At 36.7% G+C, this 71873-nt stretch overlaps 5 protein-coding genes across 8 annotated transcripts; 3 read left to right on the top strand and 2 right to left on the bottom strand.

Annotated features, from left to right (window-relative positions):
* Positions 1–2256: 2256 nt before the first annotated feature.
* LOC142621715 (uncharacterized) lies at positions 2257–3126 on the bottom strand. Its single transcript, XM_075795062.1, has one exon. It carries the CDS (start codon positions 2981–2983, stop codon positions 2501–2503), a length of 483 nt encoding a protein of 160 aa, XP_075651177.1. The 5' UTR covers positions 2984–3126; the 3' UTR covers positions 2257–2500.
* A 5835-nt stretch (positions 3127–8961) lies between these two features.
* On the top strand, positions 8962–13655 carry LOC142614027 (rab GTPase-activating protein 22-like). Of its 3 annotated transcripts, XM_075786569.1 has the most exons (6): positions 9043–9539; positions 9689–9948; positions 10769–10904; positions 11052–11101; positions 11815–11868; positions 12031–13655. In XM_075786569.1, the coding sequence occupies exons 2-6, from the start codon at positions 9728–9730 to the stop codon at positions 13304–13306; spliced, it is 1737 nt and encodes a 578-aa protein (XP_075642684.1). In that variant the 5' UTR covers positions 9043–9539; positions 9689–9727; the 3' UTR covers positions 13307–13655. The 3 variants fall into 3 exon arrangements, with proteins under 3 accessions (XP_075642677.1, XP_075642668.1, XP_075642684.1); XM_075786562.1 differs by having other exon boundaries at positions 8962–9948; XM_075786553.1 differs by lacking the exon at positions 9689–9948 and having other exon boundaries at positions 8962–9539.
* Positions 13656–14996: 1341 nt separating this feature from the next.
* Positions 14997–27746, top strand: LOC142618893 (protein HLB1). Its single transcript, XM_075791941.1, has 14 exons — positions 14997–15511; positions 18229–18351; positions 18540–18609; positions 19117–19230; positions 19698–19781; positions 21186–21236; positions 21530–21559; positions 21751–21813; positions 21920–21985; positions 24152–24280; positions 24531–24566; positions 25783–25902; positions 26132–26320; positions 27402–27746. The coding sequence occupies exons 1-14, from the start codon at positions 15135–15137 to the stop codon at positions 27510–27512; spliced, it is 1563 nt and encodes a 520-aa protein (XP_075648056.1). The 5' UTR covers positions 14997–15134; the 3' UTR covers positions 27513–27746.
* A 1893-nt stretch (positions 27747–29639) lies between these two features.
* On the bottom strand, positions 29640–34609 carry LOC142616058 (metal-nicotianamine transporter YSL1). Of its 2 annotated transcripts, XM_075788955.1 has the most exons (9): positions 34543–34584; positions 34227–34456; positions 33711–34103; positions 33417–33589; positions 32720–32814; positions 31796–31930; positions 31516–31705; positions 31321–31435; positions 29640–30743 (listed from the first exon to the last, which is right to left on the bottom strand). In XM_075788955.1, exons 3-9 carry the CDS (start codon positions 34075–34077, stop codon positions 29818–29820), a joined length of 2001 nt encoding a protein of 666 aa, XP_075645070.1. In that variant the 5' UTR covers positions 34078–34103; positions 34227–34456; positions 34543–34584; the 3' UTR covers positions 29640–29817. The 2 variants fall into 2 exon arrangements, with proteins under 2 accessions (XP_075645070.1, XP_075645064.1); XM_075788949.1 differs by having other exon boundaries at positions 34227–34609.
* Positions 34610–67970: 33361 nt separating this feature from the next.
* LOC142612634 (uncharacterized) lies at positions 67971–68931 on the top strand. The gene has a single exon (XM_075784751.1). It carries the CDS (start codon positions 68059–68061, stop codon positions 68824–68826), a length of 768 nt encoding a protein of 255 aa, XP_075640866.1. The 5' UTR covers positions 67971–68058; the 3' UTR covers positions 68827–68931.
* The last annotated feature ends 2942 nt before the right edge of the window (positions 68932–71873 follow it).

Genomic DNA, 71873 nt, shown 5'->3' on the forward strand with positions numbered 1-71873 from the left:
GCCAAAAAAAAAAAAAAACTAAAACAAAAAAAATTAGAGTCTTTTACCGTAAAAGAAAAAAAAATGGTAGTTGCTAAATTGTAAATATAAGCTCTTTTTAACTTTTTGTTATGGATGTGTAGTACATGGCTAAATTTTAAGATTAAATACAACTTAATAACTGTCATAAATAAATAAAAGAACAACAACGACACCACTAAAGAGAAAAGAAAAACAAAAAACATTGATGCACATTTGGAGCCTTTCCTTAACTAAAAAAAAATTGAGTCTTTTACCATATTGCTAAATTTTAAATATAAGTTCTTTTTAACTTTTTGTTATGGATGTGTAGTACATGGCTAAATTTTAGAATTAAAACACTACATATTAGGATTAAATACAACTTGATAATGGCCATAAATAAAATTATTTAAAAAAAAACCACCAAAAACAAATGTTACTGTAAAAAAAAAAAAAAGGTAGTTGTTAAATTTTAAATTTTTTTTCTCTTTTTAACTTTTTGTTATGGATGTGTAGTACATGGCTAAATTTTAGGATTAAAAAACTATGTTTTAAATAAAATAGGATTAAAACACTACATTTTAAATAAAATATAATTAATAAAAAAATACAACAAACAACACCTACAACAACACTCAAACAAAACAAACGTGGATCTTTCCTTTAGCAAAAATAAATGACAAAACAAAAAAACAAAAAAAAAAATCCACATCTATTATTATTTCCAATCATAAAAATATTGATAGTTTAGTAAAAATTAGATCAACATACTATCCCAATTTTGGTGGTTTAGTAAGAATTAGATCAACGTACTTCATCAAAATAACACAATATATCTTACTTATTAAATCATTCTCATGTATTGATGTTGTATGAATCATGTTCATCGGATGTAAATATTTCAAGTTTCTACATTTGTCCATCAACTTCTTCATAATAGCTTTTGTAAATATTTTCACATGTAATTTGTAAGTAGTTTTATAGTTACAATTTCATTATGCATTTTCAGTATATCTAAATTTATAAGATTTATTCAAAGGATCTATTTTTTCCTCCCCCTAAAGGTTAATACAGAATTATAGTATCATCTTCCAATCATTAAAACATTGATTACTACATTAACAAATTTGTCAAAAACAAGAGATAATTACGGAATAGTGAGTGCGTGCTCAGAGATTTTTCTATTTTTTTTTTTGGATAAAGGTTAAAATTTTTTGCGTCTATTATAATTTAGAATTACTAAATTTTTCAATAACCTAAGGGTGTGATGAGTATTATGTATTTGTAAGTGAAATAATTTTTTCATTACACTCTTAGGTTTTTTTGTAATTGGAAAATTTGGTAATCCCAAGCTAGCCTCTGAGCAAATGCGCTCAAAAACTCTTCTATTTTTTGGGTGAGGATTAATTTAGAGTATTTATTATAATTTGGATTACAACATTTTCCTATCACAAAAAAAAAAAAAAAAACCTAAGAGTGTGATGAAAAATTATTTCACCACACATAATACTCATCACACCCCTAGGTTTTTTTTTTTTTTTTTTGTTATTGAAAAATATAGTAATCTCAAATTATAATAAATACTCTAAATTAATCATCACCCAAAAAATAGAATAGCCTTTGAGTAAGCTCATGCCTAGAAGACGTGGGCTATTAACTAAAATTAACTGCAAATATATTACTTGGTGTTATTTTATGTTTCCGATGTTCTTATTACAAATTTGTTAATGTACACTTTAATTGTACATACAATGTATATAATTTTACACATAATATTCATATTTTTTTTAAAGAGAAATTCTACAGTTACAAACTATTTTACAACATTTTTATAAACTATTGATGTATCCAATTTTTTATTAGTTTTCATTTAGACTCACCATTAACATCACATTTTCAACTACCAATAACCACTCACCACATTAGCAATTTGTAAAAAAATTTATATCTCTAGCATTACTCTTTTTTAAGTATGTACATATTTAATACGTGAAATGAATGATGTGTATGAATCATGCTCTTAATTTATGAGCAATATGATGTATATGAATCATGCCCCAACAAATGTGCAATAATCAATCATACCCTTAATTTAATAATTCATATTTGTTAAATTCGGGAAAGAAAAAAAAACAATTTATTTTGTATATATATAATCGAACCTAACATTCTAAAAAATTAAACTCTTATTATTAGTTTGTTACCAGGGATCCAGGACAAAAAAATAGAGACAAAACTTAGTGAACACGCTAGATATATAGCAAAATGACAATAACTATTGATTATTTTATAACAGAAACTATTGATTATTCTTAATGATTGAATTTCTTGTATGTTCCACTAAAAGGATGAACTCTTTGATGCAGTAGCTGAAAACTGATCAAAGGAGAGTCATACAAGAAATGATAGTAAGTAATCAAAACAATAACAATAGAAAATATGTAGGGTTCTAACTCAGATCAACACGAACCAGCAATGATCATGAACAAACAAGTTTAATTCATTCAGCACTATTGGCCTTCTCCTCCAAATACTTCTGCTTCTCTTCCTCAGTCATGAAAGCTGTAAATGGGAAAGACTTTCCAATCCCCATAGGTGTCTTGAAATATATTTTCTTGCTTGCAGGGTCATCTATACTCATCTCAGTTATGGGCACCCACAAAAACACTTGCTTGCTCTTAATACCAGTCATCTTCTTCATCTTGAATTTCTCCACGTAAGCAGTCACCTCTAGGGAATAACTCACCCGGGTGTTGGTCCCAACAAAGAAGTGCTCATATGGGGCCTTTTGTTTCATCCAAACAAACCCAGTTTCTCTAACTCTTCCACACTCTTCAAGGTCCTGCAATGGAAGAACACCCTTGGGGAAACCTAGCTCTTCCAAGAGATCTATGGAGTGGCGGTAACATGCTTCAGGACCATACACAATCTCTGCCCCAGCACGCTCGTTCTGATCCCTTGATATAACGCTGTTGCTAGCCATTTTGAGTTAGTCACAGAACAATTTTTTGATGGGTTTGTGACTTTGTGTGTTGAGGAATGGGAAACTTGTAAGATTGGATTTGTATATATGATGTATGGCATAGAGTCATAGACTATAGGGTTCGAGAGGTGGTTGGCTGGAGGTTGAGCTAAATAGGGTTATTGAAGAGAGTGGTTAACCAAATTAACGTGTACGTGCTGACTTTGTCGCCATATTCAAGTCACCTGTACTCCAGTGGCGGCGCCACCTTATGGCCGGGTGGTCCTAAGATCATCTGAAAAAAAAAATTATATATTTATTTATTTCTAAAAAAAAATTTGAGACCATTCTGAATTTTTTTTATGCCAATAAAATTAAATTTTGGTCCATAATATGAGCAATTTATCAATATATTAAAATCTTTTAACGGATGAATGGCAGTACAGTGTACTGTATTCAATCTTTGAAAAGTAGAGTTCTCATTACTCGCTTTATTATGGGTAGGCTTAAATTCTCTTCCTTAACTTCTAAGTAAATAAAAGTTACCAATACATGAGTTAGTTAGCCAAACACGCAAGTTCGGAGTCTTTGATTGCGTGACCATGTGTTTAATTTGAAAATGAGACGAAGTTTGAAATGGGTTTTTGGCCCTTTTGGGACTTTTGGTAATGGTGGAAATAGTGCCAAAAAAAAAGTTCCAAGTTTTTTGGGGAACAAATGAAGTCTAGTGTTAGGAAGTACTAATTATCAAATTTCTAACTACTCTGTTGCCATTAGTGTTTTATTATGTTTAATTTATAAATAAAACAAGTTTGAAGTCTAGTGTTAGGAAGCATTATTTATCAAATTTCTACCTACCCTATCGTGTTTTGGCAATGTAAGCTAGATCGATTTGTGAACGATAAGGATGCTGTGGGTTCCGGTTTTTTCATTTAAGAAAAAATTTCACATGATCAAGACACCAAAAGGAAAAAATAAATGATTTTATTAATTTTAATATTCTATTTTTGGTGCGTGTTAATCAAAATGGTCACAATCTCTTCATCCCAACTTAGATGGGCTTATCTCACGATGTAGAATTATTCAAGCAAAATTTTCAAGATGCATTTACTAAACTTTATTTAGAATATTTTTATTTGATTTATGTAATATGGCTAGTTCTAGTATAATACAATTTTTGTAACAATAAACAAAGATAATGAATAATTTTTTTTAGGAAAGAGATAATGAATAATTGAATAATATATATAAATGAAGTAGTGTCACAATGTTTGGTTAGAATTTGACCATTTACTTATACCAAAAATGAATTGATATTATAGTCTGATGAGTGACTATCAAAAGCAAGCGCAAAAGCTCAAACAATAAAAAAAATAATAATAATAATGACCACCGGCCCAAAAAGAAAAAAAGTGCAACTCATTTCTTCCAACAAAGTAAGGAACAATCTAATGATTCACGATGGGCCCAACCTATAATCACACCGGGCCAGTTTTAGTCATGATGTTTTTTGGTTCTTTTGGACCCTATTTTGAGGACATTCATCTTAGACATGATCAAGGATTCAAGATCATACTCTTATCTTTTAATCAAAAGAAGGAAAAAGAAAAAAACAAAAAAGGATCACACTAATGATCAATCCAAGTGGTACTAACAACGTCATTGATTATGCAAACACTATTGATGCTCCCTCTGTATTCAACCTTCCAAACCCTTCATCTGAAAAAAAAAAAAAAACAGGAAGTGATAAGAATTAAGAAGATACGATGAGACCCAGTTATAGACATAAAAAATAAACATGTGTCCTCATAGTTCATGTGACTTTTTTTAGATTAAAGTGTAGGGCAAAGCAAAAGCATGTGGTCCGGCATGATTGAGTGTTTTGTTTTTGTCTCCCCCATCTCATACTCAATTCTATATACTCTTTCATTTACGTATTAGCTTAGTGTCCCATGTGATGAATTCTATCCTCATTAACTCCCACCATTTTACAAACCTCATTTTTTGTCTTTTGACTTTTGTTTCCAGCTTTATTTTATTTTTTGTTCTTTTCCTATTCTTTCTCATCTGCGGGAAGGTAAAGTTAAAGGTTACTAATGTGATGAGCCGCATTCAAGGAAAAAGTAGTGGGTAGTATTGTTTTGTGAGAGAAGTAAAAGAAGAGTATAGTCAAAAGATTAGATGGATGTCCAATCTTTTTCTATTGGTCATCGATTGGACCGCTGATTTTTGTCGCATTTTAAAGTCTAAGAATCAATATCTTTAAGACTTAATTGGTAGAAAACTCTTTTCTTTTTGTTTCCAACACAATATAAAAATAATCTTCAAAAACTTCAACTTGAAACTAATTTTTAAATAATAATTTATATATTTTGTGTGTTTAGCTCCTATTTTTAAGAACAATTTTTAAAACATTGAAAATTAAAAATAATTATTTGGGAGACCATTTCTATTTTTGAGATTTTAAAAATTTGTAGTTCCTAAGAACATTCACATTGGGCAATGTAAATGGTATATGTAGGAAAATTTTAGCATCAAAGCACAAAACAACCCCATTATCCAGTCTTGTACGTACTTGTAAAAAGTTTTGCAATAGTGTTAGGATAGACTTCTACATATGCAAATTACTCTTCACCCATTGTAAACTTAAATTTCATTTTTTTATTGGATGGTAGATATTATTTTATTGAGAGAGAGATTAGATTATATTATTTTATTGGGTAATATATATTATTTTAATGAGTTGAATAGGAAAATAAAAGTTGGGATATTAGGTGTGTTGTAAAATGATATGGTATAATTAATAAAGTAACTTTTGAGACGGTGAAATAAAATAGTCCGAAGATTGCGGATGTGAATGCTCTAAAAGCAATGTGTAAAATCTGTAGATTATTTTTTTATTTTTTTTTTTTGTGGATAATGATAAGGGAATAGAGCTCATCATGTAATTTTTTTTATAATGATAAGTTTCAAATTTGAAGGGTGAGAATTCTTTTTGTGAAAAAGATAAACTTCTTAATTTAAGAGATAAAAGAGTTTAGACAAATATATGGGGTATATTGTTTTTAATTTATTTACAACTATGTTATTAAAAACATTTTTTGCATCTTGAAAACACTCCTTAACCATTTTCAAAATCCTATCCTAAACTAGGAAAATAAGATACAGTTTTTGAAAATTGTATTTAGAAAATATTAGCCAAACAGTAAATTCAAGCAAGGGACCCACTATTTTATGGATTGCAAAACAAAAAATGATGTTTAAATACTCTTACTGAACAAGCCCTTAGATTCCCCTTTTGAAATTAAGCCACTTGTCAAAAAAAAAAAAAAAACGACGTTAAAAGTTTTTTTTTTTTTTTTTTAATTTCCTCTGACCCATGACAAAACCAATGACCTACACTTCAAATCTCTTAAACTTCTCACCCATAATCTTAGAATCATCAATGGCTTTAGATCTCTCGGACAAATCTCATAAGAACCCAATGGCTTTAGATGAGATTTGGAACTTTATATCGGGAAACGACCTTTTTGGATTGCTCCTTCCCTTTAAGTGCCTCTATTAATCTTCATTGTTTCTTCTAAATACATATCAATGGTCTGCACCTTTGCCTAGAGATGATTTTTTGTTTTTTTTTGTTTGAGGAAATGATAAGAAAGCCAATAGATGAATAACCTCTCTTAGAAAACTCCAAATCTTAACAAAATGTTGGTTTATGCTTTGTTTGTTTAACCAACAATATTTTATAGAAAATGAGTCATTTTCTAAAAAGTATTTTCCGTAAAACTATCTTATTTTCCTATGTTTGGTAATTACTTTAAATAAGTTGAAAAATAATATTCTAACTTCCCTTATTTACCTTCCTGTGAAATAGAGTTATTTTCCAAAAAACATTAATGGAAAACAAGCTCTAAAAATAAACCATATCTTTTATGTTGACCAAAGATAATTTTTCTTTAACTTATTTTTTTTTATACTATAAAAAACTGGAAAACACGGAAGACTATTTTTATAGAAGGTTTTCCATCAAAACAAACTGAGTGTTAGGATTAATTTTTATATTTTAATAGATGTGGATTGAAGAGGATTAAAGCTAGACATAACCACACGAACAACTCTTCTATGCAAATAGCTTCCATAAATCCTAGCATACGAGGGCTTGAATCATATTATAGTTTCTTGAAAGCAATAGTAGTTGATGACTGACAATAGCAAGAGCCTTGTTTCTTATCATCCCCAGCAACGATTTCCAACCCCTTTGTCCTTCTTTTGCTAGATTTTGATGAGAAGTCTAAGGGATTTGAACCCATTGGTTGTTTATGAGATTGTGGGTGGGAAGTTTGAGAGATCTAAACCATGAAGCCATTGGGTTTTCTCATGGGTCAGGCAAAAAGGAAGAAGAAGAAAGAAAGATGTGCACAGCTTTAACGCCGTTTGCTTCTTCTTCTTTTTTTTTAAAATTTAATTTTGATAGTTGGCTTAATTTACCTAAGGTATTGTATATAATTTTCACCCAAACAATATAATAATGTAAAATTTAATTTATGGGGAAAAAAAAGTTATCTATCCTATCAGAAAATGGACTTTCTATGATTTCAACAAGTAATTTTAGATATGACTATTATAAAATTTTAGTTCTATAATTCGTGGTATAATTAAGTGTCTATTTGTTTCTATAATAAGAAAGTATCTATGTTTTCTATGTAGCAACTCAGCAAATAATTAGACTTTCCTTATACAAAGTGACAACAGACAACTTGTTGTAACAACACTTTAGAGCAAATTACAAAATTCTCCTAGAGTTTGAGGATGGTTCTAAATTAAACCCTGTGTTTTTAAACTAAAACCATCAACTTTTAAAATCATTTCAATATACACACTCAATGAGTATCTCTTTTTTTATTTTTTATTTTTTATTTTTATAATTTTATCATCAAATCAAGACATCAATATACACATTTTTTTTTTGAGAGAGCCTCAATCTATGGTGTCCGCTCTATCAGAGATTTTACCAATTGAACTAACTGAAACCCATCAATATACACGCTCAATGAGTATCTATTAACTAAAACTAACATAAATTCACATAAGTTGTGACTAAAGTGATCTAAACACAATAAATATTTTCATGAAAAATTATGAGATCTTTATTATTACCATATAAGAACTGTGAAATTATGTAAAAATCAATCATTTAATTATTGTTAACAAGATATTCATAATAAAATTACATATTATCCATGCTTATGTCTAAATTATATTATATCACATAGTAGAGAATAAAAATTGCTTCATAAACGTTATAGTTGCATAAACTGGTTGCACTCTCCTATTTTTGGTAATTTTTTCCCTTATGTCATACAACACACTATAAGTATATTAAAATGATTAACAATATTTTCTTTGAATAAAATTCAACTGCCAAAATTTTAAAAAAACTATTTCTAATAAATTTGTACTACCAAGAGTTATAAATTTAAATGAAGTTTCATTAATTATTTTATATTATTTAATAAATATCTTGCTTTAATAATAATGATTGGATTTGGATGTATACGCGTATTGTGTAACTCAAGTTTTATTTTATTTATATATATATATATATAAATTTGTTTGAGGGAAAACTCAATTTGTATACTCTAACTTATCAAAATTTTAATAATTAAAAATAATATTGAAATTACAAATTAATTATCAAAATTTTTTTTTGTTTTTAAATTATCAAAATTTATACCAAAGGTTTTCATTCTTTATTTTAAAAACCTATGATTTTCATTAAACGGTGCATATGACTATAGCATAACACTAATTATATTAAAAAAACATAGTTCCATCTTTGTCACATTTGACTTTTTTTATTTGCTCAAATCTTTGACATTTAGTTTAATAATTATAAATAAATAAAAAGAAATTAATAACACCCACATTCGGATCCTTTATTTATTTATTTAATTTGTGTGGATTACGATAAATGGGCCGAACCGGACCTTCCAAGTTCCAATTCTTCGATTCGATCTACCTTTCTTTCTTTCTCTCTCTCTCATAAGTCTTTAAAAAAACACAAAAAATAAAAAAAAATCAGAGAGATTCGCATACCGAAAGAGATAGCGAAAAAAAAATCGAATCCACAAAATATTATAGTTGTGCTTTTGCAGCAATAATTATTGCATTTCATGGAAAGAGAGCTCTGCTCTCTAAAAAAAGCTAGTCGAAGAAGAACACACAAATAGAGATTATATCATAGGTAGTGTGTAATGGTGGTGTTGCCCATATCGACAAAAACGACGACGTGGTGGAAGAAGAAGAAGGAAGAGCAAAATACTACTAGTTTTGGTGGTTGTGGCGAGGGCTTAACGGTAATTTCACGGTGCTTCTTCTTGTTGATGCTATTCTTGTCCACCGGCGGTGATGGTAACAAATCGATCTTGCTCGTCGAAGCTAACAGTCACGGCGGCGGAGGAGGTGGTGGCGTCGGCGGAGGCTGGGCTTCCTCGGCGTCTTCCAATGTCGGAATAGCCATCATCGTGACGGCCATGGCCGGAATTGCCTTGGCCGCCACCGTCGTCTACTCTCGTAGGTAACACCGAAAACCAAAAAGCCAAAGCAAGAAATTTCAAAATTGCAATCGATCTAAGCCGATTTCCAATTCATGAAACCCTAGAAAACTGAGAAAAGTACTTTTTTTTTTTTTTTTTACTTTTTCTACTTTTTCCGTTTGTTTCTTAGGGTTTAGAATTAGGTAGGTACATAGATAGATTGAAATAGATGATTACGGAAGAGAAACCTGTAATGAGAGCCCTACGGCGAAGTCAAACTTCTTCACCGTCGTCAAATTCATCTTCATCTTCACCGTCGTCGTCATCATCGTCGTGGATTCATTTGAGATCGGTTTTGTTAGTCGTTGCTTCATCATCATCATCGTCACAATCGTCATCACAATCACAGTCACAGTCATCATCATCATCCTCACCAGTTCCCACTGATCGGTGAGTTCCTGAATTTTCCACCAAAAAGAGTACCATTTGTTTTTTTCTCGTTTTCAATTCAGTTTCGCTTTTCGCTACTTTTTTTCTCTTCAGATCCCGATCTGTACAGTACTCAATTTGTTTTTTCTGATTCCAAACTACTATTAGTTAGTTGAAACACTCTCTCTTTCTTAGATTCAGATTCTCTCTCTCTCTCTCTCTCTCTCTCTCGCATAAGACTTAGCTTATACGGCTAGTTATACAGTGATTGTGATAGTGAATTTTGTTTTTATTTTTTGTCTTTCCCTCAATTTTTATAATTTGTTTGTAATAAAAAATGTGACCGTGATACTTGTTTTTTTTTTTTTAATAAATTTTTTTCAATGTTATAAATTATGAATTTTGAGTATGAAAATGTTAGAAATGAACTCCAGGCTATATGTTTTGATTACGATATCGTTTTCAAAAGCACTCATTATTATTGTGTATATGTAAGCATTGATGAGATGATGTCTCTGTTGCATAGTGTGATAGATTTAGCAGTTGGGTGTGGTTTTCCTGTTATTAAATTATTGGAAATGTGTTGCTTTCGGATTCAATGGGTTTTTCATGCACATCAAACATAGTATCAAATTAATTAATGTTTGCACGATGGGATAGAGGGTGGTTTTGTTTGCGCTTTTGATGCATGCATATAGGGATATTTTTAATGATTGATGAATTAAACTGATGCATTCGCTTTTCATATGACAGTGTTACTTGCTTTAATGTGCATATAAATGTTTTTACTTGTTTCCCCCCATCTGGGAAAAGTATTTAATTTGTTTCTTCTTATATTCAGAGGAAGTCTTAAATCACCTTGGTCACGTAAGAGAAGAAAACATGCCCTTCTTCCCAAACAATGGAAGAGGTTCTTTGCGCCAGATGGAAGGCTCAGCGATGGTGGAGTCAAGTTTCTGAAGAAAGTTCGCAGTGGAGTATGTCATTGATTTTTCTCAGACTTAATTATTTGCTCTTTTGTCAAATTTTAATTTTAGAATTTTTTTGTCTTTTTGGTTGCTTATGTTTTTCCCTGTATATTTGTTACTGCTGTGAAGATTTGATTCCTTATATCTCTGATTCAGGGTATTGATCCAAGCATTAGAAAAGAGGTTTGGCCGTTCCTTCTCGGAGTGTAAGCATTTCCATGACTGTATCTTTCTGTATGGATGTCTGTGTGTGTGCATTTGCATATACTCATATTTTTCTCCCCTCTTTGATTTTAGAACTTTTAGATAGATTTAGTTATCTTCAATCATGTTTTGTTACATTTTGGTCATTACCCTCAGGTTAGCCTGGTCTTATGAATTGCTTGATCCGTGGCTGACTGTAAGGCTTGGGTGATTTGCAATATTTATATCTGACCCTTGTCCTGGATCCTTATTCATTCTTGGCTTAGACTCAAAATCGGGTTAAATACTTATACTTCTCATAATTCTCCAAGTGTCTAGTGCTTGTGATACGGGATGAATGAGAGGGCTGGGGTAGTGATTGCTGGCTTGCAAATAACTGTGTCCTTGTCTGGCAACCCAAATATAGGTGCTTTTGTAACAAAACTTTTTTATGTAACTACTGGTTTGAAAAATTCATTGTGTCTACTCTAGTTTGCTTGAAAGAAGCTTTAAGAAGTAAGCTTCCAGCACTACCATTATGGTTGCTAGGTTATTGACTTATGTTGAGAAATTCTTCTTGTCACAAAGAGAAAGCAGACGTAAAGATTGCTATTTAATAGTGTTTTTTATCTATGTTATTAGTTTTTTTTGTTCACTGGATGCTGGTTATTAATTTAATAGCGAAATTGCTCTAGATCTTCCTTCATGTATTGACTTATATTTGCATGTGCAACAGCTATGACATGAACAGTAGTCAGGAAGAAAGGGATTTGATCAAAGAACAGAAAAGGTGTGTATTGTCATTACATTCCTTGGGGCTCTCCTATGCAATTATTCAACAGTTATCATTTAATATTTGGTAGAGCATGTTCATTCCTATGTTTTCCACCTCCCTCCCCTTCTTCCCTCCTCTTCTTTTTCCCCTAGTTATTGTTCTTATACTCTGATGCAGAAGAGAATATGGTAGCCTGCGGAAGCAGTGCAAGCAAATTTTAAAACGCAGTGAAAAGAGCTTAAAGTTCAAGGAAACTTCTGGGATCAGCAGCAATGAGGGCAGTGGGGATTTTAGTCAGGTTTTAGATTCTTCTTGCTCAGAAGAGATGGCCAGTGCCAGTAGGTCCCCTTCGATCTTTGGAAGAACATTGACTGAGGATCCAGATCCCCCTATCTGGGATCAAGCCCTTCAATCCCCTTCATTATTGGAAGAAGATGGTGATAAGAGTGGACTAACTTGTGAAGATGCCTCTGCTGGTGATACTGAGTCATCTGATTCTGACTCCTCGGAAGAACCTGAAGACATGCAACCTTTACTTGCCACCAAGGGAAGTGAAGAAAATTATCTTGATGAACCTGCCAAGCAGAATTCATCTTCCATCGATTTAGAAAACAAGGCAACCTCCAACACTGAAAACAAGCCCAAACCATTCAATGCTGAAGACTTTTCCAAATGGCAAAGAATCATCCGTCTTGATGCTTTGCGGGCAAATGATGAATGGATTGCCTACTCGCCATCACAGGCTGCAGTGTCAGAGATCAAAGCTCACCAGTTAGCAGATAGTGTCGGGTTGAAGGAATATGATCACTTGGAGCCGTGCAGAGTTTTTCATGCTGCACGTATGGTTGCTATCCTGGAAGCCTATGCACTACATGATCCTGAGATTGGTTACTGCCAGGGTATGAGTGATCTACTTGATCCGATAATCACAGTGTTTGAGGAGGACCATGAAGCCTTCTGGTGTTTCGTTGGTTTCATGAAAAAAGCTCGGCATAATTTCCGACTTGATGAGGTGGGAATTCAGAGGCAGCTGAAAATTGTTTCCAAGATTATCCAACGTAAGGATATTCATCTCTACAGGCATCTGGAGAAGCTTCAAGCGGAGGATTGCTTTTTTGTGTACAGAATGGTGATTGTTCTCTTCAGAAGGGAATTAAGCTTTGAGCAGACACTATGCCTCTGGGAGGTAATATGGGCTGATCAGGCTGCGATCAGATCAGGGACTGCAAAGTCTACTTGGGGGAGAATAAGGCTGAGAGCCCCCCCTAATGAGGATTTGTTGCTTTATGCCATATCAGCCTGTGTGCTGCAAAAGAGGAAGCTGATAATAGAGAAGTACAGCTCCATGGACGAAATTATGAGGGAATGCAATAGCATGGCTGGCCGTCTCGATGTTTGGAAGCTTCTAGATGATGCTCATGATTTGGTGGTCACCCTCCACGACAAGATTTAGGAAAACCCATCTCCAATGCTTAGGCCTTCTTTTCTTCAATCTTCCTCGGATTCCCATTTCTTTTATGACTTTTAATTTGTTTTCTGCAACGATGAACTATTCCTTTAAAACAAAAGGGATCTTTCAGGTTGCTTCACACTGCTTGATACTAGAGTCTAATGGGCAATATCTATGATCAGTAAATTATGGGATTATAATGCATGCCCGCACTCGGGGCTCATTTGAGTGATGGTGGCGACACTTCTAATTTAGTTTGTTAGAATTAGGGTACTTGTATTTTATTTATATCCTCATAAACTTAAGGTGATTTTCATTTTGCAATATCTTCCCTGGACTTTAATTTGAACAATCAACCTCTAATATGTGTAATTAGTTCACTTTGTGTGATTGTGTGATAATGTGCTCAGAATGGACCGAGATCCTCTTTGTATCATTTGAAGTTGAGAGTATTCATTATCTAAATTGTTCTCTTAAATTAAAAAAAGGCTTAAGTATTAATGATCTGAATTAAATTATACACTTGCAAAGGTGTATGTGATGCTATGTCATACTCAATTAGATTCCAAAAAAAAGATCACCGCACACCTTTAGTGTTATGGTCACTCTACAAGTATAAGTGTTTGTGGGGTGTGGGGGGTAAGGACCGGAGATCAAGTCTCCAGGAGGGAGCTTCACACACATATACACTTAGACTAGGTTAGATTAGAATTCTACCTTGTATAAAAAATAAAAAATTCAAAAAAAAGAAAAAAAGAGAAAAGCAAAGTGTTAGTCATAAAATTAACTGTCTCCGGTTTACTTGGAGCAGAGAAGGATCATATTCTCCATGTGTATGAATATCATGATTAGGTTGTCATGGAGATTTGAATATTCTTCACAAATGGAAGCAATTGATCATATTCTCCCAACCCAAGTGTACAAATTTCATGACAAGATTTTCATGGAGATCTGAGTATTCTTCACAATTGGAAGCAACAAAGTTGTAATTTACGCTTTGTTTTGTTTTTGCAATAATGTTTTCTAAAAAATGAGTTATTTTTCAAAAAATATTTTCTATAAAACTATCTCATTTTCTTATATTTGGTAGTAACATTAAATAAGTTAAAAGAACAATTTTCTAACTTTCTTATTTAGTTTGCTATGAAAAAGAGTATTTTTTTTTTTAATATTTAGTAGAAAATGATATCTAAAAATAAGCCATACATTTTTATATTTGATAGTTTTTCTTTAACTCATTTTTTTAATGCTACCAAATACTGAAAAACTATTTTTATACACGATTTTCTATTAAAACAAACAGTCTAAAATGTTAAATACTTAGAGAACTACGGCATATGCTCATATGAATTGTATTGAATCATAGTAATGTAACACATTGTAAGATTCATAAACATGTGAATTTAGTTTTGTAAATTATGACATTTGGTCTAACATTAATGTAAATTCATAAACATTCAATTTGTTTTTTAGAAGATATAAACATTCAATTTGTTCATAATCATAATAACACAACCAAAATATAAATTTATTTTTTATAATTTCACAAATAAATGATTCAAATCTTAAATTTCTACAATGCAAGTGCTAGTTGAGAACTAAATGACATATTTACCCTTCTTTAAAAATACTAAAAATAATAGGAATCCATTTTCTAAAAATACAAAAAACCAAGCCCTTTAATCGTAGCTTCACTTCGAAACAGTGAAGAGTGAAGAGTGCGTTAGATTTTTCTCTCTTTTGTTTTAATTAAGCTCTCCCTTTCACTTTCCAAGTTTGCATTTCCATTCTCCTTCTCATTGCCATAATTCCCAGAAAGAAAAACCTCACAATGTCCACTACAACCCCAGAAGAACCCGAATTACAAAACGGAGTCGTACCCGAACCAAACTCGAATTCCGAATTAGAACCAGAACCACAACCCAAACCATCAGACCCACTGCCTCAGCCTGAATCACAACCAGAGCAAGAGGCTCCAGAACCGAAGCCAGAACCAGAACCAGAACCAGAAATCACCGATGCGGATCCAAAGCCCGAAGATCCGAAACCAAGTCCGATCCAATCCAATGGATCCGAGAACGCAACGGACAAAGAGGCTCAAATTTCGAAGCCGGAGCTGCGCAAAGACGAAGGGAGCCGAACTTTCACGATGAGAGAGTTGCTCCACGGTTTGAAAACCGAAGAAACCGATGCCATCTCGCCTTACAGGTCAGCTTTCCGATTAGCTCTTTCAAATTCAAATTCAAATTCAGCTAATAGAGTGGAAATGATAGATCTCATTGCATTGGAATTAGTTGAAATCAAAGTGATTCAAATTCAATTGCAGTCGCTAATTAGTTTTTTGTTGTTGAATAAATTTCTGTTTGATGAGCTTTTTAAAGATATGATCCCGGTGTTTTCGTTGAAATTTGAATTCTGATTGACAAAATTTACATAGAACTGTATATTATGCAAACTCTAGATCCTACTGAATTTGAATTGTTGTGAGATTGCCGCTTTGATTGAATTGTTTTCAGTTGTTTTGCCAAAGTTAGGATTCGCAAGTACAGCTGACAGCATTATATCAAACAGTATACGCACAATCTCTAGATCGTACTGAATTTGCAATGTTGTGAGATTGCCGCTTTGATTGAATTGTTTTTGGTTGTTTTGTCAAGATTAAGCTTTGCTACATCTAGTTAAGTATAGCCGATAAAAATTAATATAGAACAGTATATGTTCAATCCTTTTTTTAATAGGTAAAAATAATTTTATTGAAACGAGACTTCCTCGTGAAAATAGTCACGAAGTAGCCTAAAGAATTACTAATGGATCGAATCTATAAATGAATGAATAGAGTTACTATCTGTGAGACCTGACACAAAGGACCACTCATAAAGAGAACTAACGAAGGATGCTTGCAGTTGTGTTGATGTGCACTCCACATCTTCAAAGGTTTGCTGATTTCTCTCCTTCCATATAGTCCACATCAAACATGATGGAGTAAGATTCCAGATTGCTGAATTAGGTCTCTTACTCCGCCACTCACCTAATAAATCAAGAACCTTCTCCTGTAGTACCCACTGAACCCCAAACATCCTAAATATCAAACTCTAAAACTTAGAGGCCACATTACAATTAATCAAGAGGCGATCCATGGTCTCCCCACTACAACAACATGTACAAAACCAGCTCACCATTGAGTAACCCCTCATGATGAGGTTCTCGCAGGTAAGAATTTCCCCCCTAGCCACTGTCCACACAAAGAAAGAAACCCTCCTTGGAGCCTTGGTTCTCCAATTTTCTTTCCAAGGGAAGGATATCGATAGTGAGCCCTGTAAAAACTCATAATAAGAGCGAAACTAACTCATCCTATCACTCCCCTCCCTGGTGGGAATATGAGAATCTAATAGATGGAAAAATGAAGCCATCGCATCAATCTCCCAGTCATTAAAATTTCTCCTGATATTCGCACGCCAACTCCTCCTCCCCCTTCCTCAAGTCTCTCCAAAATGATTCCACAGAAGCATTCTTATCCACAGTGGTTTCAAACAGTACAGGAAACAGCAGCTTCAAAGGCTGATCCTCACACCAACAATCATACCAAAATCAAATTTAGCCCACATCAAACTGAATGCACTCATAGAGGTGATCACCCCTCAAAAGAAATGATCATGCAGTCTCTAGATTGTGCTGAATTTGCAATGGTGTTAGATTGATTGACTTGTTTTTGGTTGTTTTGTCAAAATTAGGATTTACTGTGTCTAGTTAAGTATAGCTGACAACATCTACAGAACAGTATATGTGCAATCTCTAGATCCTACTGAATTTGCAATGATGTGAGATTGCTGCTTTGATGAAATGTTTTCGGTTTTTTTTGGGGGTCAAAATTAGGCTTTGCTGTGTCTAGTGAGGTATAGCTGATAACAATTGTATGGAACAGTATATGTGCAATCTCTAGATCCTACTGAATTTGCAACGACGTGAGATTTTGGCTTTTATGTGACTTGTTTTCAGTTATTTTATCATATTTTGGATTCGTGGTGTCTTGTTAAGTTTAGCTGACAGCATTATTCAGAACAGTATATGTGCAATCTCCAGATCCTACTGTATTTGCAATGACCTTAGACTGCTGCCTTGTTGACTTGTTTTCTGTTTTTTTTTTGGGTCAAAATTAGGCTTTGCTGTGTCTAGTTAAGCATAGCTGAGAGCATTATATAGAACAGTGTATCTACAATCTCTACATCCTATTGAATTTGCAATGACATGAGATTGCTGCTTTGATTGACTTGTTTTTGGTTGTTTTGTCAAAATTAGGATTCGCTGTGTCTAGTTAAGTATCACTGACAATATAATATAGAACAGTTGACCTGAGATTTCTGCCTTGATTGACTTCTTTTTGGTTGTTTTGTCAAAATTAGGCTTTTCTGCATCTAATTAAGTATGGCTGACAAAATTTAATATCGAACAGTATATGTGCAATCTCTAGATCCAACTGAATTTGCAATGAGATGAGATTGCGGCTTTTATTGACTTGCTTTTGGTTGCTCTGCCAAAATTAGGCTTTGCGGTGTCTAGTTTAGCATAGCTGACAACAATTATCCAGAACTGCATATATTGAAATCTCTAGATGCTACTGAATCTGCAACGATTCTTTTTTTTTTTTGGTGCCTGCTCTACAAGCATATGCAGTCCTATTTTCTATGCATAAAATCTGAGTTGGTAGCAAGTTCGAAATAGCAAACAGACCCATCAATTAATACTAAAACTATAATTCTGATAAGGTGGTTTGCCTTTTTGTTTTGATATATACATATTTCATAAATTATCCTGTTATAGTACTCTTCTTGAACTCATCTACAAGTATGAAGTCTTAACTTTTGATGTATACTTATTTTCTTCTACAAAAACTTCATTTTTTTATTCTCTGCCTTTTGATTGTTTAGTCAAGAAAGCCCACAGCAACATGTGGATCAAAATGATGCTGCCATGGACCTAATTAGTAGTGTCACGGGTGTAGATGAGGAAGGTCGGTCTCGCCAACGGATTCTTACATTTGCTGCCAGGAGGTACTGTCATTCTTAAAACCTGGATGGCATTTCTCATTGTGTCCTAGAGGAATTCTTACGTGATGTATAATATGTCTAAGCACTGGCTTACACTTGGAAATCTATATGCAATCAGTTCATTAGGATGTTTTAGAGTCTTGCTTTTCCAATTTTTTTAATTGATTTTTATCTATACTTGAATTTTGTAGGTATGCCTCTGCAATAGAGAGAAATCCAGAAGATTATGATGCACTATACAATTGGGCATTGGTTCTTCAGGTCCAAAATACCATCTCATTTTATTCTTATAATTTTAACATCAGTGGATTAAATTATTCTCTCTCCTAAAACTTCAACCAGACAGCTTTGGTGTTATCCCACTTAACTTATTATCTGTAATACATTGATGACCATGATGTATTTCAAGTGTGTTTTTGGGGCACACATTATAGTGAGAAAAGGCACTTTCCTAATCTGGTTTTTGTTGTTGTTGTTGTTGAGGAACTCCTAATTTGGTTATTTATGTCATGATTTCTGAGGAAAATTGTTACAGTAGGTTTCCTTGACTAAAATTTACATTTTACCTTAAATGGGTTAACATATTTAATATAAAACTTGAAGTGATATTCGACATTTGGGTTATTTCATCCAATTATTTACTGTGAAGTGTGTGAGTTTCCCTGTTTATTGTGATGGAGAAAGTCTGTGTGCTACTGTTATTTTAGCACGCTTTATTTACTCAAAAGTGCATTTTACTTTGCCTCATGATTCTCATATTGTATGCAGGAAAGTGCAGATAATGTTAGTCAAGATTCTACTTCACCTTCTAAAGATGCTTTGCTTGAGGAAGCTTGTAAGAAGTATGATGAGGCTACCCATCTCTGCCCTACGCTTCATGATGTATGTTCACGACTCCTTATGACAATCTTATTAAATGACTGGTGAAAATGGGATTTGAGAAGTAGTATTAGCAACCAGCACGATTGCTGTGTACAGCGTCTATACCATTTAACAAACTTGGGGTGGGGAGCCTATTGCATGGAGAATCGGAGTATGCTTAGAGTGCATCTGTTAGTAATTATGCCAGACCCTATGGATATCTATGACCATGTAATCTGTTGTCAATTGGATCTTTGGATTGCCCGAGTTTGCGAGATATATATATATATATATATATATATATATATATATATACACTCTTCATGTTAAAATGTAAGGGAATTATGCTAAAATGGGGCATCTTACAATTTCCATACTTTGCAAATCTTATTTTTCATGTTTGTACATATGTACATGGATGCTTCTGTATAAGTTTCTATTTATGATCTATATCATGTGAAAAAGTAATATGCTATCTTACTTGCAAGGCTTTCTATAATTGGGCTATAGCGATCTCTGATCGGGCAAAAATGCGTGGTCGTACAAAGGAGGCTGAAGAACTATGGAAGCAGGTTTGATTATATGATCTTAGTTGTCAGTCATAGTTTTGATTTCCATATGTTGAAACATTCATTGCCCTCCTCTAGTTTTTTCTTTTGCCTGCTGCTGCTGTTGTGTCAAGCTGACTTTTGGCAGCAGGATATGGACATAATTTTCAGAAGAGAATACAACTGTGTTTTTCTTTTGGTACACACACAAACACCGAAAAATGAAAGCACTGTGGATAGAAAATAATCCTCTAGTTACCGTATAGGCATTAATGATGCTTGACAAAAATTTTCTCTTCCTTATATTTAACATTCTTGTCTACCACCTAAGTTATTTATACTATTTATTCTTCTCTTTAAAAAAAAAAAACTACAACAACAAAGCCTTGGTCCCAAAACTTGGGGTATGGATCCTCAATAGATTAATAGATTAATTTGGGTCAACCACATGTATTTTTCTCCACTATTCTATGCTATCCAAAATCATACTTATGTTACTTCCTTAATTTACATGTCTTTTTAACTACTAGTATTATTTTAAGTGTTTCTCTACATTTTTTCGTTCCCTCAACTTGAATTAAATCACTCCTTGTTGGTGCATTGATTGCTCTTATTTGCACTTGACCAACTATCTCAAGTGACTTTCCCTCTTTTTTTCATCAATAGAGGCCACCCATTACCTTTAAACAAATTTCTCCATTTTGTATCCTTTATTTTTTCTTCTGTCCACTTTTCCATCTTAACATTTTTATTTCAGTTAGGCATCCACCTTACTCTTATTCAAGGATCCTATTTGATCTTTCTATCCTTATGAATTACCGATACAAGATACTGAAAGCTATCCCTCTTTGATATCTCTTGACTATCATGTTTTACAACCCCCTCCATCTTTGTTTTTCCTTGTGATAAATTTGCACTTTATATACTTTATTAATATACTTAACCTAAAACTTATAGATTCTAAATCATCCCTCCAAATTTCCAATTTGGTGTGGAGTGGCATCCACTCCACGTCTAGGTTAATCAAATAACATTATATCATCTGCAAAAATCGTACACCAATGAACTTCATCTTGAATTAGTCTAGTATGTTCATCCATGACCAGTGCAAAGAGATATGAACTTAAAGCTAATCCTTGACACCGAACCTGTTGTGATAGGAAATCATTTGGGAAGTTTCCATTTCTTCTCACACTAATTATAGCTCCGTACATATCCTTAACCTTAACATACTTTATAGTAACTCCTTTATATATATATATATATAAACCACCACATCTAGATACTCTACCGTACACTTTCTCAAAATCACTAAAAACCATATAAAAATATCTACTCTTTCTTGTTAAATAAAAAATAAAATCAATGTTTTTCCTAAACAAAACATAATGCTCATATAAGTGCTTTTTGCTTAATTTGATATTGCAGGCTACAAAAAACTATGAAAAAGCTGTCCAACTCAACTGGAACAGTCCTCAGGTATCAATGAATAAACTTGTTAAGCAAGTAATTTTTTTATAAGTACTTTTTTTTTTGTTTGTTAAACTCACAACAAGCTGGATGAAGGGGATTTGACCCATAAGGCTCTTGGCTTGTTAAGTTAGTATTATGATTGCATATGGGGTACTTGAACATTTTAATTGAGGTCTGCCCTTCTTTTCTTAACAATTCTATGGTTCTTTACTGAAACTCCTTTCAATGCATCAAAAGGCACAATGAAATCATTTATGTTTGGATTCTTTGGTTCTAACTCCATGTGAAATCTATTTCAGGCACTTAATAATTGGGGACTTGCTCTGCAGGTATTTTAGTGACATTGACATTTACTTAAAAATTAGCTTCTTCTTCTTCTTCTCTCTCTCTCTCTCTCTTCTAAGTTTACATCTTATTTTGTTCCCTGTGCTGAGAGTATCTCAATATTTTTCCAAATATTTCAGCACCTGTGTTTATGTGGGCAAGTTTGATTAATTTTATGTTTTAATGTGAAATTTAGGAACTCAGTGCAATTGTTCCAGCACGAGAAAAGCAAACAATTGTAAGAACTGCAATTAGTAAGGTACAAAAGAGAGATCAAAGTGCTTGGGTGATTATACATCTGATGTCTAGGAATAATTTCCATGAGTTCTACTCTTACGATATCTTTAACTGCTCTTCATATGCAGTTCCGTGCAGCGATACGGTTGCAATATGACTTCCATCGGGCAATTTACAACCTTGGAACTGTTTTGGTCAGTTCCTAACTTATCATTCCATATTTCTATATCATGATCTTATATTTGTTATAGTTGAGCTGTAAAATATGAGAAATTAGGGACTGAGGGTTATCAAAGAGAAAATGAGAAAATAAAAACAGAGAGAGAGAGAGAGAGAGAAGGTGAGTACGTTAATCAATCCCTAACCTTAGCACATATTTCTATTAGAGTTTATGGTATGCTTATAATAAAACTCTTATGCTATTGTAAAATGACATGCTAATATAAAGAATAACAATTAGCTCTAACACTCTCCTTAAGCTAGAGCAGGCAAATCAACATGCCCAGCTTGAAAGATAATTGCTTAAAGGAGGCACAGATTAATGGCTTTGTGATATATCATTTTACTAATCATCCAAGCGAACAAAGTGAGCGACAATTTGTTTCTTCATCAATTTATCTTGGATAAAGTGAAAGTCAACCTCTATGTTTTTAGTAAACACAAGATTGTTAGCAAAAAAGATGGTAGTTTGATTGTCACAATACATTTGTTTTTTTGATAAGTAAATAAGATTTATTGATAGCAAAAAAGAAACACCCAAGTACATAGAAAGTGTACAGGGGTGAACAAATCAAGTACAAAAATTACATAAATCAAGTAAATCAAGAATTGAATATAAGGATTGGTTTTGCCAAGCAAATAACCGGTCCAAAGGTTCTAAAAAAAAATAACTTGAGGTTTGGCATGGATCTCTCATTATCTTTAAAGCACCTATTATTTCTTTCCCTCTAAAAACACCACATCAAACAATGGGGAACAACTATCCATATATGACCATTTTGATGACGACCAAACCCACTTTGCTAGCAATCTAGAAGCTCAACAACAGACTTTGGCATAACCCAACTTACTCCAAATAAACCCAAACCATAAATCCTTAGCAATCGGACAATGAAGGAAGAGATGGTTGTGGAGGAGAGATTGAACTCATTACATATTGGAAGCAGTATGGGCTTATAGCTCAGTACTTAGCTTCAACATTAGAGTAGGTAACAACATTATGCTTTTTACTGCACCAGGTAACAAGATTACCACCAATAAAGGTATAATAGCTAGAGGTGGCCATCTATCAAAATGACTACCAGCACAATCAACATCACTAGAACCTGTCTCAAACAGAGAATAGAGAGTTTGTACAACAATCCTTGTCTCTGAGCACCCTTCAAATGATGTAAGATACAACAGATGGCTTCATAGTGAGGTTGACAGGGAGCATGCATATATTAACTAAGCATACCAACTGCATAAGTAATATCAAAAGAAGTAATGGTAAGGCAAATCAACTTCCCAACCAAATGTCATTATTAAACAACATCAGTAAACAAATCACTATGCTTGCCATCAAATTTACCTGTATGGTCCATCGGTGTAGTGACAGGTTGAGCATCCAAGAGACCAGTCTTAAGACAAAAGATCAAGAATGTATTTCCTTTGAGACAAAAAGATGCCCTGAGAAGAATAACCAACTTCAATACTGAAAAATTAATGAAGAGCACCTAGGTCTTGTGTGGGATTGCTTATTCAAATAGCTTTCTAAATCTGTATTACTTGTGGAGTTACTTTTGGAGATAATAATATTGTCCACACAAACAATTAAGACAATAATGCCATTGATGGAGGGATGAGCAAAGACAGAATGAAGATCAGGTTAGGAATCCAAAGGTACTGAAAGCGAGGAGTGAGAGATAATGCACTCACACATGGATAGAAAAAAAAAAAAGAAAAGAAACAAAAAGACAGAAATGTAGTTGCATGGCTGAAGCAAAAAGACACAAATTCTCTCTACTTTCTCCCCAAATTCATCTGGGCCTCACCAAAATTCCTCCCTTTTTCTCTCTAAACCAAACACTCAAAAATACCATTTTCTCTCCCCCATTTCCCATCCCCCCAGTAATCTCCCCAACCAATCGCACTCTTATGCTAATAAAATAACATGCTAATATAAAAAAATTAACAAGTAACTCTATCAAGAATTATATATATATATTCTACTTATCCAATCAAAAAAATAATTTTATATATTTTTATTCAGTATCTTTAAATTGGAATCATTGGATCACATAGTATACTTCTCTTACTGTAGCATCTCATGCAAACTGAGTGAAGTATAAATGCCAAACTCATAGAGTGATTATCTGCAGTATGGCTTAGCAGAGGATACATTACGAACTGGGGGATCAGTCAATGCTAAAGAAGTTTCACCGAGTGAATTGTATAGCCAATCTGCTATCTACATTGCAGCTGCTCATGCCTTGAAACCAAGTTACTCAGTAAGTGTTATGTATTGTTGTTTCTAACAATTTTGTTTGTAGTACTCTAGGTAGCAAAAATTTTTCTTCAATTTAAACATGAACCAGTCAAGAAATCCAGAGTTGGAAAAAAAAAAAAAAAAACTAATCTGGAGTGAGATTTAAAGGGTCTTGCAATAAATTACATATTTTTCTTTGCACTTATTTTTTGATGCTCTATTGATGCGTACATTGGTTTCATTTTTCCATTGATGTTCTAATGATGTTTTAGGTTTACAGCAGTGCCTTGCGGCTGGTGCGTTCCATGGTTAGTATTTACTTTTGGAAAAATAAATTTAGAGTTATTTCATCCTCAAAGCTATATGTGTGTGTGTATATATATATATATATATATATATAAGTTTAGGGTTGCTTCTAATCTCTTGACTATGAAAAATTGCAATTTACTCCCATATAAGTATTACAACAACAATGTCAATGTGCCCTTCTGTCATCATCCGTTAGAACCTTGCCATCAACCCACCCAAAAACAATGCAACTTTGAACAGAAAATAGTATACAGAAAGAAAAAAAGAGAGTTGTCTGTAGGTAGGTTAACAGCAAAAATGTGATGGGGCATAACAGAAGGGGCACATTGACAATGTTGTAATTGTCAATGGTGTAAATGTCAAGTTTTTAAAATTAAGGGACCATTCTAGAATGCTACTTATCAAAAAAAAAATAAAAAAAAATTAAGGGACCATTCTAGAAAGACTTCAAATTTAAAGGGTGTGAAGTGAATTTTAGCCTTTTTATATAAAAAAAAAAAAAATTTGTGGCTGCCTCCATATAATTTGTGTATGGTTAGTTGTGAAATCAGTTTCTAGCATTTACCTTTCTTAAGTTGTTCAATATTAGGTTGAGATATATGCGTATAAATTTGGCACATGTTCTTTATGGCTGTCAAGTGATGTTCTGGCCCTAATAATCCCATGCATCAAGCTTGTCCTTAGTTTGAGCTATAAGGCCATTCTTGTGTGACTTATATTGCAGCATTTGCAAAACAACCAAACTGGTTTACGTGACAGAAATCCTTAATGGAACTAAATATTTCAGTCCATTCTAGTTTTGGAACTCCTCCCCAAAACTTATTTGATCCTCACTTGTTCAACTAAGACTACTGCCATTATTTTATCCCCCCTTCCCCCTACATGTCATGCCTCTTTTTCTTCTTGATATTGTGGTTGATTATATGTTCACAATGGTACATTTAGCATACCTAATGAAATTAGTTTTTTTTTTTTTGATAGGTAATAAAACTTTTAGTCAAGGAATTGAACATCATGTTCACGATGGTGAACATTCTGAACAAGAAACAAATACAACAAGTTCAAGAACTTAAGCTAACAGATAATTTCATTTTTCCTAATGAAATTAGATTATTTCTTTAATCAAACAATAGCATGTCTGTGTATGTTTCAATGATGTTGGTTGAGGGAATCATTATTTATATAATAAAGTTGACAGAACTCAACTCTTGACAGCTACCTTTGCCGCATCTTAAAGTTGGGTATCTGACTGCACCACCTGTTGGGAAACCAGTTGCACCACATAGTGATTGGAAACGGTCACAATTTTTTTTGACTCACGAAGGGCTTTATCAGGTAAACTTTGATGTGTTTCCATGTTGTATGGTAAAAGTAATAAGATAATCTGCATATCAACAATTGTACGTTTGTTTCTTTGCTGTGTTTTTAAAATCGTAAACACAGCATTTTTTATATCAATAAAAATTTTATTACCTATCAAAAAAAAAAAAAAATTGTACATTTGTACTTAAGGATCATTCTTTCGTTATTCTTCATTTTATTTTCTTGCTTTTCCTCTCATCAGATAAGCAAAATTGAGCAAAAGCAATCAGCACAAAGCCTCTCTGGAAGATCAGGAGATGCAGCGAATATGGACAAAAGGACCATTGGAGTTGACATTCCAGATATTGTTTCTGTATCAGCATGTGCAGATTTGACTTTACCACCCGGTGCTGGCCTCTGCATTGATACAATTCATGGGCAAGTTTTCATGGTAAGCATCATGATTTGTGTTTCAATGAGAATATTATATTTATATTGTCTTGTGTTGTAATTTAGAAGTTACTTAAAAAAAATAAAAAAAAATAAAAAGCTCAAACCTGATGATTCTTAGCCATCCAAAGATCTCTGATTTTGCATACTATGATTTGGAGTTTAATACTATGAATGTCACACTGTAGCACATTGGAAGCAAACATGATCGTTTTTGGCCATACAAAGATTACCTTAGCATTTGCATGTTATGATTAGTACTTTACAATGTCAAACTGTAGGACTCTGCAATTCAATTACTCTTTGAGACGCTTGGAGCAACAAATTAAAATTTAAAGTCAGGAATCTGGATGAATAAAAAATTATGCCATTTTGTCACCTACTCTGTGGGGAACTTGAAATTCATTTTTCCTAATTCTATTTGTTGGATTTTTTGGTTTTAAACTCATGTTATATAGGTTATATTTCATGGATGAAATCTAAGATCAGGCTCAGATATTATGTGACTAGCGACCTATATATCAGGAACTTAAAATGCACCATGCTTTCCATTTTTTCATTGTTCATTTTTGGTCTTTATATGAATCTTAAGCTTGCAGGTTTCTAGAAATAATTGAAAATTTATTGTCTTTCTGCGTACTGGTCTTTATTATATCTTAAGCGTATAAGATGCCATTATATGAATCTTTTTCTTCTGATGTTGAATTTATCTACTATTAAATTGTAAATTCTAAAGACGTATAACACTTTAATATTTAGGAGAATGAGCTAAACTGAGCAAAATGCTCTATGCCATTCTCAATTTCCTTGACTCTTTTCCTAGCAAAAAAGAAAAGAAAAGAAAAAAAATACTTTTATTTTATTCTTCAAAATTTTCTATTGCAAAAGATTTACCTAAAAGATTTTATCACTTCCCTAAATTTGCTAGAAGATATGGAGATGAAAAAAATTATGTTTTATTGTTCTTCAGTGAATCAGTACGGTCACTATTCACATTAGGATCTTTATTCAAATGAAAAAAAGTGGATTGAAGCAAGTAGGGCACCCGTTAATTTATATTTATTTTCTCATTGATTTCACAGGTTGCTGACTCGTGGGAATCCCTCGATGGATGGCTTGATGCAATCCGTCTAGTTTACACAATATTTGCGCGTGGTAAGAGTGATGTTCTGGCAGGTATAATAACTGGCTGATCATTTTCATTAGATGTGCTGCCAGTGCATTGTTTTTGTTGAGACTATTAACAATTAATTTATTGACATGTGGTTGCTAGAATGAAACTGTTGTATTATAAATTTTTTTGGGACTGTGTCTTGGTAAATCCAATTTTCTCTACGTCATTATTCAGCTATTGTAATTTTTGTTTTTTTGATATAGCGTACTGTTGATATCTCTCACCCCTTTAATAAAATCCTTCCATTTTTTTATTTGAAGCGACTAATTAAAGCATGCTGTGGATTGGATTGACCTATTTTTCATGGCTTTGCGTGCTACTTATTAATAAAATAAACTGACCTTTCACCCCAGTCTAGTTTATGTTGCAGCATAAATGTTGATCTTCACGCATTTCTATGTAGTATTTCAATATTCTCATAATTCTCACAAATATAAATTGTGGTACTACATGTATGTAGCAACAACCTATGTGTACGTAGCTAAAGAATGAAAAAAGAAACAATGAAAAGAAGAAGAGTTAAGACTGTACCAGTTCTACTAGTGGTGCCAGTGGTTAATTATGTTTTAAGGGTTAGTATGGATATCGCTTATTTTGTTGAAAATTGAAAATAAAAAATATTGTAACAAAATAATTTTTAAATGTGTGAATAGTGCCTTGTAACTCATTTTTAATGAAAAGTTGCTAAAAAAAGAGGTTTTAGTGGGTTTCGTGAACAGTGCACAAGACCCACTGGAGTGACATAAAGCCACCGAAATGCGCTTTTTCCAAAAAAAGAAAGAAAAAGAAAACGCATCACGCTGTATTCATCCGGATACTAAGGGCCTGTGTGGTTTGTAATTTGTCATCACTTAAAATATTTTAATTTTCCAAACTCCACCTGTTTGGCACTCCTCACTCAGTTCTGCTGTTACTTTGTTTTAAAAAAAAAAAAAAACTAAAAAGTCAAGATATGCGGTTGGGCTTTGTTTAAAAAAAAAAACCTCCAAAAGTCAAATATTGCGGTTGAAACTTAGGTTTAATTGCGAAAATGCAATTGGAATCTGAGTTTTAGAAATTAAAAACACCTAAAATGTGTTTTCAGTTTTCATAACTCATCATTCAAAAATCAAATGAAAACAAGGGTTGAAAGTTAAGCCAAACAAATTTTTTTTGTGGTATTCACGTGTTTTGAGAACTCATTTATGAAAACTGAGTGATATGATCTAAAAACACCCTTATCCAATCAGGCTCTTAAGTGTTTGGTAAGTGAAATATTTATGGAAAGGATAATAAAAAGAAACTAGAGTTAGAGGAAATGCTTAATTCAACATAAAGGCATAATAAACGGATTACAAGTATTTATATTAATTTCAACACAAGTTATAAGACTGCTTCAAGGCAAGTTCAAGACTAGCTAGTTTTTAACAAACTGTATAACCGCTTTCTAACTCCCTAGTCCCTAACTAGCTCTGCCTTTGCAAGACTAGTTACATAGAGAATGTGTTTGGATTCAACTGAAAAGGCGTTTTGCGTTTCAAGCCTTTTTTTTTTTTTTTCCAGCCGCAGATGTTGACCAAGTCTTCCGTGAACAGTGCATTCGTGCACTGTTCACGGACCCACAAATTTCACTTTTCAGCCACTTTTTCATTAAAAATGGGTCTCGCGGTACTATTCACACATTTTAAAATTATTTTGCTACAGTATTTTCAGTTTTCAGTTTTCAACAATAAGTTCTATCCAAACAGACCCAGAGTGCCTATCATGCTGAACTTAACAAAGTAGTTAGGCACATATCACGTGTTTAGGCTTTAGTTAAACACTAATCAAGTAATCAGTGGCTGGTATTTTTTGGTGTGCTTAAGCCAGGTTAATTACACAGACAAAGATCCATCTATAGTCTTAATGCAGTACATCGAATTTGTGAATTTCAAGGTTTATTACTATGCTCACTCATTCCTTTAAGATTGGGATGGGGTGATGTACCATGTGTTTGTGAAAGTTGGCACACCCAAGAAACTCCCCCTCCCCTATCTCTGTGTTTCCATTTTATTGCTTGTGCCTTTGCTTCAAATCTAATGAGCCATAGCCCCATGGAAAACAGAGAAAAAGAGGGAGGGAATCCCATGGGACACTGGGGGATCAGCCAAGCCTAGGCAACGGAAACTGGAAAGAGATAAGATGCATTTTTATTGTCGTTTGAGAAAGGATATAATCTGTTCCGGCTCTGCGTATCACTTTTGTATAATTTTTGTTGCACTTCGCACTAACTAACAAGTTTGTGCATAACCATGTGCACTTAAATGTTGTTACTATTCTCCCCACAAATCTTTCTACTGCTTTTTCTAGGAAGGTACAAATTTCATACAAATGGGAGGCTTTATTTTGGCCAAAGCAAGAACTGAAGCAGGAAGTGTCCAAAGTCCCTCCCCGCAAATTAATCCAGAAGCAACTGCAGGAACCATCAACTCGGCCTTCTTTGAGTTGACCTTGTGCCACACAAACACAATCAAACTCCCAATTCCCATATCAATTGCAAAGTATGCCCCAACTATAAAGGGCACTGCCATGACCATAGGAAGTGGCATATATTTTCCAATCTTTGGCGGTGCAAGATCTCTCACTATGTTAATTACTACTGCAAAGGCAAAGAAGCCATAGCAGAGTTGCAGGCAGTGGAGAGGGAGAGCTGAGAAGCCTTCAACACCTAGAATGGCCATGTTTCTGTAGATCAACGCAAAAGGAGCTTTGAACTCTCCATTTGGGTTTCCCACATCAAAGGCCTTGTAGAAAAGGAAGAAGCTAAGGGGTGCCATTACACAGCCTAATGCCGTGCCAATGGCTTGGCTCAAGAACATTGCTCTAGGAGAAGTACTAGTCAATTGTGCTGTTTTGAAATCTTGCATAAGAGTGCAAGCCACAGAAACAACAGATTTTATTAGACCACACCCAATAAGTCCTGCAACCAAACCATCTTCTTTTCCACTCAACGCAGCCAGGACAAAGAGGGCTACTTTCCCATAATTATACGCCATGTTCATATCCGTGAGGCCGGCTCCATAAGCATTGCAGAATGCTAGAGATGGAGCAAGGAAGTAGGCTATGACAACGTAGTACCATTTTAGTTGATGGAACATCAGTGGGATCACTATTATAGATACGATGGCAAAGATGATGTAGCCAGTGAGAGCAACCCACATGGGAATGTTTTCTTTCAGGAATACTTCGTTCTGTTTCAAAACTTCAATGGAGTTCCCTGGGTCGTCTACATCTGCAGTAGAGAAGAAGATAATATGTTAGACGTATTAACATGTAAATTAATATCATTCTGAGGTACTGCACCAGGGCAGAGTACAATTTCACAGGGAGTGGAGGGATTCCATAAAGATGCCAACAAATTTTACTATACTAGTTTGGCGTTTTCAATGAAGCTTTTACAATCAAGTGAGTATGCATTGTTTGGGTCTACAAAGTACAAACCAATGCACCCTTTAATAAATCTATTCACCATTAGAAATGCATTGGGCCAGCGGGCCTCATCAATCTTTTAAGATAGTTATTGTAACCTAATAAAGTAGGAATTATTATACGATTACAACCAATTTCATAACATTTTATGTGATAAATTATAATTAGCTATTTGTTACTTTCACATGAACTCGTCATTTTTTTTTGTAACCACTCACAGTCAGTTATATTGAATAGTTGTGAAAATAAGTATGGAGTTAGTCGTAGTCCTAGAATTTTTCCAAAGCAGCAAATGAAAAGGAAAATTCAAAGGCTGCTGCTTATATTACCCATGTTGGCGCACATGAAAAGGAAAATTCAAAGGCTACTGCTTATATTACCCATGTTGGCGTCCTTGTTCTTGAATTTGCGCTGGATGTTAATGACTGTGCATGCCAATATCTTGATGAAATTGTAAATCCCATCACCTAGGATTAAAGCAACGGATAGGAAAACCTGCAGAGAAAATACAGAGTAAATGGAAGAACAGGGGTAGCAAAATCCAATAGGAATGTGTGTATGTTATGGAGAGAGACCTTGTAACCATACAAACTCTTCATGTTAGTTTCTTCCAAACCCTCAGAGAACCAATGTCCTCTAAGCCGACCAATGAGTGGCCACATTATTCCATTGGAAAGCACAGCTCCAAGAACCAGAGACAAATTTACAAGGTGGGAACAAATCATCCCGGCTCCAACATAAGTCAAGCCAAAGTCGAAGTAGAATCTGCAATATCCGATATTAATAAACTAAATACTAAATAGCATCACTTAACATGTACAGTTCAAAGAAGCAGAGAATAAATCAAAGACGTACGTGTGCTTCCACGCTTGCAATCCAAAGGTAGGGAACTGTCCAAATCCACAATCATCTTTTCCACTGAAAAACCACTTAAAGAAACCCCACAAGAAACTAATTGAAAAATATTTCATGAACCCTTTCACTTGCTTCCTGCAAAAAATAAAATCCTGTTTGAGCTTTGATTCTTTAGTGGTTTTCTGTCATAACAAAATCAGAGATAATAATTGTGCAGTTTGGATTATTATTATTATTTTTTATTTTGTTTATATACAAACTTTGTAAAACCTTTTTTAGGTATTACTTTATTTTTGTTATTAGGAAAAAAAAAAAAAGGAGAAGTTAAAGGTTTTACAAGTTTTTCTACCAAATGTGTACAAAATAATGTGACAATGACATAATTGGTGTACTTGAAGAATATAATAAATAAATAAATAAAATGCTAACATTTTTACATATTTTACTATATAATCTGACATAGTCAAGAATATAATTTGTTGATTTAAAAAATATAATAAGTGAATGTTCAAATTATTGAGAAAATAATAAAATAATAAATGTTGTTGATAGTTTTTTATATCTATTATGAAAGTGGTGTCAAAATTTTTCTATGAAAAATGCTAACGGATACTCTAAAGACAATGATTAACAATTCATTTAAAAAAAATTTTATGGAAAAAAAAAACAATTAATATTTTGACAATTTTTTTTATTTATCATAAAAGTGATGTCAAAACTTTCTTAAAATGAATTATTAATCATTGTCTTAAGCGTACTTACTAACTTGACTTTTTCTCTCCAAATTTGTCTATTATAATTTTTTTAATAATTTCTTTAAGGGAATATGTTAACACGATTCTTATAAAAATTTTATAGTAAAATTGGTAGTTATTTAATATCATTCTTTCAACAATAAAGCTCCAAACGATGAAAGAGGTGTACCTTGCCATCTTATCCCCCTGACTGTGGAAACCATTAATGAGAACCGCAGTTGCCATGCCACTTGGATAAGTCAATTTGAGATCTACTATCATTATCTGTTGAACAGTGAGAAATAACATACATACAATAAGTAAAAAGTTGAGATCTTCGTCGCAGCGGTCCAAAAAGGGAAGAGAAAAATCCTTTTTTTTTTTTTTTGAGAAACGGGAAGAGAAAAATCATGGTGGGAGGAAAATGCATTGACTTTGCAATGAGCATTAACTCAGCATCAATCCCAAAGACAATAATCATAATTCATCTCCATCTGAAATAGATTTTTTCCTTCATGTTTTAGGTTAATTAAATGTTACACTTCTAAAATATTACAAATTTAAAAATATATTTAATGTTATATTATTTAAAAATTTATATAATATAGTATTTTATACATCATTAGATCAAGAAAATAAAATTTTAACCGTGCCCACTTACACCCAAAAGAAAAGTGTTGATTTCAATGACAAACTTTCCAGACTTTTTTTTATCATATATGTTGAATGAGTAGAATCACAAGTAAAAGTTGAAATAGTCAACAATAAAAAGAAAGGAAATCTTCAAAAAGTAATTATTAAAACCCCTAGTGTTGAAATAAAGTAAAAAGCACTTTCTAATTTCTTCAGAATTGAAGATGAAAATTGAGACCACCAAGAAGAAGTACCTTCCTCAGGGGAACTAAGACAAAAAGGCCAACAAAGCAGACTACAAAGAGGTAACCAGTCATCCAACCAAATCCAGGCTCCTTGACACTCTTTATTGAGTTTCCCTCGTTGTTGACTCCAGACAACATATATGTCTTCTTGTTTAATGCCAGGAGATAAGAAGCAAATCCACCTACAGCCCAAAAGAGAAAAAAAAGATGTCTAAAAAGTTCTTGAAAAATAAAAAGTGAAAAAAAAAGGTTAAAAGGTTTTCTAAGATGCAAAGTAAAACTACATATATTAAAGCCTCAAACCTCCAACAGCAATGCTATAGCATGCAACTGCACAAGTTTGTATCATAGTATTCTCTTGCCGACTGAAAGGTTTTGACACAAACCCTGCCTTTTCTAGCATCTTTGTCCACGATCGGATAAATACAAAAGCAATAAGTGCTGCAGAGACATTTAGATTAGGAACCAGCCCAGTTGTGAGGTTCAATTTCATGGCTATCACACTGTACATGGTTCCAATCATGATGCTCACTACCATTCCCCTCATTGTTATCTGCTTATTCCATGGCTCCGGGGTTTTCTTCCACCCTTCAGAATCAACTACTGTTGCTCCTTCTAAGTCTTCTCTCTCGTTAATCTCTTTCTTTTCTTTTGCTTCTTCCATGTTCATGTCTCCTAAAGAAATTGTCTGTGCCACTAAAAAGTAAAAACATTCTATGTTAGAAGAAATAAACTTCTAAATTCTGAATCTTTGAAATAAAGTATGATATGATAACAGGTTTATGGAAAAAAGCTGGTGATTCCATGCATGGAGCTTACCTTGTTTCTTTTGGTATAGGTGTATGCTCTTCTAGCTAGCTTTAAAGGAGGACTACAGATACCATATATGCAATAAAAAAAGTTTGTTTTGTCTTCTGTTAATCGACAATTCAAAACCTTTTTAGTGAACACAGCTTGCAATGACCCCTCGAATTAATGACCACACAGGATATCCTCCTCAATAATATATATTAAGCTACTCCGTACTTTCTTTTGATGAACATGCCAGCCTGTACCAAGTTCAAATTGACACTGAAAAATTATACATAACAGTGAAAATATCGTAGTTATAATCTATTTTATTTCATGCACTTACAAAAGGCTAGAAGAGAATGATTTAATATATAGTGTTGGATACTTAATAAGGTATGTCACTGAATGATGGCAATACTTGGTATTTATAACAGGTTATAACTTTGAAAGATTACTTCACTGGCGAGTCATAGGTGTGACCAGCTGACCTTATCATTGACTATCTCTTTATTTCTCCTCCATGAGATAATGTTTTTTTGGTAGGAGAGATTCTTTAACTTAAGACCATTTGCGCACTGCACAAACTGCAGCAATGTGGGTCATTGCATCCAATAGAGTAAGAAAATGATAGGTGAGGAGAAAAACAGTGATGGTCATTTCCTGCAAAATATAGTGGTGATGGAAAGTCAAGTAGATTCTCAATCAGTAGTAGTACGTTCACATGATTGAGAGAATAGAACCAATAATTATATAGGTTTCTTATAAAAACACAGAGTGCACATGGCGTGTTTTTATAAACTGAAAATATGATTTTAAATTAAGTTTTAATAATATTTATAAAGCATTTTGCTCTTTGCTAAAATTTTTCTATCTTAACCTTGCTTGTAGCATAAATAAGAAGACTTCTCTGCTTCTAAAAGTGAGCAATTTAATGTCTAACAATTTATATATGTACATAGCTTATTTTTGTCTTTTTTTCTTTGAAAACAAAGTTAAATGGCACCGCATAAAACTAAAAGTATTGTCCTTTTGATAGGTTTCCAAACTATTAATAATAAATAATAAATTTACACAATTTTTTTTTCACAACAAATTTTACAGTTGTTAGAGCAATACTATATAATATGTACAACATTTCTTATAATAAATTTCACAATTGTTGAACATTCAATTTTCATTTAAACTCACTATTTACACTACTTTATTGTCTATCAGTTATATAATTTTCAGTGTCAACTTGTGAAAATATCAACTCTCCTCTTGGTGGGTTCTACGTAATCATTATTTTTTTATTAAAAAAAATGCCTACTTATATTCATATATAGCCCTAAAACCATAGCCTCCACTATTTTTCTTATTTTTTAGTTTTTAATTTTTTTTTTAATCTTGTTTTGACTATAATCCAAATTTTAACTGTTTAAAAGAATAGAGAAAAAAATGTTGAATTCAACATTATCTTTTAATAGCATTCAAGGCAGCGAGGACACAAAATTGCTAGTACATTGTTATACTCTTTAACACTTTTGGAATAATTTATTTTAAGAAATCAAATTGGTAGTTTAAACTCTATTTATTTAGATTAATCTCTAAATTACATTAATATATATATATATATATATATATATATTTGTGTATTTAGTTTGCTATTTGTAAGGACATGATTTTCAGACCAAGCCCAAAATATAAGGAATCTTGGTCTAGTGAACCCAATACAATAAATTTGTAGAGAGTTAGTCAAAGAATTAGGCTTTAGTGCATGGATAACAGTTAATATGGTTTTGGATGCTGAGCCAACAAGAATTAAACTCGGTTTGTGCAAGAAAGTTTGTCCTCGGCATAGTCCGAAGAGCTCTGTTCTAATATATATTAGATGACAATGGTTACATGAGTTGTTGAGATTGCTATAGTGCTTTCTCTTCTCCTTTTTTCATCCTCTTTTCATGAAGGGCTTCTTCCATTATATAGTTCCTTTTGGATGATCTTAATCCTACACTTGTTGATCCTTTGAGCCACCACTTGAGTGTTTGTCCCATCAGACACCATTTCTGGCCTTCTGTGAGTTGTGGTTGCCAAGGTAGCACTGTTCAGGGGTCTTTTCCACATAAATGCGGTTAGAAAGTTAACTGCAGGGCATTCAATGCGGTGTAGCAATATTTTTGAGTCTTTATCCCTCTTGTATGTTCATGATGCTCGTCCCTACCATTAGAACTTCTTGGAAGGTTACTTTGATCATTAGGATTTATATTTGATCTGCGTTTAACTTATCTGAGGAGATATTCCTCCTCGAACTCGGACTACTCACGATCTCGGCCGAAGCCCCATGCTCTCGGCCGAAGCCCAAGACCCCACACTATTAATAACAATTAATTTTTTTAGATTAATTTTGCTTTCAACATTGCCCCCCTAAATTGAATTCCTAGCTCCTGCCACTAGTGATATCACTTTTTAACTTACAAGTAATAGTGTGCCACATAGATAATTGTAATTTTTTTTTGTAATTCTAAACTTATTGTATATTATTTGACATCTATAATAAGACAAAATTACCATGTATAAATAAATATTTTTCCGTAATACATTATTGATTCTTAGAATTAAACTCATGAGCTTCAAGTCTCTAACAAATTTAAGGTAATCGCGCTTTTAATCTAATAAATTTACTTAAAGTGATAGATTTTAGTACTTATATATGGAGTAATAAAATGTCAGTTTTTAATTTGATCATATTATCTAAGGGAATATAAGTAATCCTAAAGTTTAGGATTCAATAGTGTATTTTACTTATTGTTTTCTCATTCTAAAAATATTTTAAGAAAAATTAACACAATGAAATTTACCATTTCTTATTAATGATTGTAATAATTTATTATAATAAGAGAGTAGACGATATTTAGTTTTAACCCTATCTCAATCTCCACTCTATCATTCATTCAGAATTAAAAAATCCACATGATAGGTGATATAGGATGTGTATAGTGCAAGTGCACAATTGCACCTGGACCCAAAGAAGGTTATGGGCTCAGGCCCAATGAGCCTTAAACAATGAAATTTGTAGAGTGTGGGTTCGGAATCTAGATTAAAGGTCCTGAGAACTTGATAACGGGCTTTTATAAGCAAACACTTGTAAATAATGAATGATAATTGCAAATAGATCTCTTCAGACTTGAGCCGAGGACTATTTCTTTACTATTTCTCTTTCTTCCTTAAAGATTACAATTCTTAATTTCTTTCTTAGTTACCGATCCCCCCTTCCTTTAGTGTTCATCCCCCCTTAAATACTTCTTTTCCTGATGCTTTATCCACGTGTTGCTCCAACCCCCTCCCTCCTAGATATTTCTTTTTTTAGTGCCTTTGAATAGTAACCAGAAGTTTCAGTTCTACTGTTCAGGGGTCACTTCCCCATTAATGCGGCCAGGGAGGTAGGTACAGAGTCTTTAATGTGGAGGTGGCAGCCTTTGCTTTTGGTATTTTTCTAATACCGGTGTACCTCGAAGGTTCAGGGTTTCCCCCTTTTAACCAACAGTCTTTCCAGAATATTGCCTTGACCTTCATAGTGAAGTTCCGAGTTCTCCTGGGCCTATCCGAGGAGAAACTTACCCTCGGATGTGTCCTCGGATCCTCGGCATATGGGCCAATTCGTAGAGTTTAATTCTGGAGCAGGTCGGCCCTCCATGCTACAGTCCAAAGGCCCATATGCCTACTTGGGTCCTTTTACTCCCCACAATAGCCCCTCAAAACTCTATTTTTCATCATCCGAGGAGAAAAAATAGGGTTTTGATTCAACAAGGACTTACCCCACACGTTTTGTAAATAACTGCACGTGTGGAAACCGTTTCGCGTTCCAGAGGATGCCACTTGGCGGTTTTATTTTCAAAAACGCGTGCATTTATTACCGTAAGTTACACCTTGTCCCCCACGTTCAACGGTGAGATGAGCATCCAACGGCCCTTGTTATTCCATGAAAATTTGGGCGGGACAAATGCAATTTCGAGGCCGCTTCCCGCACGTCGTGACGCTTCGGGAACCTGCGCCCTCATTTATTTCCTCAGAGGCTAATCCCATCAAAACATTAGTAATCTCCTTTTGTCTGCAGAAATCCGTGGAAATTCGTACAACTTGAAATTTGTAAGTTCTTATTCCTTTTTTTTTCTTAACCCTTTCTCCTCGGACCCTGTCCTCGGCTCCCCTTATAACCGTTCTCCCTCTTAGAACTTAGCCTTTCATTCCTTTCCGATGGGAAAGTTTAAGTGTCTAGTTGATACCGCCGCTGGGATGGAAGGTTTTAGAGCCAAGTATCATATTCCCAGCGACGTAGGTCTAAAATACTGCCCGGCGGAAGCCGTGGCCGGTTCTAGGAAAACCGGAGAGGTCATCATTCCCATGGTCGCCTTCGTAGAAGGTGGGATGACCCTCCCAATGAAACCCGTAACCAGGGAGTACCTCCGCAACCACCGGTTTTGTCTCGATCAATGCGCTCCAAACGTTTTTAGAGTTTTAGGAAGCGTCGATGCTTTAAACGAGCAAATGGGTCTGAACCTCACTTGGCATGATGTCGTCTTTATGTACGAATGCCACAAACTCACTGGAGTAGGTTATTACATCAAATCCCGCTCTAGCGTAGTTAGGTTGATCTCCTGTTTGCCCAAGTCCAATAAAGGCATGAAGGATGACTACCTCATCGTTTCTGGCAACTGGCACGACGGCCCCCACTGCCCAGTTGAGTGGGGAGATCCAGGTGCGACACCTTAGGATTTAACTTCCCACCCCATAACTCCCTAAATCATCTAGGAATGTGCATTCGCATTTACTTAAGCGTCTAACTTTAATTTATTATATGTTCTAGGCATCTGACCATGTTTGTTTATTTGGGTGTTTTTCTTTGCAGATAAGCAAAATGTGCACCCCCGCTTAAGCCACTGCAACGTTGCAGATTTGAATCGAGTGCTACACTCTGAAGTGTTCGTCAGCGAAGACTTACAACTTAGGGTGGCTCATTTGATTCTAGGGTACAAACCTATCTCCTCGGACTTTCAAGAGATCGAGAATGCAATAATTGCGAGTGACCGGAGGCGAAGAAGGATTCACGTGGCCAGGCCGCACTTCCTAGCTGACAACGACCTTCCTGACGACCCCAACACCATTCTGTACAACCGTCCTATCGCGGCAACCCCCCTCTCAACACACTCCCAAGAACTTGCTGTCCCGGAGGAGCAGGTGTCCTCTTCACACACACTAGACGACGAAATAGATAACTTTCAGCTCGAGGACATCGAAAGACCCCGAGGAAACCAATTCGTCATACTTTCTGACGAGGAAGAAGAGCCCACTGAGGCCTCCGGAGTTGAAGGGTTTATTGTTGCCCACCCCCGAGTCAAATCCGAGGAGGACATGGACAGACTTCACGGCCTTCTGACCAAGAGAGGCGAAAAAGTCGCCCAGAAGAAGACAGGAGGGTCCCAAGCTCTTCCATCCTTGCCACCTCCCCCTCCTCCAGCCGAACCCAAGCTTCCAACTGAGGAGCCGAAAAAGAAAAGAAAGGGGGAGGCCGAGGAGACTGCTGGCGAAAAACAAAAAAGACCAAGACAACAGCCGCAGCCAACTCAGCAGCAGAAGCTAGATAAAGGCAAAGGCAGGGCTCGTTCAGTCGAGAGTGGGGAGATCTGAGATGTGGCCGAAGTGCGCCGAGAACCGGCCACCTGGTCTCTTGACCTAAGACTGGATGGTGCACCAATTTCCTGCCAGTCTAGTATAAGGGCAATCCAACAAGGCCACGCCCACCACCTGGCCGATGCGTTGGAGCGCCCACTTCTGCTGCCCAAGGACATGGAAACCTTGGAGAGAATGAGCCAACCCCAACTATTCCTGTCTTTAAAAAGGGAATTAGCCCTGGTAAGTTTAATTTTTTATGAATATTTCCTTCTTCATAATACTGGATTATTAATGAGTGTCCTACTACATCTAATTCTTTAACACTTTATGTAGGCCGTTCAAGAAGTCTTTGTAGCCGAGAAGTTTGTAGAAGACTCTCGGAAGAAGGCCAGACTGGAGCTTGACATTCGAATGGAGACTGAGAAGTCCCTAGGCCAAGCCCTCGCAGAAAATGAGAAACTCGTCTCCCAGGTGGCTGATCTCAAAAGAGAAAGAGATGGTGCCGAGGCCAGCCTGAAGACTATGAAAACTCAAATAGAAGGGCAGCGCAAGCTTCTCCGTGAAAAAGATGACGAGCTGGCCCAAGCCCAAAGGGAACGCTCGGATTTGGAGAGGGAGCTTGCGCGAATGAAGGAGGAAGCCGGCGCATTCAAACGCTCTCTAGAGGCCGCCAAGCAGGCGAGTTATGAGGAAGAGGTAGCTGCAACAGAGGAGCAGCTGACAGAAGCTTTTGCGGCCTTGTGCCGGGAGTACTGTCAGCAAGTCTGAGGGGAAGCTCTAAATGTAGCAGGGGTTCCTTCAGCCTCGGAGCTGAGGAAGTCTGAGAACGTTTGGCTTCCCCTAGACATACACGAGATAGAAGAGACTCTTGCTGTTGCTCCTGCCCCTGAGGCAACTCTTCCTGCTCTTCCTCCTATGGCCCCAAAGCTCGTTCCAGATCCTACAGAACCTTCAGGTTCCAACAAAGAGATGGAAGGGGGTGGGGATGCCGAGAAAGGCTTGAGCCAGACTGTGGAGCCCAATGCCCCTCCAACAAATACAGCAGACAAAGGGAAGCAAGTTCTGTCTTCCTTTGAGTTGGAGCTAAAAAACACCGAGGCAACCAGCACTTCTCAGCAAAACGCCCCTCCAAGAGTTTAGGGACCAGCCTAGGACTTCTCTTTCTTTGTAATCAGAACTTAGCATGTAATGTATGCCAGAATTATTAATGAAAGACAATTTTTGTACAACTTTGTTTTATGTTGCATTTGTTTTACTTTATTATTTTTGGACTTGTCGTAAAAGTTCTCATGAATACATAGTTAAAGGTAGGTCAGAACAAACAAATCTAACTCCAGGGGTTGCACAATTATAACCTCCACACAACCATGCGCACATTTGCTTGGCAAAGTAGAATACTTAAGAACCTGACAGAGAGTAACTTAGTTTGGATATCAAACAATGCCTTAGTTAAACAATGCCTTATAATTTGTGGTATTGCTTTTGATAGGATGTAAGGTCCGAGGACCATTCCTTACAAAAATTTGCTTAACACCTAAAGACATAGAACTTAAAAATCCGAATTAATGAATGGTAAGATACTGATTTCCACAAAACGTGTAATAGGAATGAGAACAGTGACAAGATATTAAGAATAATAACTTTAACTGTTAATTTTCCCAAATTAGGAGGTCCGAGGGCCCGGCCTACCTAAGGTTCTGTTTAACAAATGATAAGATATCAATTTCCACAAGGTTTGTGGTCCGAGGACTACACTTAACCAAGTTTCTGTTTGACTCTTAAGAACAGTAACTTCAAATGTTAATTTTCCCAAAGTAGGAGGTCCGAGGACCCGGCATAACTAAGGTTCTGTTTAACAAATGATAAGATATCAATTTCCACAAGGTTTGTGGTCCGAGGACTACACTTAACCAAGTTTCTGTTTGACTCTTAAGAACAGTAACTTCAAATGTTAATTTTCCCAAAGTAGGAGGTCTGAGGACCCGGCATAACTAAGATTCTGTTTAACAAATGATAAGATATCAATTTCCATAAGGTTTGTGGTCCGAGGACTACACTTAACCAAGTTTCTATTTGACTCTTAAGAACAGTAACTTCAAATGTTAGAGGTACTTATAACTTTGAAATGTTAACTAACAAAAGCACATTTTATTAATAATAATACCTTCTAAGGTTATTTACATTCCATGGGCGTAGTACAATTCTTTCATCTAGGTCAGCTAGCCGATATGACCCTATGCTTGCTACTGAAACAATGCGATAGAGGCCTTCCCAGTTGGGTCCTAGCTTACCCCAAGCTGGGTTCTTAGAAGTGCCCACAACTTTTCTTAGTACAAGATCACCAGGTGCGAGCGGCCTTAGCTTCACGTGGGCATCATATCCCCGTTTTAGCTTATGTTGATAATAAGCCATTTGGACTATAGCTGCCTCGCGTTGTTCTTCAAGTAAATCAAGAACTTTCTCCAAGAGTCCATTGTTATTCTCCGGGCTAAAAGAACTCGTCTTCAGGGTGGGAAAACCAGATTCCAGGGGTATAACCGCCTCGGCTCCATAAGTCATAGAGAATGGTGTTTCTCCCGTGGACCTGCGCGGCGTAGTCCGATACGTCCACAGAACATGTGGGAGTTCTTCTACCCATCTGCCTTTCGCATCGTCCAACCTTTTCTTGAGCCCACTAACTATGACCTTGTTAACAGCCTCGGCGTGCCCATTTCCATGAGGATAAGCTGGGGTGGAGTATCTATTTATGATGCCCATATCATCATAGTATTTCCTAAAAGCCTTGCTGTCGAATTGAACGCCATTGTCTGAGATAAGTGTGTGTGGAATACCGAATCTAGTGACGATGTTTTTCCAGACAAATTTCTTGGAGTCAATGTCTCTGATATTTGCTAAGGGCTCGGCCTCAACCCATTTAGTGAAATAGTATGTCCCCACGAGAAGCCATCTTTTGTTTCCTGCAGCTCTCGGAAATGGCCCCACTATGTCCAATCCCCACTGCGCAAAAGGCCAAGGGCTGGAGAGAGGGTTAAGAACCCCTCCAGGTTGATGAATATTAGGGGCGAACCTCTGGCATTGATCACATTTTCTGGCATAGTCCTGAGCCTCTCTCTGCATATTGGGCCACCAATAACCCTGAGTCAGGCCTCTATGGGCTAAGGACCTTCCTCCAGTGTGGCTTCCATAAATTCCCTCATGCAGTTCCTCCAGAAGTGCTTCCGTTGATTCAGGATGCACACACAACAAGTACGGTCCTGAGAAGGATCGTTTATACAGTTTCTGGTCCTCGGACAACCAGAAACGTGGCGCCTTTCGACGTATCTTATCTGCTTCAGATTTATCCTGAGGAAGGATGTCATTCTTAAGAAAAGATATAACCGGGTCAATCCAACTAGGTCCCGACCATATCAGATGAATGCGAACTGCGCTAACAATGGTAAGAGTTGGCTCTAGCAAATCCTCCACGAGGATAATCCTGGGCAAACCCTGAGCCGAGGACGTTGCTAACGTAGCCAAAGAATCTGCATGGGTGTTTCCACTCCTAGAAATATGAGCTAAGACGAAGGAGTTAAATTCAGCTTGCTGACGCTTGACTTGGGCCAAATATTCCTGCATTCTGGGGTCTCTAGCCTCTATGGTCCCCATGACTTGGCCGACCACTAACTAAGAGTCCGAGAACACATGGATTTCCTTTCCACCCATCCTACGTACCATCTTCATGCCCACCAAGACTGCTTCATACTCGGCCTCATTATTAGTAGCCGAGAACGCCAATCTCAAAGATTTTTCGAAGACAATCCCCTCAGGGGACATTAGGCCAAGTCCAACACCAGACCCTCTCTGATTAGCTGCCCCATCCACATACACTTTCCAAGTCGGAGGTACTGCATCTGTGATCACACCAACTGGTTTTTCATCCATGTGTGCCTCTTTCAGGGTTTCTTCTAGCAATGGTTCGGTAAACTCTGCCACCAAGTCAGCAAGGACCTGGCCCTTCACCGAGGTGCGAGGCTTGTATTTAACATCAAAGGATCCCAAAATGGTTCCCCATTTTGCCACCCTGCTAGAGTAATCGGCACTGCGTAACACCGCCTTAAGAGGCAATTGGGTTAGGACGACCATAGTGTGAGACTGGAAATAATGAGGAAGCTTGCGCGTGGCGTGAACTATGGCCAGAAGCGCTTTCTCCAAGAGCAGATAGCGCACCTCGGCCTCATTCAAAGACTTACTAACATAGTAGACCGGTCTTTGCACCCCGCTTTCATTCCTTATAAGGACCAGGCTGACCGCGTGGATGGCCACTACCAGATAAGCAAACAAGACCTCGTCCGCCTCGGGGCGAGACAAAATGGGTGGCCGAGAAAGATATTGCTTAAGCTGTTGGAAAGCTAACACGCAATCCTCGGTCCATTGAAACCCTTTCCACTTATTCAACAATTGAAAGAAAGGACGACATCGGTCAGCTGACCGAGAGATAAACCTATTCAATACAGCAATCATTCCGGTCAATTTCTGGATCTCTTTTGGGTTCCGAGGCGGCTGCAAATCCTGAATAGCCTTGACCTGCGCTGGGTTCACCTCTATGCCTCTGTGAGTAATCATGTATCCCAAGAACTTTCCGGACCCCACGCCAAAAGAGCACTTTGAGGCGTTAAGGCGCAGCTTGTACTTTCTTAGCACCTGAAAGGTGTCGGCCAGATCTTTCACGTGTGAAGGTATTGTTTTACTCTTCACCACCATATCATCCACATATACCTCAATGGTCTTCCCTAGTTGCTGTTCAAACATTCTGGTCATCATTCTTTGGTAGGTAGCCCCAGCATTCTTCAAACCAAATGGCATGACCTTATAGTGGTAGTTCCCTGTTGGAGTAATAAAAGCAATCTTCTCTTGATCCTCCAATGCTAATGGAATCTGATGGTAACCCTGGAAGGCATCCAAAAAACTCATATGAGGATGCCCGACAGTGGCATCCACAAGTTGGTCAATACGCGGCATTGGGAATGAATCCTTGGGGCAGGCCTTGTTTAAATCCGTAAAGTCCACACATACTCTCCACGTTCCATTCTTCTTTTTAACCACAACCGTATGTGCCAACCACTCGGGGTAGAAAACTTCTTTAATAGCCCCGGCCCTCTTGAGTTTTAGGACCTCTTCCTTCACAGCCTCAGAATGTTCTTTGGAGGAACACCGAGGTGGCTGCCTTCTCGGGACAATGGCAGGGTTGACGTTTAAACGATGACAAATGAAGCTCGGATCTACACCTGGAGCCTCATAAGGATCCCACGCAAAAACAGCGATATTGTCTTTCAGAAATTCCAACAACTCCATCTTCTCCTGGTGCGGTAAGCGTATGCCGACCTAGAAGAACCTCTCTGGGTCATCTGCTATTAAAAACTTCTCTAACTCCTCACAAACAGCCTCATCTCCTGTCAGCACTCCAGGTGCATCCGGAGCTGTTAATTGCTATGACTCTTGGATGGGCAAAGCTAATGACTCGGCTTCTGATTGATGAAGCACTGCGGCCGATATGCATTACCTGGCCACTAATTGGCTGCCGAGGATTTCCTCAACATACTCCCCCGAGGGAAACTTAACCTTAACATGCAAGGTAGAGGAGACAGCTCCCAGAGCGTGCAGCCATGGCCTGGTGAGGATGGCTGTATATGGGGAGTACGCGTCGACCACAATGAAATCCACCTCAACCGTTTCTAAGCCAGATTGGACGGGCAAACGAATCTGTCCCTTCGGCACAACGACCCTTCCTTCGAAGCTTATGAGTGGCGAGTCATAAGGAGTAAGATCTTCCAACTTCAGAATTAGCCCCTTAAATAAATCAGGGTACATGATATCTGCACCACTGCCCTGATCAATCATAACTCTCTTGACATCAAAACTCCCTATCCTGAGAGTGACCACAAGAGTATCGTCATGGGGTTGAATGGTACCAACCTTATCTTCCTCTGAAAATCCCAAGACGGGTAAGGTCACCTTCAACCTCTTCGGCCTGCAGCCTGGTTCCTTGGCCTGAGAATGGGAAACCGCCATCACCCTAGTGGGACCTGAGCCAGTCCTACCAGGTGCAGCGAAGATAACATTAATCGTTCCCAATGCAGGCTGAGATGGATTATTCTTCTGATTGTTCGAGCCAGATTGACTGCCCTGTCCACCAGGTTGACACAAGTGCTGCTTTAGTTTCCCTTCACTGACCAGCTGCTCCAAGTGGTTCCAAAGGGTCCGACAGTTCTTGGTAGTGTGACCCACATCCTGGTGGTACTGACAAAAAAGGTTCTGATTCCTCTTCGCAGGGTCTCTTGCCATCTTACCAGGCCATCTGAAGAAGGGCTCCTTACGAACTTTCTCCAGCAACTGATGTACTGGTTCTCGGAACACAGTATTCACGGTCTGAGGTGCTGCCGAGCCAGACTGCCCAGCATAATCTCTCCTCGGCTTGTTGTTGTGGTACCTGTCCGACCTGAAATCCCTTATCTCCTGCGGGATAACCTTCTCCTTACCCTTTCCTTGCTGCTGGTCTTCCTCCACTCTCTTGTACTCGTCAATACGGTCCATGAGGCGACGTACGCTGCGGACGGGCTTTTTAGTCAAAGACTTTCTCAAGTCATGATCAGTAGGAAGGCCTACCTTAAAAGTATTGAGCGCCACCTCATCAAAGTCACCATCTATTTCATTAAACATTTCCCAGTACCGGTCAGAATATGCTTTCAACGTTTCCCCTTCCCTCATGGTCATGGATAGCAGCGAGTCCAATGGCCGAGGTACTCTGCTACATGTAATGAACCGTGAAGCGAATGCTCTAGTGAGCTCCCCAAATGAACCTATAGACCCCGATTTAAGGCCGTTGAACCACCTCATAGCAACAGGTCCCAAGCTAGAGGGGAAAACTTTACACATCAGGGTCTCGTTGTAAGAGTGCACCGCCATCCTCTGGCTAAAGTGACTCACGTGCTCCACCGGATCAGTCCAGCCATTGTAGATGGTAAAGGTGGGCTGGGTAAACCTCCTAAGAAGCCTCCCTTTCTCAATCCTCCGTGAAAATGGAGATTTGGAGAGTTGATGCAACGCCCGACTCATAGCATCGTTCCCTAAGCCCCTAGAAGGAAGCTTCTTGCGTCTGCGAGATGGCTGGTCGTCCTCCTCACCAGAGGACATTGCACTGGGGGGGTGAGCATGACCTTGAGCTGTAGCTACCTCCCCGGACCTCCTCTGAGGAAGGATTGGATGAAGACGGCGAAAACCTACGTCTGGCGCGGCGTAGCTTCCTCTTCAAACGATTAATCTCCTTCTGCATGGCTTTAGCACCATCCTCATGGGTGGTACTACCTCCACCATGAGTATGGCTAGCCCCGGGGTATTCTGTATGGACACTTCCCTCACGGTCCCTTCGACGCTCAAGACGCTCGAAAAGTTCCTCCGGTTGTGATCCCTATGACTCTGCATGGTGAGAACCCAGGCCTGCCATAGTATCCCAACTCCTTCTAGACTAGATTTCCCACAGACGGCGCCAATTGTAAGTGCACAATTGCACCTGGACCCAAAGAAGGTTATGGGCTCAGGCCCAATGAGCCTTAAACAATGAAATTTGTAGAGTGTGGGTTCGGAATCTAGATTAAAGGTCCTGAGAACTTGATAACGGGTTTTTATAAGCAAACACTTGTAAATAATGAATGATAATTGCAAATGGATCTCCTCGGACTTGAGCCGAGGACTATTTCTTTACTATTTCTCTTTCTTCCTTAAAGATTACAATTCTTAATTTCTTTCTTAGTTACCGATCCCCCCTTCCTTTAGCGTTCATCCCCCCTTAAATACTTCTTTTCCTGATACTTTATCCACGTGTTGCTCCAATCCCCTCCCTCCTAGATATTTCTTTTTTTAGTGCCTTTGAATAGTAACCAGAAGTTTCAGTTCTACTGTTCAGGGGTCACTTCCCCATTAATGCGGCCAGGGAGGTAGGTACAGAGTCTTTAATGTGGAGGTGGCAGCCTTTGCTTTTGGTATTTTTCTAACACCGGTGTACCTCGAAGGTTCAGGGTTTCCCCCTTTTAACCAACAGTCTTTCCGGAATATTGCCTTGACCTTCATAGTGAAGTTCCGAGCTCTCCTGGGCCTATCCGAGGAGAAACTTACCCTCGGATGTGTCCTCGGATCCTCGGCGTATGGGCCAATTCGTAGAGTTTAATTCTGGAGCAGGTCGGCCCTCCATGCTACAGTCCAAAGGCCCATATGCCCACTTGGGTCCTTTTACTCCCCACATATAGTTATTGGGATGTTGTGTATGGTTATTAGATGAAATTTCTTATTATTTATGTAATTTTCAAAATGGCATGACTATTTCGATCTAGAGGTGAAATGACGAAATTGGCTGTCAGAAAAGAGCTATGAAGCACGGGTGCGGGTGCGGGACTCGGCAATTTTTGAAAAAGGTGGGTGCGGGTGCGGTGGGACTCGGCAATTAAAAAATTATTAAAAATATTTTTATTTATATTTTCTATATATTTTTACTATTAAAATATTCTTAAAGAACATATTATTATGCCTTGATTCACAAAACAAAGAAAGAAGAAAGCAAGAAACACAAAACAAAACACAAAACAAAAAAGAAAACACAAAAGAAGCAACAAATATTCAAAATAAAATTGAGGAAGGACGGATTTAGCGTTTTTGGGTCTCATTCAAAGCCGATTTCGGTTGTTCCGGCATGATTCGAGGCCGATTTCGGCCGTTTCGGGCTTGTTTCGGCTGTTTCGGTCGCCGGCCGATATGGCCCGATTCTGGCCGAATTGGCGCGAGTCGGCGCCGAGTCAGTGCGATTCAGGCCGCATCGGCGTGAGTCGGCTGAAAAAAAGAAGAAACCACGTGGCAGAAGCGGCCCGACGCGGCACCGACGCGCGAGCAACGACGTCCCTCGCGCGTCGCCGCGTCGTGCTGCGTCGGACGCGGGTGCGGCACCTCCGGCGCTGCGTCCGTGCATCCTAGGAAAAGAATATAGAAAAAAATTAATGGTTATTTCTTGAAAAATACTAGTGGTAGTGAATGTCAATCATACTCTCTTTCAATAATATATTATATAATTTCACATCTACATGATTTGATAGGTAATGAATTTATCAAAACAAATTTATAGAGTTTGAATTTGAATTTGTTTTCTGACTTCATTCTACCTCTCATTTATAATTAAAAATTTCACATACAATAGAGAATGTTGAACATTGCTTAGAGACATTATCTTATTCATTGCTTGTTGGTATTTGTAAAAGTATTTAATCAATATTAGTCCTTTTATAGTAGGATATTAATTAGAATTTTTGGGATTGTCGTTGTTTGGAAACCTAGTCCTCAGCCTTGAAATTGATCCTTAAGTTGTAAAACCAAAATATGGAAATTTCTAACAATAAAAAAATCAATATTTTTTTAGTGGATTTCAAATCTCTATCTTGATGATTCAAGATGTTGTAGGGCTACTTGTGCACTAATTAACCCTTCTCTCACTACTACACTATGTCAGGTTGTATTAGAGTCTTGACTAGTTAGGTCTCATGGCCGAACAACAAATTTGGCAACAACCACCTCATCATCAACTATAAAAAGGTGTAGGACATCTGGACTAAATTGAAAGTTCAGAAAGTAACGTTAAGATCCTAAATCTTGTTGGTCCAAGAATTCATGCCAATAGAAATTGTTGAAGCAATAGGAAAAATTGTGTAAGAAACTTAGCTCACAATGAGCCTATTTGTAGATGCATTCCTAGATAACACAGAATTACAATCTTTGATGGCATAATGTTTTTTAAGATATTGTTTTAATTATTGGAAGATCCATAATGATGAAAAAGAAATACTTCAGTCTAATAAGTTCGAGAGTGATGCAATCAATTAGTAGGGTACATACAAGATTGATAGTTAAAAAAATTATTTTCTAACTCGAAAAATGATCAACTTCTAGGGTTTGGTAATACCTCAATCAAGATTCAAGAGGAATTTTAAATAAGTTGTTGAAAAAACACAATAAAGATGATTAAACTGATAACAATAGAATCAATAACCAAGAAATTAAAGAAATTTACTTGCACTAATCAAGAGAGCCTGATACAAACCTAGCTCAAATACAAGCATCAAAGACTAAATGACGTTACACAAGAACTGCCATATTTTTGGAATAAAAGAAGACATGTTGAAGTAGTCTAGTTCTTGGATGATTATTGTTATTGTCTTTATAAGAAGTCATTTTCTTGAAACAATGAATGGGTAGTTTATTTTGGTCAATCACTACTCCACAACGCAAACGAGTAAAATTCTTCACTTCTTATAACCGCATTTCTTTATTTTAAAAATCTTTCTACTTCAGTGAGAAGGGTGGCACTTCCCACATTGCCACATGTAGTATAGGCAATGAGAGTTTTTTTCAACATGTGTTTCATAGTATTTCTTAAAGCTTAATTATTGTTGAACCGCCTGTAAAATCATGTTTATTGTTGTACTGCCTGTAAAATTGTGTTTAAATCAAAATCGTGTTTTGAAAATATAATTGTAGCATATATGTACATACAGTAAATTATAATCATCACTCTTTTTTTAAATAAAAAAGAAAATTGGGTTATTTAACCATGTGTTTGGAAACTTCTCTGCAACCTCGTTACATTAATTAGTCCCCACGTGTTGGCATTTATTTTAAGCCATATGCATGAGTTGGCTACTTCCACACCAGTTGACACGCATGGCTCGGACACTGCATTTGACAACACATGTCTTGCCAGATGCCATGAAATTGATCCTATATGCTCACAGCTCACAAGGTTGCTCTTCTTCTGCACAGATACCAAGTGCTTTTCTTCGATTCCATTGGAGGATTCTACAAAGGGATAATGGGGCTCTGGAACCTTGTCTTGAGAGATATATATTGACTTCGATCGAGATCATGGTGACCAAAATTTAACTAAAGAAAATGACAACACACACAAAAGAGCTAGCCACAATGCATGGTCTCGATAGACTTATAAAATTTTCCAGGTCGAGATCGATCTCTACTTCGAGGCTTTTTCGAGCCACAAACCCAATGTGGTTTCTTCTCGATCACTTCATTATGAGGCCAATAATGGTCAGGAGCCACATTATGAACCATGTTCAACTTAGCCTTCTTATTGGCCATATAACTTTCTTTTAAACAACACATTGTTGTGGTATAAAAAAAAAAAAAAAAAAAAAGCCAAAAAAAAACCAAAATTAAAATTTACTAAAAAAAAAATCCAACAACAACACATTATCCGGACTTCATAAAATATTTTACAATACAAACAAAGATGATCTAGTGTCGAGGTAAGTATGAAAGTCAATCTTGGCTGCAGAGAAAGATAAATATTTTGGTTGATATTTTTATTTTTTTTTATCCTCTAATTATTATTATATATTACGTTCTTCTAGAGGATTATAGACTTCAAGATGAATTAGGTATATAAATTCAAATGAACAGGATTACATTGAAAATTTTAACATCCAGGTCCAACCACCACAACAAGATTATCGGCCAAAAAAATAATGTGTTAATTAGTTCTAACTTCTAACCTCTACTTTCAGTTATAAAGTAAAGATATCGTTTATGTGGTTGACATTGTTAAACCAATGTTGAAGGAAATATATAGGAAAGGTTGAAGAATATCATGTCTTACTTTTCCAACAAGTTCAAGAAAATATCCGAGAAAACACAACCAAGTTCTTGAGGAAGTTGATGTTAGATTCTATGAAAATATAAAAGAGAGAAGATGCCAGGATGACGTGGTGCGGCAGGCTCAACCGCCTATGTTTACCAAGGAAGCCCTTAACAATTGCATAATCACTATAATCTCAATTCATTAGTTACAATGAAATCTAAGTAAAATTTATATAGATATAAAGAGTTAAGGTTAGATATTATACATGAACTAGTCTACAATATAATTCGGCCCCTTAGACCTAGCTATACACATAATTGATATAAACCTAACACTTCTAACAAATTTGTATTAACCACCTTCGTTTCATCAACTGTAATCCATACTTATATAAGAAATTTTAGTCTATCCCATACAAGTTCGATGGCTGATGTTTTCTACGTATTCTTGACTCTTTGAATTTAAACTCTCAATTATCAGTTTGCAAAATGATAGGGTTTTTTTTTTGGTAATAGTTGATTCATTTTAATGGAAATCTCATTTTTATGGTTTTAAATTTTAAAAAGCTTCTTGACTTGTTTCTTATATCATTAGAGCAATGTAACCATCGATGACGATAATTAATGACAAGGCAAAGGTACATGATTTCGTAGGGGAAAGGGAACCATGATTTCTGTAGTTAATCATCATTCATCAGTAATGAAAACAAAAGGTTTTTGATTACTTAGAAGAAAGAAACCATGATTTATCTAGTTAACGACAAAACGCCCCTAAAAAAGAGAGAAAGAAAAAGAGAAAAAGAACGAGTGTTTGATGGACTGCATGTCGGGTGGGTGGTGGGGTTGTAAATTCTGACTTTTCAAACCAATGAAATGATCATGTCTTGGGCAAAAACACAAGCACAAGCACAAGCACAAGCACAAGCACAGCCCAATTGCGGTTTTAAAACAATGCACTACAGCAACACATGATTTAGACACCATCTATATCGCTTGTGATTTGAAAGAAATTGGACATGATCAAAATTTGATATCTTTTTGAGGGTTGAAAGAAAATGTTGGTTGGAATTTTTGTAAACCATCCAAAAACTTGTATGGCTAATCTTCAATCTTCTAGGCAAAGACAATCAGCCTCTCCTTTTCGTAAATGTTTTTGAAAATTCTTTCAGAAAGCAATTTGTGCAGCAATGGTTGATGTTTCTAAGCCCATCACACGTTCACACTCAATATATAATTCCATAATTTTTCTTTCTATTTTTGATCATTCAGATCACTTGGATAGCTCCGATCCCAATATATTGATTATTGGATTCTCTATATATCTTTCAAGCTATGTCAGCCTCGGATGTGGACCGTACATAAGAGGGTTGAAACTTTGAAAGTGTCCTAATGGGATATGATCCTCTCATTTCCAAATAAATTCGTTTCGAGTCAAATTAAATATTATAAATTTAAAAGTTTTAAATGACATCGCATTAATATACACAATTAGAACTTAAAAAAAAAAAAAACAAAAATCTTATCGATGTTCATTTCACTTGAAATGTAGTACTTCAGTTCAAGATTTTATTCGAGTGGAAGTGTGGAACTCGACCTAAAGGAGCTTTAGCCTTTAGGTGGTCCTAGTACTCTTGACTCTTGAGTATATATGCATAGAATGCAATTGCAAAGCAAAGGCAACTTTCGCGTGGCATATTATTGAGGCCAATATGAGCCACTTATTACTTTTGAGGCTGATTTCTCTTTACTTTGTACTGGTACAGAATATTTTGGTCAGGAATATGGACACTGAGTGCAACTTTTGGTAGGCTAATGCTTTTGATGGGTTGGCCTATCTAACACCATTCTTCTTGGTAAGTGTTTGTTTGCATTCTTAAAAGGAAAAAGAATGGACTGAAAAAAAAAAAAAAAAAAAGGTACCAATATTGCAGATATCAATCAATTGTATAAACCAAACCTAACAGAAATATAGCTTTTAGGTACATTGATGATCAGCTCGTGAAAATATCACAATAAGTAAGCACTAACATAAGATGAATAATTAAATATATATAACTTTTTCAAATTTAAAAAATAAAAATAAAAATCGTGCCAATATTTTAAATCAATTTAGGTGCATGTGCATTGACCAGTATAATGTGATATTTTTACATATTAAGGTAGGTGAAAACGTATTTTTAGTCCTTAATCTATATGACTATATGTCGTATTCTAAGTTTGGATCTTAATTATTAATTGTATCGTATTATAATCATTGATGATCCAAAAAATAAAAGTATTGCTTAATCATTGGTATTTTTTTTTTTGGTAGAATAATCATTGGTATTAGAAAACAGTTCAATATTGTAACACTTATCTCGTATATCTGTCAATTAGTAATGAAGCAGATTTTTGGCCTCATACGACTTAGCATTTGCCGATGTGACATAAGATGACACCACTAATAACTCAAAGAGAGTAAGAGACCGGTGTGTGTGTGTGTGTGATTTTTTGTTTTCTATTGTTAATACCTATGTGGGACCACGCTCGATTGGTAATTCGAAGTTTGAACCTTCACTCTTTTCATTGTGGAAAAGCAAAAATATAGATTGTCAAACTAAACGGTTTTGGTGGTGCATGGTAGACTTGGTACCGATCTTATCAACCAAAAAAAGACTTGGTGGTGACTAGTGACCATATGTGTGTCATATAAAAATAATGACTCTTCCTTTCTTTGATTTCATGAGCCCTATTGCGACCTAACGTTCCAGGCCAACCATGTAAGGACAAGTGGCGGGATAAAATAATATCAGCAATTCTGCGTCTGCATAATGATTAATGTCGGACGGTCAGAGATCTAGAGAAATAAAATAACTATATCATGTTTAGATTTTTTATTCTTCCTCCAAAAAAAAAAATGTTTATATTTTTTATTTTTTAAATGTTAATATAAGATAACATTGTTTAAGAATACCGTGAGAACGAATAAAAATGAATAATTTTATTAAAAAAATATAATTATACACGTCATTTTATTAGGAAAAAAAAGTAATTTTATTTAGTTATTTCTTTATTGTATTATCAGAGAGAGAGAAAAAAATGTGAAATGAGTAAAGGGATACAAATAATAAGAAAGATGTATTACATGAATTTTGTAAAGTGTAAAGTGAGGTCAAGTAATATTAATTAAAAAAAATCATTTTCCCATTGTCTTTGTCCTCTTTGGGCAGTGAGGTGGAATGAGTAAAGTGAGACAAATAAAAATAAAAAAAACTATTAAATGAATTTTGCAAAATATAATGTGAGCTTAAGTAATATTTTAAAAACTTCATTTCTCCATTGCCTTTATCCTCTTTGAGCGGAGAGGTGAAATGACTACAGTGAAACATAAAATAAGAAAAAGAAAACCTTATTTTTCCATTGCCTTTATCCTCTTTAGGTGGTGGGGGAAATGAGTAAAGTGAGACAAATAATAAATAACATGTATTACATTAATTCTGTAAATTATAATGCAAGCTTAAGTAATATTTTAAAAAACCTCATTTTCCCATTTCATTTATCCTCTTTTAGGCGGTGGGGTGAAATGAATAAAGCGAGACAAATAATAAGAAAAGCATATTATGCGAATTTTGTAAAATATAATGTGAGCTTAAGTAATATTTTAAAAAACCTCATTTTCTCATTGACTTTATCCTCATTGGGCAGTGGGGTGAAATAATTAAGTAAAGTGAGATAAATAATAAGAAAATTTTATTATAAGAATTTTGTAAAATATTATGTGAGTTTAAGTAATATTTTAAAAACTTTATTTTCCCATTATTTTTATCCTCTTTAGGTGGTGGGGTGAAATGAGTAAAGTGGAACAAATAATAAGAAAAATGTATTACACGAATTTTGTAAAATATAACATCTCATTTTTCTATTGCCTTTGTCCTCTTTGGGCAATGGACACTAGGGGTGGCAAAATCAACCCAAACTCATTTGCCCACCCAAACCCACCCAATTATTAATTGGGTTAAATGGGTATTAGCCCAATTATGATCCAAGTATCATTTCTACAAATCACCCAACTTTAAAATACCCCAAAACCATTAAAATTACCAAAATACCCCCTCAAGTTTCGGGGGTATTTTGGTAATTTTTTGGTTTTGGGGGTATATTGGTCATTTTTAAGGTTTTAGGGAAATTTTGGTCATTTTTTGGGTTTTGGGGGGTATTTTGGTCATTTTATTGGTTTCGAGATTATTTTGGTAATTTTTTGGTTACGGGTGTATTTTGGTCATTTTTTGGGTTTCAGGGGTATTTTGATTATTTTTTGGGTTTTGGGGGGTATTTTGGTAATTTTTTGGTTTTGGGAGAGTATTTTGGTCATTTTTTGGGTTCTAGTGGTATTTTGTTCATTTTGCAGGTTTCGAGATTATTTTGGTAATTTTTAGGTTTCGAGAGTATTTTGGTCATTCTTAGGTTTTAGAGGTATTTTGGTCATTTTTTTGGGTTTTGGGGGTATTTTGGTCATTTTTTTGGGTTTTGGGGAGTATTTTGGTCATTTTTTGGGTTTTCGGGGTATTTTGGTCATTTTTTGGGTTTTAGGGGTATTTTAGTCATTTTGTAGGTTTTGAGATTATTTTGGTAATTTTTAGGGTTTGGGGGTATTTTGGTCATTTTTTGGGTTTTGGGGGGTATTTTGGTCATTTTTAGGTTTTGGGAGTAGTTTGGTCATTTATTTGGGTTTCAGGAGTATTTTGGTCATTTTGTAGGTTTCGTGGTTATTTTGGTAATTTTGAGATTTAGAGGTATTTTGGTCATTTTTGAAGATTTTAGAGTACTTTAGTCATTTACACTTTAGGGGCATTTTGGTAATTTTGATAAATGGGTAATTGGGTGGGTTGGGGTTTACTCATAATAATTGAGTTAGGTTGAGTTTGGGTTAGAAGTAATTAGTTAAATAAGTTTTAAATGGGTAAATGAGTTTTATATACCCAACCTAATTATGCACACCCAAACCTACTCAAACCCACCCATTTGACACACCTAGCAGACACTCTCCTTAATAAAATTACACTATTAAAATATGTTGACCCTCAATAAATTGCAGACACTACCTTTCCAATAGAGGTGTCATCCAATTTTGAAACTAATTGTCTAAGTTTGGTAACAATGAAAGAAAAGAAGAATCATGAATAATCACATGAAGAAGGTTATCTTATTGAAGTCATTCTACCGTGAAAGCATTCTGCCGCAAAGAACAAAGGCAGATGGACCCTGACGCAGAAAACCCTTCCTCCTCACCGTCGACGAAAGAATCTGACCAACTCACTCGTAGCACCAAAAATCAAAAAGCTACGTCCTCAGATTTTTGCCCCCAGTGCACAATCCGATCCTACAAAGACTTCTTAGTCCAATCTCCATCCGAATGGGAGGATCATTCACTCCACAACCTTCGCATATCTGACATGGATATAGAAACGGATTAAGAGGAAGACTCCGACGATGCTTGCCCACTAATCCTTCTTTCAAAAGAAGATAAACAGCGCACCCGAGTCCTTTTGAGATCCACTCTAATTGTCAAAGCTTTTGGAAAATCGCTAGGATTCAAATACTTAGACTACAAAATCAGAGCCACAAGGAGAACTAAAATGCATCGATCTAGGCTTGGATTACTTCCTCATAAGGTTTAAACTAAAGGAAGATTACTGGAAGGTGCTCAACGAAGGCCCATGGTTCATTGGGCAGCAGTTCCTCTCAGTCTGCCAATGGAAGTTGGGATTCAAGCCGTCGGAGGCCAAGCTCTCCACTACTGCTGTTTGGGCGAGGCTTCCCGAACTCACAATAGACCTATACAATAACTCTATACTTCAATGTATAGGCAACCAACTTGGCGACCTTCTTAAAATAGACGCACGCACCATGGATAAAGTCAGGGGTAGATTTGCCCATCTCTGCATTCAGGTGGACCTGGACACTCTGCTCATCTCAAAGGTTTGCATTGGCTCTCTCCTCCAACACGTTCAATACGAGGGGATATCGATCATCTGCTTTGAATGTGGATGTATTGGCCATAAATCTAGCGACTACCCCGCCATTATCCGCTCTCAACCTCCTCCTCCACCACCTTCAATAGCGGACTCACCCCTTGAACACCACAAGCCTTATGGAGATTGGATGCTCGTTAAAAGTAGGAAACTTTCTAGGCCTAGGAGATCGGTGAACGACGACCACCATGCACCCACGTCCGACCCTCATGCACCTATGCACTCTCACTCCGGCACCTATGCACCCATGTACTCTCGTCCTTCGCACGCCGACGACCACTCCTCCTTGTATGACCGTAACCCACGTGAACCTACCCTCAACTCACGTGACAGAACCCCACACGTCAACCTTAACACTTCTCGAGAATGTCCCACTCTCGCGCCTAACTTTCGCAAATCAAAGACATCTGAAAGAGACAACTCTTCATCTGAGCAGCATCCACACGCAACCCCAGTTGTCTTGCCTGACACCCAACACTCTGCCCCACCTTCTACCACAGCCACCAACTCAAAGCAAAGTCAAGCCACCATAGTTGAAAAACTCCAACCATATACACCAAATCTCTTCTTGAGCTCTCTTCCCCATAAACAGCCACCCCCTTGCCATAAAATTGCTACCCCGCTGATTTCACAACCCCTTAAGCCCCTCTTCACTTCTGTGTATACCCTTTCCGTTATAGTAGATACTGACCCTATAGTCGCTGACCCCACCATCTTTATGGCTGTCCCATCATTTGAACCCAACTCCCATAATATCAACAACATGGAAACGTCCCATCTCACTACCTTTGAGAACGCTCCTCATCTGAAGACACAGGACCTTTCTTGCACCCCACAAACCCAACAAGCTCCAAACTTTGAGCATGGACCACTGTCGGTCACCTTTTCGTCCAGATCGGGACAACAAAAACCTACCCACTCCTCCAGAGTCGATCCTCTTCAACCCAAGCTCCCAGAACAACTGGGCACTCTTATCTCGCAACCGCCTAAGGCCAATTAGGAACCACCTCCTTCAATGGATCCAAGCATGCCCGAACAACTTTTGGACCTATATCGAGAACGAGATGGAACGAACATTGAGGACCCAAGCTCACACCCTCCCTCCCAACACCCCTTTTGGACGAGTGATAATTCCTATATCCAGAGACATAGCATTCGTATCTCCAGCAATCACCTTCCCACGCACCAACCTAACTCACATGATAGAACCTCGCCTAGAAGCTACTTTCCGAAACACCAGACAGAGAACTTCAGAGCAGAACGATGTTATAGCCCCAGAAAGCTTATCAACCATGATCTCCCTCTTGAACTCCATTCTCCACCTCACGTGCATGGGAGAACTGGAAACACGGACATTGTGCAAGATACAACCCCAAGTCACATGCTTCAGGTTGACCATAGACTCCAACCGGGCACCCTTTTTGTCCTACCACATTATTCTGAACCCACAAACTCAGAACCTTCTCACCCCACCTCCACTGGAATGGAGAGCCGGACTGGCCCACATAACCAACCCTTTCAACACCCTTCCAATTAAGATTCTCATATGGAATTGTAGGGGTTCTGGTAGCCCTAACTTTCGGAGAAGCTTCGCTGACTTGCTCCGCTCCCATCGTCCCTCGATAGTCGTCATCATGGAAATTCGTATCTCTGGCCAACGAGTTGAAGACATTAGCTCCTCCCTTGGATTCAATAACGTTTGCCGCTTTGATGCTATGGGATTTAGGGGAGGCATTTAGATGCTCTGGAATGAACAAGACACTACTTTGGAAATACTCTCAGCCACTGATCAAGCCATTCATGCCTTCGTTCAGGTAAGTGCTTCAAACCCTCTTTCCAACTGGCTCCTTACTGTTGTCTACGCTAGCCCTGACCTCAACACCCGTATAAACCTCTGGTCTGATCTTGTTGCCTTCGTATCCTCCCACTCTCTCCCTTGGGTTCTCACTGGAGACTTCAATGAGATCCTTACCCATCATGAAGGTCTCAATAGCTCTCCTCCTAACCGCAGACGCATTTCTATCTTCAATGACCTTTTTAACAACTGCAACCTCCTTGATCTTGGTTACAACGGTCCTAGGTTTGCTTGGACTAACAAAAGGGACAATGGTTTGGTCATGAGACGTCTAGACAGAGTCCTTGCTAACCCCCAATGGCAACTCGTCTTCAATGACTCAAACGTTCGTCATCTCCCCAGAACTTCGTCTGACCACCACCCGATTCTTCTCAACATCTCTCCGCCCTCTCACTCCCTTGGACCAAGACCCTTTCACCTTGAGACAATGTGGTTCTACAACCCTTCCTTCCCTGACATCATCCACAACTTTTGGAACTCACACCCTCACAACATCTCTTTGGCCATGGAAGACTTCACTCATCATGTCAAGCTTTGGAATGCCAACACCTTTGGAAATATTTTCCACAAAAAAAAGAGAACGCTAGCTCGTCTAAATGGCATCCAGAAAGCCCTCTACAATCACCCTAACTCCTTTCTCTGAAACCTCGAAAGGAACCTTGAAGCGGAATATCAACAACTTTTTCACCTGGAGGAGGAATACTGGGCTCTTAAAGCTCGTCTTGACTGGACCATCCTTGGTGACAGCAACACTAGCTTCTATCACCTCTCTACCATCTGTCGTTGTCATCGCAATAAAATTTGGCGCCTCAAGGACCCTGTCGGAAACTAGACGCATTCTCCACTTGACATCAAGAACTTCATATACAATCACTTCATCTCTCTCTACACGACTGAAGCAACCAGTGTACCACTCCATCTTCCCCCCCTCCTCCGTAAACTTCTGCTCTCTCTCCCTGGTCCTTTAGGACTCCATCTCTTTAGTGGTTAATGACCAAGATATCCGAAAAACTTTGTTTTCCTTCAAACCTATGAAGGCACCCGGGCCAGACAAATTCCATCCTATCTTTTTTCAAAAATACTGGCACATTGTCGGTCCCTCGGTTGTCATCTACATCAAAAATATTTTCCTTACAAGAACTGTCCCCAACGACCTTAACTCCATTCTCATCTGCCTTATCCCGAAAACTGAGAAGCCCGAGACTGTCCACCAAATCCGTCCCATCGGCCTGTGCAATACCTTGTACAAAATCATAACAAAAATCCTTGTCCAAAGACTTAAGCCCCATCTCCCTGACCTCATACATCCCTTCCAAGCCAGCTTCGTTCCTGGACGTAAAGCAAGTGACAATGCCATCCTAGCTCAAGAAGTCATCCACTCCATGACAAACTCCAAAAGCAAGCAAGGGCTGATGGCTCTTAAGACTGACTTGGAAAAAGCTTTTGACAGATTTGAATGGGGTTTTATCCACCATGTCCTCACTTGGTTCAAGTTCCCTAAGGCTTGGACAGATATTATCATGTCTTGCATTTCCACCTCAAGCCTCTCTGTCCTTGTCAATAGTGATAAACTTGACCCTTTCCATCCTTCTCGTGGAATACGGTAGGGAAACCCCCTATCCCTGTACATTTTCATTCTTTGCATGGAGTATCTTGCTTGCCTCATCCACACCGAAATTGCACAAGGACATTGGAAGGGTGTTAAGACCGCTAGGGAAGGACCCATATTTTCTTTGCCGACGATCTCATTCTCTTCGCAAAAGCAACCAAGAGAAACTGCCACACCATTAAGAAAGTCCTAAACGAGTTCTGCTCCATCTTCGGCCAAAAGGTGAATCTCGGAAAGTCCAGAATTTACTTCTCTCCCCACACCAGACTAGAGAAAATCACCCATATCGAGCATGACTTGGGTATCAAATGCTCAAAGGAGTTTGGTAAATACCTAGGGATACCTATTTTGTTAGACGGGAGAAATAAAAGAGCCTATGACTTTATCATCGATAAAATTCACACTAGGTTATCCAGCTGGAAGGCAAGGTCACTATCTCTTGCAAGGCGCCTAACGCTCATCAACTCCGTCACCTCTGCCATCCCGACCCACTTAATGCATTGTAAGCTCCTCCTTTCCAAAATTTGAACTGAACTAGACAGGATCAACTGCAACTTCCTGTGGGGAGATACAACCAATAGCAAAAAAATTCACTCCTTGAACTGGAACACTGTCACCAAACCTAAACACTTAGGAGGCTTGGGAATTAAAAAAAGCTACTGCTGTAACAAAGCCCTCCTCGCAAAAAGATTTTGGGTCATGCATAACAACCCCACCGAGGTTTGGGCTTAAACGGTCAGTAAAAAAGACCCACTAGCTATTGCCACTGCAAAAAGCAAATCCTCAGTTTGAAGTAGTCTTATAAACGCTAAGGACATATGCGACAAGGGCACTAGATGGCTTATTCGAAATGGTATGTCCACTCTTTTATGGCACGATAACTGGGCCGGTTATGGTCCACTTCGTAACCTCATTCATGGACCCTTCCACTCTAGTGGCCTCTCCCTTAAGGTTATGGACGTATGGGACTCTAACGGCAACTGGGACTTGCATACTCTCTCCTTTGTACTTCCCTACCACATCCGTGACCTCATTCATGCTACCCCCAAACCCCTCTCATCCTTACGAGATGACCTTCCCACTTGGAACTACTTTCCTTATGGCCAGTTCGAGCCTCAGTCAGCTTACCTTCTCGCTGCTAATCTCCTCGTAAGAACCATTACTCCTACCTGGAAATGGGTTTGGAGAATCCCCACCATCCTTAGAGTTTCAACCTTCATCTGGCTCTCATGTCATGACTGACTCCACACTAAAAACCAGCTCTACAAACGGCAATCCTCACAGATGACACTTGCCCACTCTGTCTCTCAAACAAAGAAACCACCTTGCACATTCTTCAGGACTGCCCACAGGTTCTTCCCATCTGGTTTGTTTAACAACACGCCCTCTCAAGACTTCCTCTCCCCGAATCTCTTTGATTGGCTCAAGTGCATGGCCACCTCCTCTGCCAACACCCCATGCATGCAATCCATTCCTTGGAAGGTTACCTTTCCACTGACAGCTTGGACTATTTGGACAGCCCGCAACAAATTTGATAGGCAAAAAACGTATTGACCCCTTGTGATGGATTAAGTTGATTAATTAGTCAAATTAACATGCAAACGCGTGGTAGCACAAACAAATCACCAATAAATTAAAGTGCAGCGAAAAATAAATTGATAAGGTGATTTGTTCACGAATGTGGAAAACTTCCAAGGCAAAAACCCCACCGGATGATTTTAAGGTCACCACTCCCGAGAATCTACTATTATCACAACAAGCAGTTATAAGTAAAGGAATCCCAGTACCTTATACCAACCTACAGTTGAACCCTTACCCCAATACCCAATTGGACTTGTTCTGTAGTGACAATCTCTACTTTTCAATGCACGGCTCCAAGTACGTGACTAACCAATTGCGCGGATCCCAGTACGCGACTTCAATCACCAACTTGAGAAAGATGTTGGCTACAAAGTTCTTCAGTTCATCCTCACAATGAAGAACAAGAAGATGTTTGGTTACAAAACCTTGTGGTGCAAAGGCATAGCAGCTTTTTCACAAAGAGATGAACTAGGGCAAACTTTGTCTCCGGTCACAAATTGCTTGAACAGACTTTGCTCAATGCTTGTGCAACTTGTGTCTACTTTTACGGCCCTTAAAATAATCATTTTATATGTCTAGGGTTATGAAAAAAGAAGGCCCAAAGACATATCCACGGATTGGAATCAAAACAGATCTGAAAAACTATTTTTCTTAAACCTCGACAGCTAGAGGTGTCGAGATGCTGTCCAGCCTCGGGGCTGAAATAGCTTCTTAAAGCTCGATAGATGTAGCTGTCAAGCCAGCTGTCGAACTTTAATGATAGACACTTCTTCAACTTGTTTCTTGGACAGACTTGCATGGCTTTAACACTTGATCTTGAAACTTTGTTTCTTGACGTATTAAAACATCCTAGATCTACCCAAATACAAGTAAAGTGCGTTTTGTCAAAGGATTTGCCAATTACATAAAAGAATGACATATGTTCTTAACACGTGAACCACATGTCCTAACAAAATTTGCCATGGAAGCGCAGCCTTTTATAACCCAAAAAATCGTGGAAAAGATTATGGCCCTCTCCCAAGAAATCTTCTACACGCTTCCCCCCAAGAGCCTTACCTGCAAAACCAACGTCCTACAGATAGGATGGAAACCCCCGACCTAGGGTGCTTTCAAACTCAACATGGACGACGTGGCACATGGCAACCCGGGTAGGGCCTCCACTAGTGGCATCATCAGGGACCACAACGGCAACTGGATCGACAGCTTCAATAGAGCCATTGGCTTTACTCACTTCATGGCAGCTAAATTATGTGGCCTTAGAGATGGACTTGTTCTTGCCAAAAATTTAAATATTCGAAAATTATTGATAGAGATAGATGCTAAAGCTGTAATGGACCTTATTAGCACACACTGTGATCATTCCCATCCTTATAATGCTCTTATTGTTGACTGCAGGTCCCTCCTCCAATATTTTGAGAAAGCTCACATCAGTCACATACACCGAGAGGGGAACCATTGTGCGGACATTTTGGCCAAATAAGGATTGCATAATCCCAATTCTCTTGTTTTACATTCTAGTCCTCCTTCTTACATTTTGTAGCCGCTGTTAGCTGACGCTTGGGATGTTTTATACCCTAATCTTTGTAATTCTCTTTTGTCTTTAATGCATTATCCGGTTTACCAAAAAAAAAAAAAAAATCACAAGAAGAAGAAAAATCAATCATGAGGTAATTAAAAAGTCAAGTTGGCTTTTCACGTGCCGATTGACGCGCCCCCAAATTGTGACAGACCATGTTGGTGCATGCGGAAGAATCAAAAGATAACGAAAGAAAAATAGGAATGAATGGTCCAAAAGACTTCAGGCCATGGTGCTCGAAGTTCAAATTTTTTCCAGCTAAAAATATTCGCCACCAATGTGGGAAAATTAGCCTTTGTGTCAATTACAAATCACTACAAAACAAGGTACTTAATTAGCATCCCTACCAAAAATGTGATTGTTACTTACCAGGACCAAAAAAAAAGAAGAAAAAGACATAACTGTTTTCAATTTCGTATTTTCAGAAATTGTTTTTATCGTCATGATTCTCATCAGTTTGCTGTTATTGTTATCATTATTATCATTTAATTATTTACTCTATGCATTGGTCCAACTGTTGATATTATATATATATTGTAAGTGTCACCTACTTGTGATGAAAAAAATATCTCTGTTCCTAGATAGTTAGGTGTTCAATGACTTATAGACATCCATGTTAACAAATAAATAAATAAAACTCATGTCCAAAATTATATAAAGAAACCCCCAAAAAAAATCGTTTATTTTTAGAGAGTAATTCTAAGATCATAACTTATTCCACATACTTTACCGTACCTATTTTATATAGCAGATTATAACTGACTGTCTGTCACAACAAATTTGTAGTCTTAAAAATTTTCTTTTTAATATTTATCTAATATTTAGGGTCTATTTGGATACCGCTTATTTTACTGAAACTGAAAACTTATTATTGAAAATACGGTAGATAAAGGTAAAAGTTAGTTGAAATAGTACAGTAGGGTCTATGAATAGTATCAAAAAGTACAAACGGGCCCATAAATAGTATAAAAAATAAGTTGAATAGTGAAATAATTTTTATTTATAATCTGTATCAGAACGGAAGCTCAATCAAAGAAAAGGAGTAAGGACGAACAAGGAAGCTACTCAAACAAAGAAAGGGAGTAAGGACAAACAAGGTGGCCGGTACTATGTCTGGGAAGATTCCCTGATTGAGAGATAGTAAATTAGGGCATTTTTAATTATTTTGTGGAGTTCCAAAACCCTCATCTTCCTTCCCTACCTGAGTAATTAAGGGGTATTTGAGAGAGTAGTTTGAGTTATGTTGTTTTGGTGTTTTTGATATATGTGTGGGTGAAAAAGTGTGTGAAAAAGTGTGTAATGTTATTTAAAATGTGTGGAAATGTGTTAAAATTATGCTGCCAAACACCCCCTATAATATTACATAAAAGTTACAACTTTTATTACAACTTTCATATGAACCCACTACTTTTTTATTTTTATTTTTTATTTTATATAATTCAATGTCTACCTCGTAATCATCAGCACAATTCATCCGCTATCCTACTTCTCTGGAATCTCTTCTCTCTCTTGGTTTTGGGTCGTTTTCCCGCCACCCTCTTTACTAAGGCCATTCTGAAGTACATGGCTCAAGTGTATACTGATGGGCCCATACGGAGACCCAATAACTGCTTTGGGTTTTTTTGGGCTAGATCTTTTTTTGGAGTAATGGATTACAATTTTTTATTGAACCCAAGCACAGTCCCTTGATTGATAAACCATAAATTTTGAGCTATTTGTTCAAAAAAAAGAAAAAGAAAAAAAAGGCATAGAAATACTATTTTCGTCCTTACATTTTCACCTTATTTTCATTCTGATTCCTACTTTTTAATTTTACCGCATTTAGTCTCTAAAATAAAACATACGTTCTATTTTAGTGCCTACTGTCATCTCACTAACAGAAATTGTCTACGTGACAAATAGAGTGTATAGTTGGCACACTAAATGCTGACGTGACTATTAAAATAATAATAATAATAATTTTTATTGGGCATTAAAAAAATGCCACATCAGCATCTAAATTTTAAAAATTAATTTATCAAATTTTAACTAAATAAAAAAATAGAATTAGATAAAAAAAAATTACATGAATTAAGATCTAAGTTTATTTTGAACAAAAACAACAAGAACACAAATCCAATTTAAGAACACAAAATTAAAAACCAAAAATCACAAACCTAGAAAATAAGAACACAAAATTAAACTTCAGATCCACATCAGATTAAACCTGAACGCATTAGAATTCATGCCAACATTCTTAACAAACCCAGATAAAATTGATAAATTAAACATAAACACATTAAACATTTGAGCAAGAACACAAACCCGGAAAATTAACATCAGATCTACAATTCTTAATTATTAGTACATGAATATCACCATTTACCATCTCAATGTTTTCCAAGACTCTTTTAACAATATCAATTAACCCAAATCTCTCGTACTAGCCATTCAAAACACAGTCATTCTCATTGATTGATTTTTTGGGGTTTCTTATTTTCAAGCAAAAAATAACATGTAAGGAATGACAGCTGAACTTACAGCTTCCTATAAAGTAATCGACTTTACAGGAATAATCGACTTTTTTTTTTTTCTTTTATAAGTTGCCTAAATTGAAATCAAAATAACCTGAAACTTTTAGCTTATAAATATTTGGGATAGCTTTAATTTTTGAGATTATTTGATTTGAAAAATTAAATTGCACAGAAACTATTTTTACCGAGAAATAAATTAGAAAACTGTAAATAAATTATCTTAAAAATTAAATGAGGTTATTAACTTAAACAAATGGTCTTCTCTGATGATCAAGAAAATTCTAGACCTAGAAGCTCCTCTAACTATGAAGGTATAAGAGCTTAATTATAGGAGGTATATGGCTTATGAACTAAAAATCGTTGATACCATTCTTCTCCCTTCATGAAGTAAGATAAAATTTAACTCTAAATATGTTATACATTGAGTCATGGACAATAAATTTTATTAATTAAGCTAGATATTACCTTAACTAAAAAAGATAATGCCCATAGAAACCCAAAAAAAAAAAAAAAAAAACCTATAAAAGTAGATTTGCAAGATATCTAAAGGAAGAAAGAAAAGTATATGACCCTTACCGAAAGTGACAAGATCTTTAACAAATTATCCATTGTAAAAGGTAATAAAGGGGTTAATCAGTTAATGCCATAAAAAGGTAATTTAGCCTCGATTAATTACTTTTGGATTTGGATATCTCATTCAGAGTTTTTGAGATGCCATTCAAACTATGAAACTATGCACATATTTTACCCCCAAAAAAAAAAAAAAAACTATGCTCATAAAAAGGAGTAAATAATTGTGCTTCTCTTATATCTTTTTGTTCTGTTTGTTTCCCTGTAATTTCCGACCAAAACCAAGTCCCATTACATTGAATCTTTCACACAAGTTGCCAAAAAAGAAAAAAAAGAAAAGAAAAAAAAAGCAAGTAGACTCAAACACACGCTCCAACTCTCCAAGTCCAACTTGAACACTAACAAACAAAGCCCAATTCGTGTACCTCCCAAACAACCAGTCAAATCTCTTTAAAAAAAAATATCTCCGAAAAATCCACATGTAACGTAGTCAGCGGCGCCAGCCGAAACTTTTTATAAACCGAAACCCACAGGAAAGTCTCACTTCACACGCGGTCAAAAAAAAAAAAAATCATAAAAATCCATGTCGTTTCATATATAACCGCAGTGTCGTTTCTTCCACGTCAGCATTTTAAGAGAAACAGAAAACCGTGTGCTCCTCACCCCCTGATTCCGAATCAAACTCTCTACCACCGCCTCTTTCTCTGTGTGTGTGTGTATATATATATATATATATATATATATATATATATAAAAGTAAAACCCTTCACACCAACAACGTTGTTCTTATTCGTTTCAGAAAAAAGAAACTCAAAATCGAAGAGCGAGAAGATGTGTAGGTCGTCTGATTATTATCACGGGTACCAATCCAACGGTCGAGATCGTTTGCGAATCCGAGCTTTCTTTGTTCGGTTCTCGGGTCTGGATACTCGGAAACCAATACCGGAGTCGCTGACTCTGCTTTACCTTCCTCGTATAAATGATAACGTGCTCGAGGTGGAGGGGTCGACGATCCGACCCGACTCGCCCGCGTTCGTGACGCTCCACCGGGTCGTGAGTGCGAAGACGAGGAGTGAGAACGAGGTTATATTCGGGAGCAGAGAGCGCGTTCGGGCCAACGAAGCGGTGCGTTTTGAAGTTTACTTGAGGGACGAGAAGGTCTTGAAGGGGATTTTCAGAAAAGGCGAGGATAGCGAGTGGAAATTGGAGTGTAAGTGTGCGATAGAGAGTGAGGTTAGAGTTACGGAGGCGGAGATACACGTGGCGGTGGAGGGGCACGTGGCGATGAATGAGAAGGTGGAGATGGTAGTGAAGAATAGTAATAGAAGGAAGAAGAAGAAGTGTGCGAGGTTAGAGGAGATTCCGGAGGAAAGAGAAGAGCAAGAGGAGGAGAGTGAATCGGACGGCTGTTGTTGTTGTTGTGGAGAGGAGGAGAGTGGATTGGACGGTGGAGATTTGGAGGAAGATTGTACGGTTGAGATGGATGTGGAAGGAGTAAGATGGGCCGTTGATATGGGGATTTGGGTGATGTGTTTTGGGTTGGGGTTTTTGGTTTCTAAAGCCTCTGTTAAGAGCTTGAGACGCAGAAAAATATTTTGAGCCCTTTTCTTTTTAATTTTTTTAAGGGGGTTTAGTTCTTTTGAATTCTTTGATTTGTAATTGTTGTTCTAAATTGTAAAGAACCATGGGTTATTGGAGAGTCAATTTCTATTTTTAGGAGTTGTAACATTTATTTGACTATTTCCAGTCCGAATGATTAGGACGGATTCAGGTGGGGCCTAAGGGGCTGGGCCCAAAAAAAAAATTTTAGCAACTTAAAGTTTTTCTCAAAAAAAAAAAAAAAAAGCTTGGGCCCTTTAGATTTTAGCTAAGGCCCCCCTTAATTTTTAGTTCAGGCCCTCTCATGAATTTCAAGCCCAGCCGGCTAGCCTAAGAAGCAGGAGCCCATAACCCATGTAAATCAAAAAAGGAAAAAGAAAAAGAAAAGAAAACTCAGTAGTAAACCTAACGAAGAAAGTGAAGAAGGAACTGAGGAAGCAAAAAAAGAGAGAAAGGAAACAGAGAGATAGTGAGGCGAGACAGGGAGATAGACAAGCAAGACAGAGAGATAGTGAGCCATTGAGCCCCGATGCGACGCGAGACTCTTGCCTAGTACGGCAGTACCCTCGCGGACATCAGCATGCCATCATTACGCAAGCCCTTAGCAGTCGTCGCCGCCGGTTGCTTGAGCCTTCACATTATTTGTGAATCAACTGTTTTAACAGGTATTTAATCTACGATCCTTTCCTTTAAGAATCAAAACCTAATAAAATGTTTGTGAATCAACTTCTTTAACAATCTGTGCTTGTGGAGTGTTTGTGTTTTTACTGATGAGTGATGAACTGATTACTGATGTTCGTGATTGTGAATTGAATCTGTGCTGCGGCTTGTGGTGTTTTTTTTTTTTGGCTTTTTGGCTTTGTGACTTTCTGTCACTCTGTGTTTGTGACTCTCTCTCTTATATTATATAGATGAGAGAGAGAGAGAGAGAGAGAGGGAGAGAAGAGTTTGTAAAGATTACTCAGATAAGGATTAGAGAATATTTGTTTGATTGTTTGCTTGTGCTTTGCTGACTGGTAGTTGGGCATAATAGGGGCCAGGGACAGACAAAAAAAGAAGTAAAATTAAGAAAAGTTTTTGTTAGTAGCACTGTGCAAAATGGAAAATGACTTTTTGACGAACTCTTGGATGTTATTATACATTGAAAAGGATATAGCTTCGATATTTAGTTTGGATTCAATCGTAGATGATTTTGAAGATTTGAAAGAGCATCGAGTTCCATTTTTATAGATGATTGTATTAAAAAACAATAGTGTTTCGTATCTTTTGTTTTTGTTGGTAGATGATTGTATCTTAATATATTAAGAAACAATGATTTTTGAGTATTTGTCTTGGTTGATAGTTTATTAATACCATATGGATACGTATTTGAAATTTTTTCCCGCTTATCTCCGCCCCCCCAGCTTGAAATCTTGGGTCCGTCCCTGCCAATGATTGATTTGTAAAAAAAAAATATGTATATGATTTTGAGTTTTAGATTTTGCCTTTCGGTTTTTTATAATTTTTATCTCTTTAACGCTTCAAAAACTACTTTATTTACTTTAATAAATAAAATTTATTTAGAAAACCTACTTTAATAACTTATCAATACCCCCAAAATTTTATCATCTAATTTAGTATACAATATATTAAAATAATAATAAACAAACAATACAATAAAACCAGCAACACCACCATTCGGCCCATAACAATAGTCAACCATCACCAACACCCACAATCGCAACCCCTTATCACCATAATCTCTAAAAATTGCAACCCATCATGCCAAAAGCAAAATGGCACACAAAATCACTACTATTGCCATCCACAACCTCACAAATCAGAGCCTCACTGCCAGAAATGCCACCCAAAACCAAATCACAGGTCATAACTATAGCCACTTACAATAACAATAAGAAGTTTTACACTTGGTAGTGACAAATAAGCAACTCCCCCCCCTGTAACCTTGAATTTCATATTCCCATAAACAGAAATTGTGACATTATAATTGCATCAAATCATTCAATTTTCTGTTCATAATATTGGCTACCCATTTAAACAAACACTTGTGGGATAAACTCCCACACATTTCATCTAGGTTGAATTTCAATATGAACCAGTGGTTTTTACTTTCAAGATGTCTATTGTAGATACACCCATCTAATTTATAATAATAAAAAAAATACTTGATAAGGGATCAACTAAGTATAACCCATCCTTTGTTGTCGTCTATGACTTGACCACGTCTAAAGAATGCCATCTAAGAATGAGAATATGCATGAACAATGTCCATCCGTTAATAACAATGTTATCTAGTTTGAAGGAAGTCCTCCATGAACGACTTTATTCATAGACGAATAGACCTATGGACGACCAAATTATACTTTGTAAATTCTACAAAGAATCCTCCAAAGGTTTCACATAAACAAAACACGACACGTTGTTCTTGATACGTGGAAGGAATTCTTCGCACTTCGCTCCACATACTCCATTTTCTCCATTTAACCACCAACATCACCCACGATGGTAATGGATCCAAACAAGTAGACTCACATCTAGCTCTCTATAAAAGGAGTAAATCCCATTCACCCAAAGTAAGTTCTAACCATTCTCTATTTTCTATCCTTGTGTCCTAGAGAGAAAACTGACTTAACTGTCGGAGAGTCCTTGACCGGGTTGCGTCCATCACCAGTCATCTCCTACCTTCCAAGTTCAAAATGCTTACCTTGGACTCATATGATGGGACGCATGATCCACATTGCCACTTTCAAGATGACTATGCATCTCCAAGGTGTTCCGGATGAAATTATGTGTAGAGTTTTCCCTACCACGTTGAAAGGACCAGCCAGAGTTTGGTTTGGAAAGTTACCACCAAACACCATAACTTTATTTTAGGGGTTAAGTAAGTTGTTCGTTAACAACTTCATAGGCAAACAAAGGTAGAAACACTTCTCATCCAGTTTGTTGAGCATAGAGCAAGGAGAGAACGAGAGTTTGCATTCTTTTATTTACCGTTTTAACAGAGAAGCCCTATTAGTGGACGAGATGGATGACAAGATCCTCTCAGC

Source organism: Castanea sativa, chromosome 1 (genome assembly GCF_040712315.1).
Source record: "Castanea sativa cultivar Marrone di Chiusa Pesio chromosome 1, ASM4071231v1".
Classification (NCBI taxonomy): Eukaryota; Viridiplantae; Streptophyta; class Magnoliopsida; order Fagales; family Fagaceae; genus Castanea; species Castanea sativa.

Bases quoted from the DNA above. Each gene is read 5' to 3' on its own strand.
- LOC142616058 (XM_075788949.1), bottom strand. From the start codon at position 34,077: ATGAACATGGAAGAAGCAAAAGAAAAGAAAGAGATTAACGAGAGAGAA. The intron at 31,931-32,719 runs GTACACCTCTTT...TATTTTTTGCAG, and splicing joins CAGGGGGATAAGATGGCAAG to GAAGCAAGTGAAAGGGTTCA. The intron at 31,706-31,795 runs GTACGTCTTTGA...CGGATATTGCAG, and splicing joins TTGCAAGCGTGGAAGCACAC to ATTCTACTTCGACTTTGGCT.
- LOC142621715 (XM_075795062.1), bottom strand. From the start codon at position 2,983: ATGGCTAGCAACAGCGTTATATCAAGGGATCAGAACGAGCGTGCTGGG.
- LOC142612634 (XM_075784751.1), top strand. From the start codon at position 68,059: ATGTGTAGGTCGTCTGATTATTATCACGGGTACCAATCCAACGGTCGA.
- LOC142618893 (XM_075791941.1), top strand. From the start codon at position 15,135: ATGTCCACTACAACCCCAGAAGAACCCGAATTACAAAACGGAGTCGTA. The intron at 21,560-21,750 runs GTATTTTAGTGA...TGTGAAATTTAG, and splicing joins ATTGGGGACTTGCTCTGCAG to GAACTCAGTGCAATTGTTCC. The intron at 21,814-21,919 runs GTACAAAAGAGA...CTTCATATGCAG, and splicing joins TAAGAACTGCAATTAGTAAG to TTCCGTGCAGCGATACGGTT.
- LOC142614027 (XM_075786553.1), top strand. From the start codon at position 9,217: ATGGTGGTGTTGCCCATATCGACAAAAACGACGACGTGGTGGAAGAAG. The intron at 11,102-11,814 runs GTAAGCATTTCC...CATGTGCAACAG, and splicing joins TGGCCGTTCCTTCTCGGAGT to CTATGACATGAACAGTAGTC. The intron at 11,869-12,030 runs GTGTGTATTGTC...ACTCTGATGCAG, and splicing joins TTGATCAAAGAACAGAAAAG to AAGAGAATATGGTAGCCTGC.